General features: G+C 38.4%; 3 protein-coding genes and 3 non-coding genes across 7 annotated transcripts; 2 read left to right on the forward strand and 4 right to left on the reverse strand.

Annotated features, from left to right (window-relative positions):
- Positions 1-2,608: 2,608 nt before the first annotated feature.
- On the reverse strand, positions 2,609-7,238 carry VAMP2 (vesicle associated membrane protein 2). The gene is made up of 5 exons (XM_074311892.1): positions 7,107-7,238; positions 5,961-6,081; positions 5,080-5,238; positions 4,540-4,591; positions 2,609-4,278 (listed from the first exon to the last, which is right to left on the reverse strand). Coding segments are annotated over exons 1-5 (351 nt in total). The 5' UTR covers positions 7,109-7,238; the 3' UTR covers positions 2,609-4,261.
- A 13,327-nt stretch (positions 7,239-20,565) lies between these two features.
- Positions 20,566-23,997, reverse strand: TMEM107 (transmembrane protein 107). Of its 2 annotated transcripts, XM_074311893.1 has the most exons (5): positions 23,780-23,997; positions 23,117-23,184; positions 22,852-22,952; positions 22,417-22,513; positions 20,647-22,285 (listed from the first exon to the last, which is right to left on the reverse strand). In XM_074311893.1, the coding sequence occupies exons 1-5, from the start codon at positions 23,864-23,866 to the stop codon at positions 22,216-22,218; spliced, it is 423 nt and encodes a 140-aa protein (XP_074167994.1). In that variant the 5' UTR covers positions 23,867-23,997; the 3' UTR covers positions 20,647-22,215. The 2 variants fall into 2 exon arrangements, with proteins under 2 accessions (XP_074167995.1, XP_074167994.1); XM_074311894.1 differs by lacking the exons at positions 22,417-22,513; positions 22,852-22,952 and having other exon boundaries at positions 20,566-22,285; positions 23,780-23,994.
- Positions 23,998-34,004: 10,007 nt separating this feature from the next.
- TRNAW-CCA (transfer RNA tryptophan (anticodon CCA)) lies at positions 34,005-34,076 on the forward strand. Its single transcript has one exon. It is a non-coding gene; the product is annotated as a tRNA-Trp (tRNA).
- Positions 34,077-35,044: 968 nt separating this feature from the next.
- TRNAT-AGU (transfer RNA threonine (anticodon AGU)) lies at positions 35,045-35,118 on the forward strand. The gene has a single exon. It is a non-coding gene; the product is annotated as a tRNA-Thr (tRNA).
- Positions 35,119-36,130: 1,012 nt separating this feature from the next.
- BORCS6 (BLOC-1 related complex subunit 6) lies at positions 36,131-38,075 on the reverse strand. The gene has a single exon (XM_074311897.1). It carries the CDS (start codon positions 38,006-38,008, stop codon positions 36,986-36,988), a length of 1,023 nt encoding a protein of 340 aa, XP_074167998.1. The 5' UTR covers positions 38,009-38,075; the 3' UTR covers positions 36,131-36,985.
- A 20,675-nt stretch (positions 38,076-58,750) lies between these two features.
- Positions 58,751-58,822, reverse strand: TRNAW-CCA (transfer RNA tryptophan (anticodon CCA)). Its single transcript has one exon. It is a non-coding gene; the product is annotated as a tRNA-Trp (tRNA).
- Positions 58,823-72,089: the final 13,267 nt, after the last annotated feature.

The following is a 72,089-nucleotide window of genomic DNA, read 5'->3' on the forward strand; positions in this document are numbered from 1 at the left end:
CTGCTGGAAGTGGATATCTTTGGCCATGAGAAGATCCAATTCAGTTTCCAATTGATCAGTGTGGAACAGAACCAGCTACACCCCGAAAGAATACTGGGAAATGAATGTGGACTGCTTGCATTTTTGGTTTTCTTCCCAGTTTATTTTTACCTTTCTAACTCTTATTTTTCTTGTGCAACAAAAGAATTCGTACACATATATTGTATTTAAGACATACTTTAACATGTTTAACATGTATGAGACTGCCTGCCATCTAGTGTAGGGGGTGGAGGAAAAAAAAAAAAGGGAAAAGCTAGAACAGAAGTGATTGCAAGAAACAATGTTTAAAAATTATCCATGCATATGTTCTGTCAATAAAAAGCTATAATTAAAAAAAAAAGAAAATGGGATTCCAAATTATGTTTCTTCTCACTCCAAAATCAGTACTATTTCCATATTACCCTATGTTGCCTATACATTAATCTTCCTTGTGCACAGTTCTAATCAGTTCATTCCATTGATTAAAGCATTACTCTCATTATTGCCTACAGATTAAAACCTAAATTCCTTAAACTAACATTCATGGCCCATCACTATTTAGTTCCAATCTATTTTTCCAACCTGACCTCCTTTTGCCATAACTTTTGCTCTAGTGAAAAAGGAATACACACAGCCTGAACAGTCTAGCATTTTTCTATCTTTGAAGAAAAAATTCTACTAACAAATTTTCTTACTAGTATAATGAATGGTCTTTCCATTACCCTTTCCTTCCCTCTTAAATCTCTGCTTATAAAAATCCTATCAATCTTACTTCCTCTGATGCCACCCTTTCCATGAACTCTTCCCTAAACCAAGTAGCAGAAAGTACTCTTTCCTTTGAACCGCTAGGACACTATGCCTTATTGCGGTTACTGTGTTGTGTTTTGTATTGAAGTCAGTTGGGGCTCTCTTATCTCCTGATGAAACAAGTAGGCCCTTGAACACAGGGGCAATATTCTACATATTTTCATCCCTAACCACCTAGTAGAATGCACTATCTAAGTATCTATCTAAGTATCTACAAAAAGTAAACTGAATGGAATTGAGGTACCATCAATATATATCTGTATCTATATATTGTGGCTCAATAACTTAGAAACTAGGCAGCTAGATGGAGCAATGGTCCTGGGCTTGAAGTCAGAAAGATTCATCTTCCTGAGTTGAAATTTGTCCTCAAATACTTACTAACGTAACCCTGGACAAGTCACTTCAAACCAATTTGTTCTCATCTGTAAAATGACCTAGAAAACTGTATGGCAAACCACTCCAGTATCTTTACTAGGAAAATCTCAAATGGGGTCATGACATAACTGAACATTTAAACTTGGATACTACAGGAGATTATATAGGCAAGAAGGATCTGAGAACTAGGAACTGAAGAGAAGACAAACTTTTAGGTCCCAGAGCAAAGCAGTTGCTCAGTGTCTTTAAGCCTAGGTTCTCTTACCCAGGTCCTGTCCCTATAAGACCAGACTATAGACTCTGCTTCCTCTGCTTTTGTGTACAAAGCAGCCTGTATACTGGGGGGGGGGGGGATGAGGGGTGGAATGGGGTTAATGGTTCTCTCTCCATCACACAGAAAGGCATTGTAATATAATAAGGAGAACACTGAACAGGACATTAAGAAGCCTAGTTTGGAGCTAGAAACAATGGGTAGAAGCAATGGGATATAGATTTCAGTTCTACATAAGAAAAACATCGACAAATTTAGAGTTATGCAAAAGTGAAAGACTGACTTAAAAGGTAGTGAGTTTGCCTCAGTAGAATAAGGGCTCTTGATCTGGAGTTCATGACACTTGTGTTAAATTATTTTGATAACTACTTCAATATAATTTTTTAAAAAATTTTAGATATTGAAAAACATTTTTCTGTGAGGGGATTTGATGGCTTCACTAGACTATCAAAGAAATCTATAACATAAAAAAGGTAAAGAATCCCACTTCTGGAGGATTCTTGTTCTGGTATGGGTTGGACAAAATATTCTTTTCAGTTTTCTGTTAACTTAGAATTTGTTTTAAAAAAATACTGTGAGGGGCAGCTAGGTAGCACAGTTGGATAGAGCACCAGCCCTGAAGTCAGTAGTTTTTTCATCTCTATAGTAGACTAAATTATCTCAAGTTCTCTTCAAGTTTTACAACCTGTCATTCCAAATCCTGTGATTTCGGGCCAACTCTATCATCTTTCCTATTTCCTCCTCTAGAAAGGATAATGTTCTACAAACCTCAAAAGTTGTTTAAGAGAAAAGAGAGTAAATCATAAAAGTCAATGGCTATGAAAATTTTTTATAAATATAAAGAATTCTTTCTATTATGCAATCCTAATTTCTCCTTGTGGCTAGCTTTGGAATTACATTTCCCCCTTAGCTCAGGTCAGAGCTTCAAGTGTCTTGCTTGCGCAGTCCCCTTTTTTGCTCATTTTCTCTAGCTTTCTCTCCCAGCAACCCTCTCTCCTAGCCTTAAGCTAACCATTCTTCTTCTCTCTCTGAAAGAGTCTAATCCTTCTCACTTTCTCCATATGCATAGCCAACCTATGTCCTCCTCACATTAGAAAAGCCAGTTTCCCCAGTCTGAACAAAGATGGACAAACACTATTTGGTTTCTCATCACACATTTATTTATTGTACATTTTCACAATCTGGATTTGCCACAGAATTGGGGGTATTGAATGGGGCAGGGTAGGGATAGGGAATGGGGAGGGGGTCTAGAACAATACCCCACCCCCACATCTCCACCACCCCCAACCCAGTAGGCAGCTCTCTTTCTTCTCAACCTCCCAGAAAGTAGAATGGAGGAACATGGAGATCTAGTGGCAAGTAAAAGGATTATATCCTTCCCTCCATGTTCTCCCCAAATTGTGCCATTTAAAGAGACTTTTTGACCCTTCTCCTTCAACCACTAACTCCCCTTATCTTAGAGGACCTCATAGGAACCATTTCCTTCTTCCCTTGGAGAGAGGAAGGGATAAAATGTCTCTTCCACCCCCAACAACACATTCTGGCAGTGACTATTTCCCCCTTCCTTGAATTCAGGGGGGCATCCAAGGGAGGTGGGCAATGACAGGACTTTGCAAACCCTCCCCAGAATACCAGGGTGGGCTCTCAGCTCTGTTTCCCACAAGGAGGTGGTTCAGAGGGGAGGAGGTCCATGGAGGACTTGTGAGGTGTTCCTCAGCCCCCTTACCAGACTCCCCACGGCAGTGACAGCCCCTATTGGCTGGTGGCCTCCCCTCCTAGATAAGAATCGGAATGTAACAGGGTTCCCCAATTCATCCCAGCTGGGGTGGGAAGGGCAGGTGAGGGGGACCCTTTTGAGAATGTCAGTGAGTCCCCCTACCAAATATGGGGAGTAGGAATGTGGAGACCCCCAAGTGGCAGAATTATTGGTCCATCAAAACATTTAACTTTAAGACACTTACATACCAGCTGTGGGATTGAGAGTGGGGAGGCATTTTTGGGAAGAAGGAATTGGGAAAAGATGATGATAGATAAGAGTTAGAAGGAAATGGATGATGAAAAAAAATGGAATGGGGGAGGCCCCCATGTGTTAAAAATCAAAGAACCCCTCATTTATGTAAATGTCGTGCAAATAAGGGTAAAATTGAAGGACTCATAGGTGTGTTTTGTGGGTAAAAGAGGGAGACCCAATATAGGTCAGGAGTCAAGAATGACTGAAAAGCAAACCCAAAAGGGTATGGTTGGTTATGTAAATGACATGCTAATTTAAATGCTCAAAGCTCCCAGGAGACACTGTGGAGGAAAAGGTGGCTAAGGGAATCTTTGTCACAGTCCATAATGATTGGATAGTCCATAAATAAGGGGGAGTCCTAGGCCCTGGGAGGAAAGAGATGGGTGGAAGAGATGAACAGCTAAATCCAGGCAAAAAGGAAGATGGAAGAATAGAGAATGTTGCATAGCAAATGCACATGAGGGGACTGTGGGTCAAAATAAAAGTAGAGGAAGGATGAGTTAGGAGGGGAAAAAAAAGGGGTAATGAGCAAGGGAGAGAAGTTAAGAGAAGTTAAGAACAACCAGAAAAAATCTTCTAGTAATAAAACTACAAACAGACCAAATATATATAATATTATATATGTATAAATAACAGCTGGCTATTTACAAGGGGAGACACACACACGCAGACACACCGGAGATGGGACAGGAAAAGGGGCTGGAAGATATGGCTGAGAGAGGGAGAGCCGTGGAGGGGAGGGAGCCCTCTCCCGGGCAGGGGCAGCTCCTGCTGTGGGCTTAGGTGCTGAAATAAACTGTGGAGAGACCCAAAGAGTGTTAGGGTCAGGTTTGGTCCATATCTCCCCAGCTGGGGGAATCTCTCACTTATACTCAGTCCTCCTTAGTTTTCCCCAGCCCCACCCCCCACCCTCAGAGTTTCATCAGTCTTTGTCAGGAGGATAAACTTTGGGGATGCTGGTGGGACTCATGATCTTACAAGGGGCTGATAGAAAAGACTGTTTCTTTTTCTTCCTAGGCCATAGTATGTGAACCTCCTCCCTCAACTTCCCACTCACCAATGATAAGGATGAGGATGATGGCGCATATCACTCCAAGGATGATCATCATCTGGGGGAAAGGAAGAAAGAAGGGGGAAAAAAGTGAAATAAGGAAGTAGAGAAAAGATGAGGGGGGGAAGAAAAAAGAGAAAAGAGAAGAAAGGGAAAGGAAAGGGAGAGGAAGGAGAAAAGAAAAAGAGAAGAGGGATTGGGAAAGAGAGGGGGTCATAATCAAGTTAGTAGGGGAAAAGATCAGAGCACCAAGCTCTACCTACTTCCCACCCTCCAAATCATTTCCTGAAAAAAAACAAAAAAACAAAAAAACAACCCTACAATATATCAAGGAGGGGCAGAGAAGAATCTTAGTGATCACTTAATATGGCCCCTTCATTTTAGAGAGAAAAAAACTGAAACTCAGAAAGAAGTGACTCACCCAAGGTCACAGTTTTAATTAAGTGTTGATCAGGCCTAAGAACACTTTACTTCATTCCCTCGGATGCCTCTCCTGGCTAATCCACCCTGTGGAGCCACCCTCATCCCCTCCTCCAGCCTCCTTACTTTGAGGTTTTTCCACCAGTATTTACGCTTGAGTTTAGCAGCGCTTGTCTCAAACTGGGAAGCCCCAGCCTGGAGGGCATCTGCACGGTCATCTAGTTCTGATAACTTCTGGTCCCGTTCTAGAACCTTGTCCACATTCACCCGCATGATATCCACCACCTAGACAATGGAGGGGGAGAGGGTTGACATGTTTAAACTCGTGCCATGGATTCGCACAAGCAACATACCAACAATATGTCACAAACTATACCAGGAAAAAACTTAAAGCATCACATAAATAGGGCAACACCCCAAGGACATACATCTGGTATATGCTAAGACACAAATCTTGGGCTCACTATAATCTGATGTACAGAAACTATCAGAAACACAGAGTAAATAATTCCAGGGACACATGTTTAAGGCATAATGCATATACAGTACTCCACCAGGGACACAGAGCAAGGGCATGCCAGCAGCTGATCCAGATACATGCCTTGGACATACTATCAGAATTCATTGACACACTGGGTGTAGGTCAGAAACCTCCTCTTTGTAAAGAGGCAGAAAGGCATAAAACAATGAGACTTACCCACTATCTACAAACCTCCTACATGCCTAGTGTACAACAGCCCAACACATCGGGCCCAGATCTCAAAGGGTAAAGCAAGGAGCAATGCTAACTAACTTACCAGGCATGACAACAGTGACAGAGGTCGATGTCCAACACTGCTGACAAAACGTTTGTGCCTCTTATCCTAACCTCCCTCCCACCCCAGTGCTATATACTTCAAGGCACACAGCAGTGAGCTGTCCATGGTACTGATCACAAGGCAACCGGTTCTTAACCACCTCAACCTCCCCCACTTCCCTTTCTTTCACATCTCCTCCTCAGGGCTCACCTCATCCACCTGGGCCTGGGTTTGCTGCAGCCTCCTGTTGCTAGTGAGGTTTGGGGGAGCAGCAGGAGGGCCCCCTTCTCCTGCTGGGGCAGCAGGAGGCATGGCAGTAGCAGGAGCAGACCTGAGGGTGTAAGTGGCAAAGGTGTCTTGACACAAGGACATCCAGCCCTTCACAGCAGACTCTGCAGAGCCTCTCCTATCCCGGGGCCCCAGCTTTCATCTCAAAGAAAAGACCTCCCAGACTTATTCTGAGTCTGTCTCCTCTCTTAGCCTCGGTTTTCCCCTAAAGAATGAGGGATTGGGTTAGAGCACTGTGGTAGTGATTCCTCACCTCCTCTTCTCAAGGCCCCTGACAGTCTGATGACTGGGGACAGGCCCCTAAGCCTCGGCCTGGGGGTTGGAGAGGTGGGGGATAGTTGGTGTAGGCTGCCAGGAGCAGTGAGACTTTGAAGGGAGGCTGGGGCAGCCAGAGACCCGTGCCGGACTGGGGAAAGGAAATCTCCAGGGGTGGGTCGAGTTTATTGGCCTGGGGGGCTCCCAGTCTAGGTCTTCGATCCGCATCCCGAGGTACTCCTGGGCCCGGGTATTTTTAGCTTCTAGTCCCTCATTCTCCGGAGGGTTAGACGGCTCCGACCCAGCCCCTACTCTAAAAGCAAAAGCGACGCCCCCACGGCCGGCCGAGCTAGAAGGGACAGTACGGGCAATACAGGGACAGGTAGGGACTGGACGGGGCGGAGGCGCGAAAGGCTGCAGCCCAGGATTCTCACCGCCCTGAGGCACGGCCCGGCCCTACTCCCAGAGGGTACCCGGGCAACGAAGGTGGGGACCGCCAGGAGGGCGGCGGCGGCGGCTGTTGCTGCAGGGAGGAGGAATGAGAAGACGAGGAAAAAGAGGAAAAAAAGGAGAAAGAAGAGGAAGAGGAGGAAGAAGAGGAAAAAGAGGAGGAGGAGGAGGAGAAGGAGGAAGATGAGGAGGAAGAAGAGGAAGATGAGGAGGAGGAGGAGGAAGAGGACAACGACGAGGAGGAGGAAGGAGTGACAGCCCGAGGGTGGCTCCGGGCAGTGCACAGGGGCCCAAGGTAGCCCGGGGGACGGAGCCCAAGGTAGCCCGGGGGACGGCGCCAGGCGCCGGGCGGTGCAGACTCACATGGCGGGGGCGGGCGCGCGGGCGGGCGGGGACAGCGGCGGCGGCGGCTCCGGCTCGCGCTAGCTCCGAATGGTGCTGCTGAGCCTGGGGACGGGAAGATGGCGGCCGCGCGTCACCCACATCCGGGCACCCGTGGGCCAGACCGGGCGGGGGAGTGGGGAGGAAAGGAGGGGGGGAGCTGGGAAAAGGGGTTGAGGTGCCGCCATGTTGGATGCCCTGCTCCTTCCCTCCCCACTCCCTTCCTGAGACCCTGACCTGAGAGGAGCTCAGGACCCTCTAAAATGCCCCTCCCCAAATATTCAGTTTGTTCCCTGGACACCTGTCTCCAACCCCCAAACTTCCCACAGATCTCCAATCCCAAATTCCCAAACGTCCCCCAGCCCCCAAATTCTTCAGCTCCATCCTCCTATTACCAGATTCTCAAATCTACAAAATTATCACACAATACACCCAACACCTCAACCATTAAACTACAACATTTCAAAATTCAGCCTTTACAATTTTCTCAAGCCCCATCATCTCTAACTTAAAACATCCAAGTAATTAACCCTCAAGTTTAACTCCAAAGCTTAGACCCCCAGTTTTTAATAGTCCTTGGAACTTCTTTGATACTCCAGTGCTTCAAATCCCCAAACCAAAACTTTAATATTCCTGATCCCCCAAATTTCCAAAAACAACATTCAAAATGGCAAACTTCAAGCACTTAAACCTGCAATATCTCAACCCAACTTCAATATACCCCAAATATACCCCAAACTTCCAATACTTCAGGACCCTAATTTCTAAGACTTCAAACAGCTGGTACCCAAGTCTCAAAGTTCCAACAATTCAATCTTTCATCACCTTAAGCACAAATTTCAACTGACACTTTAATTTCACTCTAGTGCCTACTTGATAAACCTTAAGCCCTAAACACTAGAATCCTAATATTCCAACTCCCCTAGAATAAGATTCCAACTTCAGACTGTACAATTCCCCAGTTCCTATTTCACACTATACACCCTAACTTCGACATCCTAATCCCAGCATAAGAATATTCCAACCCAACAATGCAGTTCCCCAAATTAAACCACTCCAATCTTTGACTCCAAGCACACATTCTTCAAAGCCCTAGTTTTGAGTTATGTTGTCCTAGATGACTTAACTCAACTCCCCACCTCCCAGATCTAACATCCAAAACAAAAATACTACTATCCTCACCCTTACAGAAAGAGGATGGTTTTCTTCAAGGGGATTCAGAAGGAAAAAGAAAGTCCAATTTGTCCCTAAATCATCCCTGTATTTTGATCCCCATTCCTTGTAACTGTAACTACACTGGCATCAAGAGGGTTTGGAACTGAAAGGGATTTCAAAGAACATCTTAGGGTGACAACAAAAATCCATGTTGCAAATGAAGAAACAATTCCAGAGTAGTGACTTGTCTGAGATTACCACTCTAGTAACTGACACTTTCAGAATTCAGATCTAGTACTTCTGATTCATCCCTAATCCTTTTGGCATACAGAAGCCCTAGGAAACTCACTCAGATAAGAAAAGGGAAGGCAGAGAATGGGAAAGAGGGGAATCTAAGAAATGTATGGGTGTGAGCTTTTTAGTGGACCAACTATCTAACCAGGATTACTCACAATCAAAGCTCAATGTCTCTACTTGCTGAAGGGTAAAGGAGGCATCTATTACCTTCAAACCCCATCCTTAAATCTTCACTAGAGTCTATCATCTTCTTAAGCTATCATCGTTTAGATTCTCTCCTTTATTCAGCAAATTCTTGAAAAATATGAGTACACTAATAGTTTTTACTTCTCTGTTTATTAACTTCTAGACCTTCACATCCTGTCTTCCAACTTCATCAGTAGACTGGGACCATAAACCAAATTAACAATGATATCTTAATTTTAATAACAATATCTTAGTTAAATGAGAGGGATTTTTTTTTTTTCAGTCCTCAAATCTTCTCAGCTAATCTGCTCAATTTGATATTGTGGGCCACTCTCTCCGACTGGATACTTCCTTCTCTCTTATGTTTTGTGACACTATTCTCTCCTTATTCTCTTCCTTTTTAACCAATATTTTACCTTTTTTGTCATCAACCCTTTTGACAGCTTGATGAAGCCTGTGTACTCCCCAGATTAATGTTTGTAGGCATACAAAATAAAATAGGTTACAAGGAAACTAATCACATTGAAATAGTTATCAAAATATTGTCTTAAAGGTTCAAAGATAGCTTGATATCTGATCCACTGACCACTTGGGGAGGGTCAGTGGACCCCAGGTAAGGAGCCCTTAATCTAATCAATCCTGCTCAGTCTCCTTTACTGATTCATTATGGCTATGCATAATTATCACTATGTGCTAAAACATTTTGCAATTATTTCATGTTACTCTCAACACCCCTGAAAATTAGGTGCTATCCCTATTTTACAGTTGAGGAAACTAAGGCAAACAGGTTAAATGACTTGACCAAGATCACATAGCTAGTAAGTATTCGAAGTCAGAAATGAAATCAAATCTTCTTAACTCCAGGACTGGTGATCTATCCACAATGTCATGGATGTCTCTTAACAAAAGGTTGTTCCCAATTCTCTATGTCAATGAGTCACAGATTTATATATCTATTCCCAGTTTCTCCCAGGAGCACCAATCCAACATCACCCCTTACATATTGAATTTCAAAGCTGATTTCATTATCTTTGCCCCAAAATCCACTTGTCTTCTAAACTTACCCATTTCTGTAAAAAGCACTATACTGTTCTTCCAGTTTTTCAGTAATTTAACATTTGTCCCTCCTCATACTTCTCTACCCCATGTATCCAATCAATGGTCAAGTCTTGCTATTTTTATGTTTATGGTACCTCTTTCCTATGGACCCCCTCTCTGCTCAGATCTCAAAACTTCTAAGATTTAAGCAGATTTTAATTTCTTTCTTTTTTCCCCCCCCCCTGAGGCTGGGGTTAAGTGACTTGTCCAGGGTCACACAGCTAGGAAGTATTAAGTGTCTGAGACTAGATTTGCACTCGCGTCCTCCTGGGTGCTCTATCCACTGCGCCACCTTGCTGCCCCAGATTTTAATTTCTAACTCTTGTTCTTACATCTCCTACATTAATGCTATCCTTTCTCTTGCTCTCTCCCACACCCTAAAGAACCATTCCTTATAACAAAGAATAATTAAAAAAAAAAAAAGAGGAAGAAAAAAATCTATAAAACCAATCTACATAAAACAAAAACCCTGGCATTATAGGCAATGCTCCCTACCTGTGGACGAGGAGTATCTGAAAGTGTTTCCTCATAGTAATTCTTTGGGACCAAATTTGTTTTTAATTTCACATTTATTTTCCAATGTTAAAGTTATTATGCATTTTTGTAGTCGTTTCAACAAGCATTTACTAAATATTTAACTATATTTTGAACATTGAGTTACATGCTAAGGGATGCAAAGAAAGGGGGAAATAATCTCTGTCCTCTAGAAGCTTGAATTTTATTAAGAAGTGAAATGCTGGATAGTGCTGAACTTGGAGTTATGAAGACCTGATTTCAAAATTCTACCTCATATACTTACAAGCTATGTGACTCTGGGAAAATTATTAAACTTCTCTTGGCCCTACTTCCTCATCCACTGTGTCACAACTGCCAAATAGCTAGCATGCATATAATATATTAAGGTTTGCAACACATTTACATATATTAGCTAATTTGATTCTCACAATAAACCTGACAGGTAAGTGCTATTATTAACTTCATTTTACTGATGAGGAAACTGAGGATGAAAGTTCAAAAGACTTGTGCAGGGTCACATAGGTAGTGTGTGCCTCCCAATCTAATACTCTATCTGCTATTGTTTCCTAGCTGCCTGCATGTGAAGACCAAGTTAGCACCCTGGATACTTTAGAATCAGCCAAAGTCACGATAATCAAGTCCTTGGTCTTTATTCTTGGTCTTTAGGGGTAGAAGTGAAGGAAATGGACACAGGATCTCTGTGACTTTCCTTTTCCAAAATGACTCTGGCTTACTCCACCCCCTAATCCTTCCCACAATTCTCTGTATACACCAAAAGATTGAATCAGCACAGAATAGTGGGAAGGGTCACTTTCCAAGCATATGCTAACAGAGTATTGTCCAATCCGTAATTAGCCTTAACTGCTCAGTTGTCTGACCTCAGTGCATTAACTCAAGAGTTTCAGCCTTTTATACCTGCATAAGACAAAAATTGCTGCCCAGGTTTAAAATTAAATTTTCTAGGGGCAGCTACGTGGTGCAGTGGATAGAACACCAGCCCTGAATTTGGGAGGACCTGAATTCAAATCTGGTCTCAGACACTTAACACTTTCTGGCTGTGTCACCCTGGGCAAGTCACTTAACCCCAGCCTCAGAAGAAAAAAAAAATTAAATTTTCTGATTACCATAATAGCTCTTTTCATAATGGTATAGAAGGTAGGTGTCTTAGACTTCAGTTTCTTCTGTGTTGTGTTATCCTCAAGAAATACTAGTTACTCCCAATTATGCATGGCACTACACAGAGAACATAAGTGTTAGTTTGCTGCTATTCCCAGTGCACAAGATCCTCAAAACACGTGAGTTAATATCAATAGTTAATAATTTATTAATACTGTAATCTTATCGCTGATCTATGTTAAGTATATTGATAAAAATTAATCCTTACCCCAATATCTTTTAGTTTTGGGAAATATATATTCAAATTTAGATTTTAGAAGTGGAAGGACTCAAAGATTCCCTTTTTACTGATTACATGAACTATACAGCATTCCTGGCAAATGGTCATCTAGCCTCCACTGAACATCCCAATTGATGGGATGCTTTCTGGGATGGCACATTTTTAGCTCTCACGGATAGGAAGTGCTTTCTTCTAATGAGTTGAAATCACCAGTGTGTATATGAATACATGATTCTTAAATCCCTTCCCTCTTTCCTGATTTCTAGTTTGATATTCCCAACTATCTGTGGCCACATAGGATAATATCAGTCTTGAATCTTCTCATAAAAATTAGTCTCCATGATTTTCCTATCACTGTCAATATCACCAACTTACCTATTACCTAGGCCAGAAATATTATTGTCCTCTTCCAGTTAAATTCAACAATGTCTATAATATGCAAAGATGCTATGTTAGTTCCTGGAGGATAAACAGATAAGGGGGATGGAACACCAATTTAAGATCATGGGATATTAAGAGTTGGAATCACTTTAGAAATCTTTTAATCCAACTGTTCATTTTTTTGCAGATAAATATCCAGAAAGGTTGTCATTTGTGTGGAGGGCCACTGAAGAGGTATACTTGAATCAAAGACAGAATGGTGCTTGTGGTTGAGCACCTACCCAGTATGAGATAATGGTTCTCTATGGTGATGTAATGGTTGTACTCAGTGTGCTGTAGTGATGTAATTATACTGAGGTATTTATGGGAGTCTCAACCACAGACACAGAGAAGACTTCAGGCCATATGGTAGCTCATCTGCTTCCTTCACTTCTTCACCTAATAAACAAAAACTCAGGCTGATCCTAAGTTCTTCCAGAGAGCTAGCTCTGACATTATATTTTGGAGGCCAAATGTGGGGCTCTAGAAACCCAGGACCTTGCAAAGCAGAGTACAAAGCAGTTATGCTGATGCGATTGTAAGCTCAGTGGAGAAGTCCATGTGACCCAGAAATAAGGTGAGTATAAAAATAGATAAACAGGAAATTTTGGTAAGGGCTAAACTATTCACTTTCAGTTTTTTAGCTGAAATGGGGCAAATACTAAGAAAAGGGCCTCCTCCACCCCAAAGGAAGTATGTAGAATGCATAGTTAGGTTAATAAAGAAGCAAGGTTTGTTGGTAATTCAGAAGCAGATCACTGGACTCTTAAATATATTAGAGTGCATGTCTCCTTGGCTATCTAAGGAAGAAAAATTAGAGTCAGATGTGTGGGAACTAGTGGGAGAGCAACTAATTGAATATTATGAAGCTATAAGTCCTGATTCAATTCCTGAAGAAACATTCCTTATGTACAATGTAATACAATTGACTTTAAAGATTCCCAAGTCTTAGTTATACCGGAGCAGGCACTCTTAGGGCATTGCCCATCTCCTGATCATCCTCCCTCAATTTCACCTTTGTGGGTGAAGGGAGGAGGAACAGTGGGAGGGACAATGACACCATCAGCACCACTCATGCAGCAACTTTGTCTACCCACTATGACATGATTACAAAGGGCAGTAATTAAAGCTAAAGAGGAAGGACAGGATACATTGATTTGAGAATAGAAATATATCCTGTGATTAAAGAGTGACTTTTCAGGTCAAGAAAAAAGAAGATACACTCTTTTTAATCTAGAAATTACCAAAGATCTGAAAAATGATTGCACTCTTTATGAATCTACATTGTCTTATGTTAAGATGTTATAATTTGGTTTTTGAAGTTTTAATCCCTAATGATTGGAAATCTATAGCAAGGACATGTTTAGAACCTGACCAAACTTATGGCTTTCTGAGTAGAGTGAACTTTGTAGAATATAAGCCCAATGAAATAGGCAACCTGGGGTTGATATACCAGTCACTTTTGACCTACTAACAGTGTAGGTCCTTATGCACACACTTTAGCACAGATTAATTACCCTTTGACAGCATATGAACAAATTGCTTCTGCTGCTATCAAAGCATGGGTCACCCTCCCAGGAAGACAAGATAGAAATGAAGCCTTCATGAAAATAGCACAAGGTCCAAATGAACTTTTTGCTGATTTTATGGGACATCTGCAGACAGCTGTCATACGAACTATAGGTGAAAATGTAGCAACAGAACTTAATGATAAGACAACTTGCTAAAGAAAATATTAATGAAGTTTGTAGAAGAATTACTAGGACTACATAAGGCTGCTCTTTTAGATGAGATAATAATATGCTGTAGCACAGTATGCACAAATATCTTTTATACCCAGATTATGATTGCAGACTTCCCAAAATCTGAACATGGGAAGACAGGGTCCCTTTTGGCAAGGGACTTCCAGAGAGACTTGTCAATGCTTTCAGTGTAGTAAAGTAGAGCATTTGAAAGCTCAATTTGGCATAAAGATAGAGTGAGAAAACAGGGTGAGAGAATAAGACCCAAAACTCCATGTCTAAAATGTAACAGAGGCTTCCATTGGGCATTAGAATGTAGATTGATTCAGGGAAATGGGATGTGGTACCCAGCCCTAGGGCCCCAGGAAAAAAACACTTGGGGCATGATGGTAGCTGATGCAACACCCAGAGAGTCTTTAGAAGTTCAGTACTCAGACATGACCAATCAGCTGAGAAGCAACCTGATGGGAGAAAAGGATTACAATTGGGGAGAATAGAGTTGTATGCATTTGGACTACTGAGATATCCCCTGAGAGGTGAAATCTGTTCCTCTCTGGCCTATAGATCCCTTGCCTCCAGGCACAGTAGACTTGACCATTTCACCTACTTACAAAACAGTATCCATCCATCACTAATATGGGAAACTGGGGAATGTGTAGATAATATCCCAGTCACTAATACAGGTAAACAAAGTTGATTTAACAACCGGGAGAAATAGTAGCATCAGATTTACTGATACAGACTCCTAACAGGCAATCTAGTGAAATTTGCCCAGATTTTGACTCCCAACAACAGAATTCAGGAATATTTTGGAGTGCAGCTGTTACAGATGACCATCCTATGCTCATGTAAATGTATGTAAATGGCATACTATTAAAAGGGTTGCTAGACACAGGTTCAGGTTGTACAGTCATTAGAGATGTCAGCTGGCCCAGTCATTGGCCAAAGATTAAGGTAGACATCTATAAGTCTGGTGTAGAAGCAGAATATAGCAGAAATAGCAGCTGAAGTTAGTGATACCCCTTTGAGATGGACATTTGAAGGTGAAACAGGAGTTTTTACTCCTTTTGTAGTTGTTTTGTAGTATTCCCATCAATCTGTGGGGAAGAAACATCTTACAATAATTAGGATTACAAATAAGTACTTCTGCTTTTTAGGCAGGGCTGCTGTTGAAGGCCTGCCAACACTCTCACCTGTTCCTATTCAATGGAAAACTGATACACCAGTGTGAATAGAACAATGGCCCTTACCTAGCAATAAAATTCAGGCCTTATTAGATATAGACATATATAGATATAGTACAGGAACAACTTGACTAAGGACACTTACAACCTTCTCTAAATCCTTGGAATTCCCCTGGATTTGTTGTAAGAAAGAAATATGGAAAATGGAGGATGTTGACTGATTTAAGAAAAGTAAATGAACAGGTGGGAAACTATGGAAACTCTTCAGCCTGGACTTCCATCTCCTCAATTGCCTACAGAATGGTCTCTTTGGCTTATAGACATTAAGGATTGTTTCTATTCTATCCCTCTAGATAAGGAGGATATGAAAAGATTTGCTTTATAATTTAGTTATTTTTTTTTAATTTTATAATTATAACTTTTTTTGACAGTACATATGCATAGGCAATTTTTTACAACATTATCCATTGTACTCCCTTCTGTTTCAAATTTTTCCCCTCCTTCCCTCCACCCCTTTCCCTAGATGGCAGGCATTCCTATACATATTAAATATCTTATAGTATATCCTAGGTACAATATATATGTGCAGAACTGAATTTTGTTGTTGTTGTTGTTATAAAGGAAGAATTGGATTCAGAAGGTAAAAATAATCTGGGGAGAAAAACAAAAAATGCTAACAGTTTACACTCATTTCCCAGTGTTCCTTTTGTGGGTGTAGCTAATTCTGTCCATCATTGATCAATTGGAATTGGATTAGCTCTTCTTTATGTTGAAGATATCCACTTCCATCAGAATACATGCTCATACAGTATCGTTGTTGAAGTGTATAATGATCTCCTAGTTCTGCTCGTTTCACTCAGCATCAGTTGATGTAAGTCTCTCCAAGCCTCTCTGTATTCATCCTGTTGTTCATTTCTTACAGAACAATAATATTCCATAACATTCATATGCCATAATTTACCCAACCATTCTCCAATTGATGGGCATCTGTTCATTTTCCAGTTTCTAGCCACTACAAAAAGGGCTGCCACAAACATTTTGGCACATATAGGTCCCTTTCCCTTCTTTAGTATTTCCTTGGGATATAAGCCCAGTAGTAGCACGGCTGGATCAAAGGGTATGCACTATAACTAAGTTATAGTGTTAACTTAGCTGAGCCTTATAAAAGATATTAATGGATAGTTTTGCCACAGAAAATGACAAATAGCCCTACTACGTGTCAAATGTTGCTACTGCTCTTACTCCAGTAAGAAAAGCATTTCCAAAAGTTATGTTATTATATTACATGGATGACATCTTGGATTGTCCACCTGAGAAACAAATGTTAGAAGCATGTTTACAAAAGACCATAGAAACACTAGGGAACTGCAGAAAAAATTCAAAGACATGTTCCTTTTCAATATTTAGGATATGAAGTATACTCTAAGGTGTTTACAATACAAAAACTTTCGTTAAGGACAGAGAAATTAAACACCTTAAATGACTTTCAGAAATTGATAGGAGATATCCAATAGATGTGTCCAAGTTAGGCTTGACTACCTATCTATTGCAACCTTATATGACATTTTAAGGGGAGACAGTGCTTTAAACTCACCACGCCAACTTACAAAAGAAGCTCAAGAGGCTTTAAGAGAAGTTGAACTGGCTTTATCCAATGTGGTTGAAAGAGTCACTCAAAAACCCTTAGAAATATCAGTTTTTGCTACAAAAGAGGTACCCACAGCAGTCCTTCATCAAGGATACAGTGTGATAGAGTGGGTGAACCTCCCAGCACAACCAGAACAAATCCTTACTCCTTACTCAGTGCTTGTGGCTAGAATTTTATTAAAGGCCATTAAGTGAATAGTACAATTACCTGGGATAAGACCTGACAAGATATCCTGACAAGATATGCACCTTTTATACTAATGTACAAATTAATGTATGCTGTGAAACCATCCCAAAGTGGCAAATTTTATTGGCCACGGTTCCAAATTTCACACATGGGTCTCCATTAAAGATAATTCGACTATTACATAATTGGCAATGAATTTTTGAAGAGAAGGTTTCTAAGATTCCTCTTGAAGGACCAACTATCTTTACAGATGCATTCAAACATAAAATTTGTGTTGTATACTCTCCTGACTTAATTATAAAGTGAGTAGTCAGAACTCCTTTTCAGTCCATTCAGCAGAATGAATTGTATGCAATCATGCTAGCTCTTACTTATTATCCAGGAGATGTAAATATCTGATTCAGCCTATTCAATAGGTGTGGTACAAAAAATTGTCACAGCCCAGATAAAATTTGTAGCTTCTAATATATATCAGCTCTTTAAGGAACTTCAAGAGCAAGTGAAAAAACATCCAGGTAAGATTTATATGTTGCATGTCCACTCTCACAGTGGACTTCCAGGTCCTATTTTTTATGGAAATTCAAAGGCAGATAGCCTTCTAACCATATTACCCAATACTCCTTTATTTCAGGCAGTCCAAGAATCTCATTCTAAACATCATCAGGCTGCTGGAGCTTTACATTTGCAATTTGGGATAACAAAAGAGGAATCTAGGAGCATAGTAGAAGCCTGTATAGCTTGCCTTCCTTTCCACACTCCTAAGTTCCCTCCAGGGAAAAACCCTCATGGTTTGAGAACCAATGAAATTTGGCAAATGGATGTGACCTTATAAATCTTTTGATCGTCTTTTATCCATGTTGTAGGAGACACTTTTTTAGGATTTCCTTTTGCACCACCAGCAACAAAAGAGACAGTTCGAATGCTCACTGAATTCCTTATACAAGCTTTTGCAGTTATGGGTGTGCACAAGCAATAAAAACATAGAAAGGACCTGCATATACTTCTAAACATTTTGTGTACAATATCAGATTTTACACGCTACTGGCATACCTTTTCATGCCTTTCATCACAAGCAATAATAGAGAGGAGAAACAGACACATCAAGATGCTCCTCCAAAAAACAAAAGGGGGAACCACAGGTAACCATAAAGAACTTTTAAATTTAGCTCTTTACATTATTAACTTTTTGATTTTTGATAAAAATGCACTGGCTCCAGCAGATAGGTTTTATAACCCACCAGAAGGGCACTGTCAAGTGCAAATAGCTCCAGTGATCCAGAAAGTGGTGAATGGAAGGGACCAGATTGGTTAACTGCTTGGGGGAGAGGGTTTGCTTGTATCGCTATAGATAGAGGAGGATTCAGATGGGTGCCAACGAGTCGTATTTGCCTTGTCCATCAGAGAGAGATGGAGTAGACCCTTGAAATGAAGGAGAAGATTCAAGAAACATCAGGTAGTTCCATTGCTGACTGTGCCCACCACTAAAAAAGCATGGCAATTATGGTAATTAACTCATGAACATCAAAAATTTTAAAGACTGCTGCAGAACTTTAAAACCAGCAGGAATAATTGGATTTCTTGAGACATGATGAGACTGTTGTAGGACTTCAAAATCTGCAGGAATCATTGGATTCCCTGACATGTGAAGTAATAGACAATAGATTGGTTTTGGACTGACTATCTCTTGGCTACTGAAAGTGGTGTGTGATTTTTATTTATATACCTCCCTTCTAGGACTTATAGACATGTATATTCATTCATATTGTTTGTTATATCACTATGCTGATTCAAGTTATTACAACACAATTAGCCTGAGTTATATTATGGGCTTGTGTAATACCTCCCATGCTGGTGGATTTATGTATACCTGTTTCAGTTTCAGCCCAGAGGAAAATTGCTAACAATATCTGGTTTCTGGTTTGACTGCCCATTTCCCTTTGGTGTTTTCACCTCCTTCCTGAGAAGTCAGGGAAGGTTGATCACCTCCTTTTTGGGGTTCTCACTTCTTTTCCTGAGAAGTCAGGGAAGGCATGATCATTTGTGTTCTAAACAAAGATGTAGAAGGCTGGAACTCTGAAGAGCTATACTTGAATCAAGGACAGCATGGTGCTTGTAGTTAAGCAATTTCAATGTGAAATAATGGTTCTCTATGGTGATGTAATGATTATACATCCTTAGTGTGCTATAATGATGTAATCATATTGAGATATTTAAGGGAGTCTCACAGAAGATACTCTCAGCCACAGCTTTCAGACACAGACACAGAGACTACTTTAGGCTCCAGACTTCAGATTCTGGACTCCATCTTTGACTAGCCACATGGTAGCTCTCCTGCTTTCTTCACTTCTCTACCTAAAGAACAAGGACTTGGGCTGATCCTGAGGTCCTCCAGAGAGCTAGCCTGCACATTACAGTTTGCTTAAGAACACATAGCGAATGGCACAGCCAGGATTTTCCTACAGATCTTTTGCTTAAATCCAATGAAAATCAAATGAGGGCAAGAATAAGACACATGTTCAAATATATAGGTATATAAAGGTAACTTTTTATGTAATGTACCTAATTGTTTATATGCTATCCCCCATTAGACTGTGAACTCAAGTGTTCTTGCCCTTCTTTGTGTCCTCAGGACCTTAAAGTACTTAATGCTTGTTGACAACTCAAGAATAAATGTTAGAATTTCTTATCTGACTCCTGACTTTCAAGTTTAGTGTTCTATCACAGAGCTTATATATGTTGAGTGTAAATCAGATGACTGATAATTAAAAAAACAATATTGAGGGGTGAAGTAGCTTTTGGGTGTGGCAAATAGTTTAGGAGTTAAAAGCAGATGGATTTAGGTTTGAGTCTTGACTCAAGACCTTTACTAGCTGAATGACTAGACCAAGTTCTCATTTCTAAAACAAGAGCTAATATTTCAGAGTTGTCTCCATGTGAAAATGAATTATGTGTACATGTAAAGGACAGAATACTTAACCCTGGGCAGTCACTTCATTTGGAAATGCCCTGGCATTACTCTGCAGTTTTTACATTGCTAGTGTCTCCTAATTCCCAGGGCTTCAGAGAATCTTCTGGCCACTTATCTTTTGCAGTGTCAATCAATAACTTGGCTTAACTCTTCTGAGGTCTTCAGAGATCTCTGGCTACAATTTCATAAACCATAGTTTAATAACTGATAGCTCGCTCAAGAACAGTCATGGTCAAACAAAGTCTTTTATTATACTTGCTCACATATTGCCCTGACCTATTAACTCCCAAGTGAACACCAGGTCTTCAAGAGACCCACATGCTCACTATCAAGCTCCTTACCTCTTATCTATCCATTCACTTGGCTCCCTCAGGACTGTCCTCTTCCTAAGATGGGCTTATTAAGAAGGGTCTGTGAGGTCACATGCACAGCCAATCAGAGAAGGAGACACTCCCATTAATGAGGCTATTTCTATATGAGTAGAGTTCTGCCCACTAGGCAGTCTCTTGGTCTCAGAAATTACCTCTGGGAACCTCAAAGAACTTCCAGGCTTCTTACTTCCTGTTTGCATTGAGCTTGACCATTGTAAAAAGACCCTAACATGTACAGAGAAGTATTATATAGATACAAGATAATATAGAAACATTTTAGGAAGAATTGCTTTATATCATTCTTAGCATTTGTATATGGTTCCAAGTCTGGTACAGAATAGACATCTAATGCTTATTGATTATTGACTAATAGCAAGTTTTTATTGTTGCTGTTTTTACATTATATTTCCCAATGTAACCCTCCCATCCCTTTTAGACAGGAATATAAAGAATGACTATTCCTTTTAAAAAAAAGATTGAAAAAAGAGGGGGGGAAATTCAGCAAAAAGTTCTCAACCCATAGTTCCCAATTTCTTTTTGCTTTATTTTAACATTCAGGGACAAAATAGTGCCATGCTTTAACTTTACGTTTATTTTCATTTCAAAGCTAAGATTCAGAAATTTAAAAATGGAAGTAATCTTAGAGCTCATCTAGGACAATGTCTTCCTTCTACAAATGAAACCAAAATTATAGTGATGATTTATCCCAAATCCAGAACAGAATTGGAATACAAATTCAGACTTTGACTCTGGTGTTTCTTCTATTCCTATCTCATTGCCCCAGGGTGCTCCATTCTCTTCCCATCTTTTCTTCAAGCACTATTAATCCTTCCTACGGGAGTGTCACTCTTGCCTTCTAAAGTGGCATGTCTCATTCCAATTCTGTTGGAAAAAGTGAAGATTTGGGTTATACTATAAAAATGAACTTTTAACTTCACTCTGATGGAGACAGGATACCACGTGCCCATTTCCTCATAATAACTCCATTTTACACACAGATGAGGAAACAGGCTCAAAAAAGGTTAAGAGACTTTTCCAAGGTCACAAAGTTAACCACAGTCCTGGAATTGTCCATTATGATACATAATTTGGGTGATTCTAAGTATTGCTCATTTTACAGATGGGAAGAAGTCACATCCACTCAAGGTAAGCCTTACTAATAATAAAGAATATTTTTTGGGAGCCATGGAACATTCTAACCCGATCTACTCAATGGAGTGATCTCTTGCATTGCCTTTCCTCAAGTCCTCACACAATGAGGGGCTGTTCCATCTTCACCACAATCTAAAGAAGCCAATCTTAACTTCTTCAAGAGTTCCCATAAGGAAAAAAGCCTCATGACTTTCATTTGCTTAAAGCCTCTATGACCCATGTTGTCACTGGCTGCATGTCCCAGTTCCTGGGATTTAGACCACAATCCTTTTTTTTTTTTTCCCTGAGGCAATTGGAGTTAAGTGACTTGCCCAAGGCCACACAGCTAGGAAGTGTTAAGTGTCTGAGATCATTTGAACTCAGGTCCTCCTGACTTCAGGGCTGGTGCTCTATCTGCTGTGTCATCTAGCTGGCCTAGACCACAATCCTCAAAAAAGTGGCACCAGTAACTTTAAGGTCCTGCAGTGGATGGGAAAGCACCAAGTTCCTCTTCCAGCACGCCCTGCTCATCTACCTCTTCTTTTCTATGTATTGTATAGCCAGCACCGAATGGCCTCTGCTCCTCTTTCACCAGCTTTAGTTATAATACAAAAGTTGAGTTTTATTACAAAGCATAATATACAATATCATTGTGTCCAAATTTGGAGGAGATAAAAACATTGCAAAAGAGTTCCCCAAACTCCATCACCAGTAGTTTTCCCATGTTTTCTCCAAGGACTGAGAGCTGGTTGCAAAGCCTTTTTTGGTCTTCCGCTCCACTTTTGTAGAAGAATCAGAAGGATTTTTTCTTTAACACGAAGACAGTGATGAACATTATTACTTCAGTGAAAGCTGGAAGAATACTGAGAGAGGGAGGTGTGATCAAAAACTTCCTCTTAAGAAAGATTCCCAGCCCCCAAATCCACACCCTATTCCAGAGCATCCCTTAAATAGGGAAAGTGCTGCCAAGGATAGGTGCCCTCAAGTGTCACACCTGCAGAATGTGAAGATGTACCAATAGGTGGAGCACTCCCAAGCCTCGAAGACGAAGAAGGCCAAAGACACAGCCGCGCAACAATGCATCCCGATAGCTTATGCGGAGTCAGGGAAAAGAAACACTAGAACTACATTTCCCAGCATACTTGGGAGAAGTTGGGCAATATTCCAGCAGGACTAGGTCCTCTGGCAGGGAAGGGGGAGAAACTTCGCTTCCCTTCCCGGCCAACAAATTAAACCAGGTTTGTAGGAGCAGAGATGTTTAATTCTCTTTCCTTCCTCCTCGACCACTGTCTTTGTAACCGCCATTTTAGAAAAGGCTCCATCTTGTGCCAAGTCAAATCAGAGATCCATACCCTGCCCAGCCTAGCACCCCTTGATCTAGGAAACCATGTCATTGGCCACCAAGGTAAAGAGTAAGTTGAAAGGATACAAAAGAGGCTCTGGGTGTTGTTGAACATGGACACACCTGACAAGAAACCTGCCAGTTCTATCAGGAAGAGGCCCAATGTAATGGAGAGAGCAGTGACCAGCCTAAATAGGGACAGAAGAGTCCTGGAGTCCACCGTTCCCAAACAGGAGCCCCTCCCCCCTTTCCAGGCATTTTCTCCAGAATAGCTCAATTCCTCCACCCCAAATCAAAGCGGGGGAAGGGAAGCCTCCCACACTCTCCCATCCATGCACCCTAGTTGGCTCACTCAGAATCCTCCTTCTTATACTGGTCAGAAGTGAAACTGGGGGGCAAACTGGCTCGGATATTGTCGTCCTAAGGGAGGAAAGAAAAAAAGAATAAACAGGATTTGTAAGCCAGAATAAAAAAAGAAATGATAGTTGCAGGGAAGCCAGGGTCTGCCCCTTCCTCCCATTCAGCCATGGAACGAAGAAGCTAGAGAGAGGTCCTTAAAAAACCAAAATTCATTCAACTCGACCTCTTTCTTTTATTGGGGAACAAATTAAGGTCCACAGACCGAGAGTCCTTAAAGTCACACAACGGAAATACTAAGTCCTAAAGCAGATTGATTTCCTGATTCCCAGGTAGGAGCGGTTCAGGATGCACCAACAGCCTCTAACAGGTAGCCCTTCCAGACTGCACTTAGGGAGGGAAGAAAGAATAACTCGTTAATGGAGATGGGAAAATATTTCTGCAAAGAAATGGTTAAAGTTTGCAACCGCAGGCGCAGAAGCCACAGGTTGGAAAGTAAATAAAGGCGCAGGCGCAAACCCGGGGAGAAGAACCGTAGTTCTAGCTTATTTCAGACACGCGCGACTCCCGTTACTCAGTCAAACCTTAGGCCAGAGAAAGGGGGGGGAGGTGACCCGGAGAAAGTGAAGGAAAAAGGCTGTGATAGAAATTATTTTACCCGCGTCCAGAAGATGGTTATCACTATCACCAAATGAGCTAGCAGCGTCAGAAAACGAGAGGGCACTAGTCCAGAGACCTGCCCCATGCTTTCCGAGGGCTTGCGTCGGACTCTTAGGGATCTACACTTCTTTCCTGCACCTTGTTGCTGCCTCCCGGTTGCCTACGGCAACAGCAGGATTTTTTTTTTTTTTTCTTTCCTGTTATGGTGGGATAAACTACCCTAAAAATCTCGCGAGAAATAGCAATTACACTGCGAGACACTGAATTTAGACTACGGGAAGCACCATTCGCGCGGGATCCTTACCTATGAAGAGATTCTCGCATGTGACCCTGTATGCGTGGCCGCCTCCTCCCCCCACACTGACCTTTGTCATTTTGAATTTGCCCTGGTCTCTATAAAACCAGTCCCGCAGATTTATAGAGTTCTTTCTCCCGGTCCTTATCTCATCCTTGTTAACTCTGATTCATTTACATGCCATTTTTACTAACGAAGTTCCCAGAGCACTTGTAATGATTTGTCTATACACATCCTCAACTCCTAGCACCGGACCTTTTCCTTGGGTTCTGTTTAATAACTGTGAATGAATGAATATTAACCTTTTACCAAATGCTTGGCACTGTTAAGCGCTGAGAATAAATACTAAAACAAAAAACTAGACTTCCCCGCTTTTAAGGAGTTTGTATGTTAGGAATGAATGAATGAGAGAAAAACTAAGTGCTAAACTTTCTAAAGGTGCTAAACGCTGACTGTGCAAATAATTTAAAAAAAAAATCGTCCCAAATCTCGAAAAACTTATACTCTTTTTAAAGATTGATTTTTTATTTTTCAAAACAGACCTCTTTTGTTGTTTCATTAATCTGCCCCTTCTACTCTTCCACCTTGGACAACTTTGAAAAAATTTCAATTGGGCCAAAAAATACATTGTTCAACATATATTTACATAGTCTGGCAAAATAAATTTAAATATATGTTATTTTATGCCACTTTTAAGTTCTCTGTCAGGAAGTGAGTGGCTTGTCTTCATTCTTTTGGACGCATAGTTTGTTATTGTGTTGATCGAACTTCTAAAGTTTAGAGAGGTTCTCCCAGTTTAGTCTGAAATTATCCATTTCATTATTTCTTAAGGCTCAATAATATTCCATAATTCACATACCATAGTTTGTCTAGTCATCGTTCAATAGAAGGATCTTGCCCCCAGATTTCAATTTTTTGTCTTCCATAGTAGAAGTGCTATAAATATGTTTGTACATATAGGTCCTTTTCTTTTTGATTTCTTTGAGGTAGTCTAGTAGTATATAGTTGGTTAAAAAGTTATGTAGAGCTTAATAGCTTTCTGGGCAGCATTCCCAATTACTTTCCAGAAACCTGGATAAATTCACAACTCCACCAGTCCTACATTAGTGTGCCTGTTTTTCCCAAAGCCTTTTCAATGTTTATTATTTTCCTTTTTTTTTTTTCTGATTAGATGTGAGATTGAACCTCAAAACTGCTTTTTAATTTTTCTAAAATGTGAAATTTAAAAGTATTCGCATATGATAGCTGATAACTTGGATTTCTTCCTTTGAAATAGTTCTCTTCATATTCTTTGATCATTTATCTTTAGGTATAACTCTTAGTCATAAATTTGAATTGGTTCCATATATCTGGTAAATGAGATCTTTATCAGATAAATTAGTTGCAAAGATTTTTCCTCATTATCTGTTTTCCATCTAATATTTACTGTTAAATTTGTGTAAAAATGTTATTTTATATAAAAGACTGTCCATTTCATCTCACTTAATGTTCTTTATCATTTGTTTAGTCATTAACTCTTCTCCATAGATCTGAAAGAGAATTTCTTTTTTGCTCCTTTTCTTTATTTATGACATGACTTTTAATATCTATGTCATATCTGCTTTTAGAGCTTATCTTGATTTATGGTGGGAAATGTTATTTAAATTGAATTTCTGCCAAACTCTTGTCAAGTCTGTGGGAGCTAAGTGTGGACCACAACATCGCATTCTCACTCTTTCTGTTGTTTGCATTTTGTTTTCTTTCCCAGCTTTTTTTATTGATGCAATTTTTCTTATGCAGCAAGATAACTATATAAATATGTTTACATATATTGGATTTAACATATATTTTAACACATTTAACACATATTGGACTATCTGCTATTTAGGGGAGGGGGTTGGGGAAGGAGCAGAAGGTTTTGCAAGGATCATTGTTGAAAAATTACCCATGCATATATTTTGTAAATAAAAAGCTTTAATACAAAAAAAAAAAAAATCAAATATTTTTCTGAAAACAAACTGTTGTCAAGTTTTCCCAGCAGTTGGGAAAACTGGAAATTAGTATGGCAGAAACTAGACATGGACCAACATTTAACACCACATACTAAGATAAGATCAAAATGGGTCCAAGATTTAGGCATAAAGAACGAGATCATAAATAAATTAAAGGAACATAGGATAGTTTACCTCTCAGACTTGTGGAGGAGGAAGGAATTTGTGTCCAAAGGAGAACTAGAGATCATTATTGATCACAAAATAGAAAATTTTGATTACATCAAATTAAAAAGTTTCTGCACAAACAAAACTAATGCAAACAAGATTAGAAGGGAAGTAACAAATTGGGAAAACATTTTTACAGTTAAAGGTTTTGATAAAGGCCTCATCTCCAAAATATACAGAGAATTGACTTTATAAGAAATCAAGCCATTCTCCAATTGAAAAATGGTCAAAGGATATGAACAGACAATTTTCAGATCATGAAATTGAAACTATTTCCACTCATGTGAAAGAGTGTTCCAAATCACTATTGATCAGAGAAATGCATATTAAGACAACTCTGAGATGCCACTACACACCTGCTAGATTGGCTAAGATGACAGGAAAAAATAATGATGAATGTTGGAGGGGCTGTGGGAAACCTGGGATACTGATGCATTGTTGGTGGAGTTGTGAAAGAATCCAACCATTCTGGAGAGCAATCAGGAATTATGCCCAAAAAGTTATCAAAATGTGCATACCTTTTGACCCAGCAGTGCAACTACTGGGCTTATACCCCAAGGAAATACTAAAGAAGGGAAAGGGACCTATATGTGCCAAAATGTTTGTGGCAGCCCTTTTTGTAGTGGCTAGAAACTGGAAAATGAACGGATGCCCATCAATTGGAGAATGGTTGGGTAAATTATGGTATATGAAGGTTATGGAATATTATTGTTCTGTAAGAAATGACCAACAGGATGAATACAGAGAGGCTTGGAGAGACTTACATCAACTGATGCTGAGTGAAACAAGCAGAACTAGGAGATCATTATACACTTCAACAATGATACTGAATGAGGATGTATTCTGATGGAAGTGGATATCTTCAACATAGAGAAGAGCTAAGCCAATTCCAATTGATCAATGATGGACAGAATTAGCTACACCCAGAAAAGGAACACTGGGAAATGAGTGTAAACTGTGAGCATTTTTGTGTTTTGTTTTGTTTTGTTTTTCTTCCCAGATTATTTACCTTCCGAATACAATTCTTCCTTTGCAACAACAACAACAACAAAATTCGGTTCTGCACATATATATTGTACCAAGCATATACTATAAGATATTTAATATGTATGGGAATGCCTGCCATCTAGGGGAGAGGGTGGAGGGAAGGAGGGGAAAAAATTCGGAACAGAAGGGAGTACAAGGGATAATGTTGTAAAAAAAAAAAAAATTAAATTACCTATGCATATGTGCTGTCAAAAAAATGTTATAATTATAAAATTAATTTAAAAAAGAAAAGAAAAAAAAGTTTTCCCAGCAGTTTTTTCCCCAGCAGTTAAATAATGAGTCCTTCACCAGTAATTGGGGTTTTTGAGTTTATCAAACACTATACTTCTGTTTGTTTGCTTCAGAATGTTATATACCTAATGTAAGCAACTTGAGGGCAGAGATTCTTTATTTTTTGCATCCCCTGGCATTGAAAACAGAGTCTGGCACATGGTAAACATCTAATAAAATGTTTATTGAATATTGATTAAAATGTGGGGAAAAATAATAAAAGTGAGTGAAAGCATCTTAACCCCACTTTGGGAAGAATAAGAAAAAAAAAAAGGCTAGGCAAATCAAACAACATCTACCATCTTTATTACTTTTACTACCTTTACTACCAAAGCTTTTCAGGTATTACCATAATATTGTTTGTACCCATTATCCTAGGAAGCTAGGATGTCAAAATACAACCTGGCAATTGGCTCTTGCAGCCACAACTATTGAAGTAATGAGGAGGAGCTTACATTCTAATGGGAGAGACATATATAAGCGGGCGCTAGTCAGGTAGGGGTCCTTTGGTTCAGAATGTTATTAACATAATGAATGGACTGATAAACCAAAGTTGATTTGTTCATAGTTCATAGTTTCAAAACAGGAGAGAGAAGGATATGTTTTGAGGGAAGAGAAGAGTGATGAATTTTCCCAAAGTAGTAGTTTGGGAGAGACAATCAAAAATTAGGAAAACAGACCCCAGCAAAAGTTCCACCAGGGCATGGTCTTTATTGTGGGCAATGAAACACTTGGGAGAGAAGGTCGTGGAGAAAGTGATAGGAGAGGATGACTGCTTGGTGACTAGAATGAAATGTTTTAATCATGGAAGTCATAGTGTTGGTTACTGGTTGAAACAGCCAATATGGTTTGTTAAAAATCTTCCTGTAGACTATTACTCTTGACTTTACTCTTGCCTTCCTTTTAACATTGCCTATTTGAAATGTCTGCTCCATTGGTGATGTAGAAATGTTTAATTACCTCTCTCTACTCCCCCCTCCCCACTCTTCTGCGTGGTTGCCACTATTTACCAATTCCTTCTTTTAAATTTACTTTTCTTCTGTAATCATTACTTTAATTTCCATCCCTCAAGGAAGTGTCCTTGAATGTGTTACTGGAAATTTGACAGTAGGAAGATATACCTGAGAAACACTTAGTTTGGAGAGAAAGGTTTCAGCTCCCTATTTACCAAGCCAATTGCCCACCCCACCATAGGGTTCTAGGGTTCTCTCTCTATTTCTCTCAATATATATATATATATATATATATATATATATATATATATATATATATATATATATATATATATATATATATATATATAGCTTCTCTAGCTACGTAATCTAGATGCAAAGTATGTATGCTTTGTACACTTACACCATAATTTGTTCAGTTGTTTCTCAGTTGATAGGTACCCCCTTGGCTTTCAATTCTTTACTAGTGCAAAAAATATGCTGTAAATATTTTGTATATATGACTTCTTTTTATTTTAATTAGATTTCTTTAGAACATAAGCCTAAAGGCATTGCTAGGTCAAAAGGTATTCATTGTCCGTTACTTTAGGGGCATAGTTCCAAATCAATTTTTAGAATGACTAGATCCCAATAATCTCTTAATTGCCAAATTTAATGTACTTTAAAATTTTTTCAATCTTCTTGCATCATTTGACATTACTGATGCCACACATCCCCACATCTTTTTCTTCTTGATACTTAAAGCCTCTCTATTGAAGACTCTGTGTGTTCTCCTATCTCTATGCTTTCAAAACTTAGAATAAGAATTTTTCTAATCTATTTAAAAATCTTCCAAATAGAAAGTTTCAGGGAATTTGGAACCTATTTGTTAATATAGAAATTCAACATCATCTGATTATTATAAGATTGACATCAAGACTTAGCACAGTGTCTGGCATATAGTAAACAGGCTTAATTCTCTTAGGACCTACTTGTCTTTGTGCAGCTTTTTTTTTAGTTATAATAGCCATTAATGCTTAAAGTATTGAAAGATCAAGATAAATCAAGACCTTTGAATTGCTGTATCACAAAGTGTTAAATTAATTTTTTAAATGAAATATATCTAATCATATCTAACTACAAATAACTATCAATATTTTAGTAGAAACAAAGTTTTTTGCTAACTAATAAAATATTATCTTTACAATATTTCATCTTTTTATCATTCTTTTGAAAATGTCAGGGTTTTTTGTCTAAGTTTATCAACATCCATGTTATCAAGCTTCTTAAATACCTAATTATATTACTATATAGTATATAGTATAGGAATTACATTAACATGTAATTAAGTGAATAAAGACACTTATATTGGATGGTATGTGCCAAAAAAAAAAATAAAAAAATTAAGCGATAGACATTTGAGATCAGAAGCTTGTTGATCATAGGATTGCCCTTCTTAATCACTAAAAATAAGGTAGTTTGCTTTTTTTTTTTCCCCACTCCTTGAAATTCTTGATTTTTTTTATCCTTTCCTGTCATCTTCAGCAGATATGTCTGTCATGCCTTATTTCTAATCTTCAGGCATTCCTTCTCTGATTGTTAACACACTGTTCACAAAGGATATTTGTCCCATCCTTGAGTAACTAGTATGTTAATAACAACAGCAATGATAATAACTATCATTTATATAGCATGTGCCAATTATATAGCAACGTACCAAGCACTTTACAATTTTCATCGAATTTGATAGTTCATAAAAGCTATTATCTCCATTTTACATACAGGTCAAGAAACTAAAGCAAACAAAGGGAGATTAATTGATTTACCGAGGGTCACAGAGCCGGTCAAATCTGAACTTGGGTTTTTCTGTTTCTAGGCCTAAGATCAGATTCACTGAACCATCTTGCTGCCTTCCTGATAGCAAAGTGCGATTGATGGTACCTCCCTAAATGGGGGTAGTGGGAAACCTGTTTCCAGCAGAGTTGTGGTGACATGGAATAAAAGAGTCTCCGATAGACTATAGGACATTTGTAATTATTCTACAACTGGTTTGTGATCTGTTAACCAAATGATTGAGAAAAGATTTTTAGTGTAGCTAGTTATGGGATAGAGGTGGGGAGGACATTTTCAAAAGGGCTTGAATCAACTTTGCCTTACTCTAGAGAAGGATTGAGGCTGACTTTCCAGTGAGGGCACATGCTTTGGCCTCTGAATTTATTCTTTTCAAGTCTTAGCCAAGTAACAATAAGTTATTGATTTAACCCATTGGTCCTCAAACTTTTTAAATAGGGGGCCAGTTCATTGTCCCTCAGACTGTTGGAGGGCCGAACTATAGTAAAAACAAAACCTCACACTCTGTCTCCCGGCCTCAGCCCATTTGCCATAACCATATTGCCATATTGTCATAAGCCATATTGCCATAACCCGGTGGGCCACATAAACTCTTCAGCAGGCCACATCTGGCCTGAGTTTGAGAACTTCTAATTTAACCTAATGTTAATTTCATTCTCTAAAAGATGGAGGCACAAATAAAAGAAATTTATACTCAACCTGAGTTCTCACCTAGTAATCCTAACACTCTAGATTTGATTTTCCCTAACAATGAGGAAATGAGGTGGAAATGATGGGAATCTTGTAGGGAACTATCTTTTAGATTGGAATTCCAGGTTTTACTTACTTAAACATATTCTAAAGGGTTAGGAGAGAGTTAAGTAGGATCAGAGAACTAAAATTCTATATGGGAAAAATTAACCTGAATTGAAGATTCACCAAACCATGCATATTTTTAACTATACCCCTAAAATGGAAGCAAGAGCCAATGAGATAAATACAAAGTTGTTTTATGACCACAAAGTGTTAGGCTGAGCTAATGTTTTGAATAAGCTCAGGTTGGTAAACAAAGCCAAGGACCAAAAAAAGGACAATTAGGCTGTGAAGGAAATAAAAAATGCAGGCAGACAAAATAGGGATTGGGGAACTCTATGTAGTGGTTCATAGCCATCTCATAGAGTTCTTTTGCTGGGTGCAACTGGTTCAGTTTATTACTGCTCTATTGGAACTGATTTGGTTCATCTCATTGTTGAAGAGGGCCACTTCCATCAGAATTGATCATCTTATAGTATTGTTGTTGAAGTATATAACGATCTCTTGGTCCTGCTCATTTCACTCAGCATCAGTTCATGTAAGTCTCTCCAGGCCATTCTGAAATCATCCTGCTGGTCATTTCTTACAGAACAATAATATTCCATATTATTCACATACCACAATTTATTCAGCCATTCTCCAATTGATGGGCATCCACTCAGTTTCCAGTTTTTGACCACTACAAAAAGGGCTGCCACAAACATTCTTGCATATACAGGTCCCTTTCCCTTCTTTAAGGTCTCTTTGGAATATAAGCCCAGTAGTAACACTGTTGGATCAAAGGGTATGCACAGTTTGATAACTTTTTGAGCATAGCTCCAAATAATTCTCCAGAATAGCTGGATGTATTCACAATTCCACCAACAATGTATCAGTATCCCTGTTTTCCCACATCCCCTCCAACATTCTGCATTATCTTTCCCTGTCATTCTCGCCAATCTGACAGGTGTGTAGTGGTATCTCAGTCTTCATTTGCATTTCTGTGATTAATAATGACTTGGATCATCTTTTCATATGGCTAGAAATAGTTTTGTCTGAGAATTGTCTGTTCATGTCTGACCATTTATCAATTGGAGAATGGCTTGATTTCTTATAAATTAGAGTAAATTCTCTATATATTTTGGAAATGAGGCCTTTATCAGAACCTTTGACTTGAAAATTCCTTCCCAGTTTATTGCTTCCCTTCTGCATTAGTTTTGTTTGTATAAAAACTTTTCAATTTGATATAATCAAAATTTTCTATTTGTGATCAATAATGACCTCTAGTTCTTCTTTGGTCATAAATTCCTTCCTGTTCCACAGGTCTGAGAGGTAAACTATCCTATGTTCCTCTAATTTATTTATGATCTCATTCTTTATACCTAGATCTTGAACCCATTTTGACCTTATCTTGGTGTACGGTATTAAATGTGGGTCAATGCCTAGTTTCTGCCATACTTATTTCCAATTTTCCAGCAATTTTTGTCAAACATTGAGTTCTTATCCCAAAAGCTGGGGTCTTTGGGTTTGTCAAACATTAGATTATTAAAGTTACTGACTATTTTGTTCTTTGAACCTAATGTATTCCACTGTTGATCTGATTTTTCTTGTGCAGCAAGATAACTGTATAAATAGGAATACATATATTGTATTTAATATGTATTTCAACATATTTAACATATATTGTACTATCTGCTAGGGGAGGGGGTGAGGCGAAGGAGGAGAAAATTTGGAACAAAAAGTTTTACAAGGATTGATATTGGAAAAATTACCCATGCATACACTTTAAAAATAAATAACAAAAAAAAAAAAAGAGTATATAGTAAAACAATAAGTGATGTTCATTTAGAGAAAAAGGAGATCAAGGTGGACCTGAGCTGCTCTTTCCCCGCTGTCTGCACAAAGATTAATTTAGAATCGTGCTGCATTTTTTTCCCACCGTTCTGGGGTCTCAACCACGGTACGTTGTGTGGAGTGAGATTCCTATTCTACAGTGCCAGTGCATTCTTTTCTTTTTCTTTCTTTCTTTTAAATTATTTCTTTCTCTGTCCCTATTACTTAACATCACATCAACGTCACCTTTCTCCTTCCTTTGGCTGCAGTCTCTAAAGGAGTGGTGGTCTTACTTGCAAGTGCTAATTTCGTGACTCCCGCCCTGCTAGCTTGTTTCCCTTCCGGATCTTTCTCTCTACTTTTCAATCTCTCTTATTCACTGATTCCTTCAGACGGGGGAGGGCAGAGGCTGCGAGCTAGCCTCAGTAGCTGGAGTAACCATCTTGCGAGCCAGGGAACTGGAGCCAACTCCGAGCAGATGCCGTTCCTCTAAGATTTCCTCTCCAGGATTTAGAAGTCCGTCTTTTAAACCTACGATCCCAGAGTCTTTTGTCATTACCAGGACTCTCTGGCGGGAAGAGAGAGACACGTTCTGAGAATTCTCACTATCTTTCATCAGGTCAAAAGAGAAGGGAGAAATTCTGTTTTGGTTTTGTTTTTGTTTTTTGTGGGAAGCCCTGCGTCTCCCTCTCTATAGGGAGATTCTGGTTGAGAAGAGTGTGAGATAGAACCCTTTGCTTTTTGATTTGGAGGCAGAACGAACGAGACATGAGGGACGAGGGGGAAAGGAGTTCTTTGAACTGAGATGGTTAAACACAGAAGAGGACTAGGAGCGCTCTCTGTCTCGGTGTCTACGTTTCTCTCTATCTCGTATTCATCCATCTACTCAGCCGAATCCACCTCACCCAACAATCTCCGCCTTCCTCATCTTGCTCTATTCACATCTCCGGCACAGCCATTCCAGCCGCCTAGTAGCTGCTATGGCCTAGTAGCCATAAGGTCGCACGTCCAGCATCACGTTCGGACGACCTCGTGGCGCAACGGTAGCGCGTCTGACTCCAGATCAGAAGGTTGCGTGTTCAAATCACGTCGGGGTCACTGTGTAAGTTGCTGTTTTCTTTTTCTCCCCTCCCCATTTATCAGAACCTTTTCTCGGCTTGGGGAAATAGGACTAGTAATTTTTTCCCCACTCTTCCTCGGACAAGGGAAGAATCCAATTGCTGAGGGTCTAGAAAGGGCCGAGGAAAAGGGTGCCCGAATTCTTGGGACGGTCCGAAGACTGACCGATTTACCTGCATTCTCGATGAGACATAGTCAGAGTTTAGGGTCAAATGCAACTTTATGATCTTGGACAGATCATTTAACCTTTCTCGGCCTCAGTTTCCTCATCTGTAAAATGGGTTGGAGTAGATGGCCTGTGAAGTCCCTTCCAGTTCTAGTTTCTGGTATGACCACTTAGCATAGGAGGGGGAAATGGGGAAATGTTCTTATTTTTCGGCACTTCATCTTCCGGAAAGTAGAGACTAGAAAAAGTTAATGGATGAAACGAATTGCTTCCTTTGTGGGTAATTTCCCTCCCATAACCCTGCCCCTCCCATCTTAACTGGACGCTATTCTAAGAAATACCATTTTTCCCTGCCGGAACAGAATTGGGTACCGCTACTTTAGAGAAGAATGGGAATAAAAAAGAGAAAACATTCCCATGCCTTTTCTTCAGAAAGGATTTCCTAGATTCGTAGAGACTGGTATTTTCACGGGAATGAGGTGGCCGAGTGGTTAAGACGACAGGCTGTTAGTTCTTTCCGCTATATAAGTAGTGGTTCAAATCCCTTTCTCGCCCACAGTTCGGGATAGGCGGAATACAATTTTAAATTTAAATTTCATTACTTTAAAGTAGACGTTTTCACACACCTCAAGAAGCTCAACTCTCCCCTCTCCTATTCCTCTTTGTCTTGGTCCCTATTAACCACTGAACATTGTTTCTTCACTAGAGTATCTTCTCATATATACAACACCAACGATGTTCTAGATTCAAAGAGGGTCACAAAACTTTTGCTGAATCAAGTGGCGCCGTGGCTTAGCTGGTTAAAGCGCCTGTCTAGTAAACAGGAGATCCTGGGTTCGACTCCCAGCGGTGCCTACAGGGTTTCTTTTTGTTTCACTCACAAACTTTTCTCGATTTGGAGGTGTTTATTCCTCCTCCTTATTTTCATCACTCCCACCCTCTTTGCCTTGAAATAGCATCGGGTGGCGGTGCAGTCGCGCCATTTTCCCGAGACTTGACTGAAGGGTGAGTAGAAAAGCTCGGGTTCGGGAGCCTAGGCGACTAGAGATAGCGGAAAACCAGAGAAAGGAGTACCTTCTATCAACACACTCGCAGGTGTAGGGGTTTCGATTCTCATTCTATTTAATCATTCCCTAATTTCCAGTAATTTCGTCCCCCAACCCTGGTTCGTTCACCTCGGCTTTCGCTTTCTCCTGGAACCCAGATTTTGGATAACCAGATTTTACTCTTTATTCTTAGTCCCACACACTTTAGGGGGCTCAAAAACCCAATTTTCCTACTTGACAAAATCCAGGATTTCGGCACTCGTGAAATTTCTGTACAAAAATCGTGTATTTGGTTAATGTATAATTTTGTGAGTTATTACATCTGGTTCCCAGAATAGGGAAATTTGGGGCTTTTAATTTTGTCCCCTTATTTAAATATCTCACACTTTTTCTGTGATCCATACTTTATTTTCATTCAATGATATGTTGAAATCAGGATCTAAGTCCCTTTGGATCAATTTAGCTCCTAATACTAGTGTTTCCCAGCTTCCTCATAGGAGGAGGTGGAGAATCCAGAGTTCCTCTATGACTGAAAGTAAGATATCATCGAACATTGCTAACGATGCTCTTAGAAAATGATTAGAAAACCGAGACTAGGTATAGTGTCTGTTTACTACCCTTCTGTGCTGAGGTGTTCATTCCTCCCAACACTTGGTTCTCTTGGGTTCAAGTGTTCAATCCCCTATCCCAGACTTGAGTGACTCCTTCCCTATTTCCTGGGACAGGTATGTTCAACTCTAATTTTCTCTTGTTCTTTTGTCCTGTTTCCCCCCCTCATAAAAAACATTTTTTTCCTCCCGAAACACCCTTCTGAGATACCGTTTCATAGTTAGCAGTAGCAGCATTTTAATTCCACACAACTCAGAAAGTCAAAAATGTTGGCTCATAGGCCAAGATCAGATTCACAACAGTTTCAAAATTATCAACAATTCTTTTATGAATCCTAGAAGGAATGAAGCTAGCACTTAACTCCCTTCAGGAACTCAAATTCTCAGAACTTAGTATACTAAGCTCCTTCTCTTCACCCTTACTAGAAGCACTCCTTATATGGGTGAAGACAAAATTTTGGAGGACAGTGGAAAGACTGGGGCATTACTTGCCATTAGTAAAGTTCATCATTTGAAGACATTAGTTTCCACCAGCTATCAGCCCTCCAGTAGCAGATGCCACAATATGGTGGTCACAGATGGAACTGGTCTTTTTTTGTTGTTGTTGCTCCCCCCCCCATGTCCACATCTTTTAACATTCAAACCTGGTCCGAAAACACTCCTTGTGTCTCAGGTAGGGATTCGGTAGGAGCAGCTCTTAGGGACAGTGACAGGGAAAGAGTGAGTCTACTCTCTTAAAAGGACCTAGATCTCTTATGAAGACACCACCCCCTGTCCCAACAAGAAAGCTTCCCTGGACAACATATCTATAAGAGGCTCTTATCAGCATAGCCAAGAAATCTCATAGAATGGGAAGAGATTCACTCGACACAAGTAAGATGGTGGGGGAAAGGTTTCTTTCCTTTCCCTTTCTTTCCTTTCCCCCTGGCAATTCACATGTTCTCCCTCAAGGTTTCAGGCTGGGGGTACAAGCCTAGAGATAAGACACCGGTAGTCTCATCCCACCAGCATACACACCAAATCACCCCTTCCCTGAGAGTGAGAGTGCTCCCAACCCTCTCCAGTCAGTTATTTGCAGAGAGCTTCCAGCACTTCCAGGGTGCGCCGGATATCCCGGACTTGTCGGGCCAGTCCTTGAACTGGTTGCAGAGCCCTCTCCAGCTCCTCGCATCTGGCCAGCAGCGTGTACATGCCCTTGATGCTCATATCCACTGCTTCTCCCAGAGAGTCCACAGCGTCTCTATAGGTCTGGATGCAACCCACGCTCAGTGCCGTCAGCTCCTGCACTGCGCCGCCGAGCCCGCGAAGCAGCCGTTCCACGCGGACACCCAGGTCCCTGCTTAGCCGCTCCAGGTCTCGCAGCACCTCCGGATCTATAGGCGGAATGGATGATACGGGGACCGGGGCTGGCCGGGCCGAGAGTGGCGGCTGCGGCTGCGGATTCCCGCTCAGGCGGATCTTGAGCTGCAGGTTGTTAGCCACGAAGTGGGTGAGGTCTCCGTGCCGACTGACCGTGCCCTCCAGCTCGAGGGCGCTGGAGATGGTGGCCCGGCGGCCCCCACCAGCTCCCTGCTCCGGGCCCCCGAGCGGAGCCGCCCCGCCTCCGCAAGCTCCACTCAGTCCATCCAGGCTACGGCTGTCCAGAAGGCGTCCGGCGAACAAACGGCCCCCTTTCTCAGGCTCGCACTCCTCTTCCTCTTCCTCCCCTTCTGGGTTCATCCGGCTTTTTCTCGGGGTACCCCAGGGGGCACTGCCTCCAACAGACAGCTTCGTCCCTTGGGGAACAGAGAAGGGTCGGCCTAAGGGCCGAAGGCTCGCTTCTCCACGGGAGCCCCAGCTGACCCCGACTCTAGGTGGAGTTACACAGGGCCCAGGTGTTTCATAGGCTGGCTGGCTCGGTGTCTTCCGGGTCCCTCCCAGCTGAGCGCGCCCGCCCACTCCGGGCTCCTCATCAGGGTTCTCACCCGCTCCGAGGTCCAGGGGCGGAAGAGAGAATTGCTTTCCGGGTTTAGGTCTGAACTGAGAGTTCCGGGAGCACCCGGAAAGTGGGGTTCCGGACTCCAACCCGGGTTGCCCCGGAGCAGGCTCCATGATGAGCCCGAGGGGAGGAGCCAGGTCTACCAGAGCCTATGAAATTGTTTTTCCGGTGGACTACGAGCCCTGCTAGGCTGTGCCTTTTAGAGGCGGGCGCATGGGAGCGCCTATTGGTAAAGGATGACAATAATAAGGGCACACTGATTGGATACAAGGAACTTTTTCCTTGTTCCAAGAACAGGCCAAGTTGATTGGGCAATGCAGTGCACGTGAACACAGGGGAGGGGAAGAGGAAGGGGGAGCGAGGAGTGAGCCGGTCGCTTCCGGGACAGACGGACCTCCTGCCTTTTGGCTGGTTTAGAGAAAGCCAGTAATTTTAAAAATAATTACATATCTTTGAAGGGCTGGCTTTCCTTGCTTCTGTCCGGTATCCTGGCTTCCATATCCCCCGCTCTTCTTCCTTGCTACTGCTAGGCGTTTAGTAGGCGACTTGTAATATTGCGTAATGTGATGGGAAGAGCAGTTGGAACATGTACTTTTTGGAGAAAGGTCAGGGGAATTTAGAAACGCTGAAAAAAGCCACAAATGCACTGCTAGAAGGTATTTTACTATGCACGACCTCTTTTTAGTCTAGCTTCCTCAGGAATGCCTCCCAGCATCAGGGTTGATGGGAAAGGAGCTTTGGTGTAACTTCTAGGGTGCCTCGGTTGTCTGTGTTCGTTTCCTTCTTACTCCTTGATAAGACTTCTCTGTCCCGTTTCACGTTGCCTCGCACAGACACCATTCTCTTCTCTCTCCCCATGTTCGTGTAGCACTACCCTATCTGTCTACGGTTATCTCACAAGTGATTTTCTAAGGCCTCTTCCGACTCCACATCTTACAATATTAGCCTTGTTTCCAATGGAACTTCTACAGAGATTGCAGAAACTTACTCTAAGACCTAACGATGTGGAGAAAAGAAAGCGGTTATGAGTTATTATTAAACAGTTAATATTTGACAAACTAGAGTGAAGGTTTGGGCTATTACCTAATAAGGAGAAGATAATAGTTAACATTGTACTTATAATGTATCTATTAAAAATTATTCTCGTTTGATCACAATGACGCTGGGAGGTAGGTACTATATTATCTCCATTTTACTAATGAGAAAACTGAGAAAGAGATTTGTCCAGGACTATACTACTAGAAAGTGTTAGAAGTTAAGATTAACCTTGAACCCAGGCCTTCTGACTCCAGTCCTAGCAGCTTTACCCAGGATGTCACTTAGCTGCCCCTAAGATTTTGCAAGTGATGAATAAGAAATAAATTATCTTGATGTACTCCTAAGCCAACCATTTTCAAAGTTTTGCTCTCTCAATTTGTTTGTTCTACTTCTAGTCTTAGTTACATTAGTTTTATTTGTACAAAACTTTTTTAACATAATCAAAATTATCTGTTTTATATCTCAGTGCTCTCTATCTTTTGTGTATTCATAATTTCTCCAATCAATAAGTCTGATGAGGTTTATTTAGGTTTTAGGGTTCCCTTTAGTATGATAAGGTTTAGATTTATGGAATCAAAATGAGATTAGGGTTCCTGGTGGTCAGGGAGTTAAATGATAAGGTCTAGTGGCAGGTTCCGGGTTCAGGGAACCAAATGGAGAGATTTGGCACCCCTGCACCCCCTCCGGATTGGGCACAAGGGTAGGGAGTTTTGGGGAATTCTTTTCTGGTGGTGCAAAGATTCTCTGTAAAGGAATTTACAGACCCGAAAACTTAGATTGATAAAAGAGGTTTATTATTGGGATTGGGAAGTAAGATTAGAAATCCTGACAGAGAGGCATAAAGTCTTGTTAGGGAAATAGGTGAGGGTAACACTGGAAAACAATATTATTCCAGCGGGCAGAGGTTTCCATGGCATAGCCTAGCTTGGTATAGCATGGATTTTAGATTAGCTCTTTTATAACAGGAGCTTTGGCCACAACCTGAAGGGAGCTAGTGGGTTCTACAAGCTGGGTTTCAGCTTGGGCTGGAATTTGAGTTTCAATCAATCAAAGCTGGAATCCGTGAGTTAAAGGACTGAACCGACCCCACCTAGATAATAGAATGAAATTGTCTTGTTTCCCTTGGGCGTGGTTCCTCACCGAGGCAGAGTTGAAGATTTTCTCCTTTAAGGATTTTGAGAGTTTCGGGGTCCTTCTTCAAGTCTATTTAAGTAATATATCCCATCTTCTTCTAATTTACTTATGATATCTCCCTTTTTATCTAGATCATGTCTCCATTTTGAACTTAGTAAAGTTCTTGTATCTAGTATTTCCCAGAATGCTTTCTAAGTTTCCCAATAATTTTTACAAAATAATGAATTCTTTATCCCAAAAGCTTGTATTCACATTTGTCAAACATAAGGTTGCTATGATAATTTACTGTGGCATGTTTTATGTTAGTAAAATTGGTTTCAAAAACCTTTCCTACAGGCACTATAGCAACTATTATTGTATCTTGAATAATAGAGAAACTAATAATCACAGCACTATCATTAGATTTGGTTCTTTTCCTTAGAAGCTTAGCATGTTTCTATCTTTGATCTGTAAGGATCTATGAGATTAAACTTTGATCTCAAAGGTGAGATGAAGGAGGCTGGAGATTCATAGTCTTTTGACAGATGCAAATGTTCGTTACCCTTTATTCCTTGTTCTAGAGGGCAGAGAAGAATATATTGTATAAGTAGACCATCCACTATTTTGTTCCCTTCGAATATAGGTCCCATCCATATGAGATTGCATTGAGATGTGCATTATATAAAAAAGATGGACTCTCATTAAAAATCACCTTTTATACCTCCTGAAACAATGAGAAGACAGATCCTGTTTGAGCCTTCATATATGCTGTCTCTATTCTCTGCATCACCCCAACTGCATAGTGACTATCTGAAATACTATCGATGGGTTTGTCTATTTTCAATGCTTGTATAATGGCATACAACTCATTTTTCTGTGTAGAGATGTAAATCCATTAGAGATGCACAATTTTGGGGAATATATGGCCATTTTATTTTTCTTGGTGGCCAGTGAACATATTAGGGTCCCCTTAAATGGATGTGTTTTTGTTTTTGTGGGAAATATCCATCGCCATTATTCATAGAATGACAATTTGGTCAGGATTTTTCCTGCTCTTCTCCTAACCTAACAAAATGATCCAGATTTCCTGAGTAGCTTTTAAGCAAACTAACTCATCCTGATCTATGTTAATCCATATAATTCCTGTTTCTCCTGTTAATTGGATAAGTCTGAGCAATGTTTTCCTTGCTATTTCAGCTGTCATGTCTTAAGTATGGTTCTAATGATCTTTTTTTTTTTTTGAGATATATAGCCATTCATAAATTTCATTATTTTGATGTATAATTCCTATGGGTTGTACAGGAGCTAAAATAAGAGAGCCATGTAACCTTTTTTGTGGAAGTACTCTCTGAGTACTTGCTTTCGCTGTTATTTGTATTATCTGCTTTATGTTGCCAAAGGCTTCAAGAGTCCATGTCCTTTTGGAATCTGAGGCTCACCCTCTAGCATTTTATACAAGGAAACTGAGTGTTGAGTGTACAAGCTCGGGGCCTAAGCCATTAAATGTCCTCAATCAATTTTGGGGGACTTGTTCAGTCCGGAATTCAGGTAGTTTTTGATATATACCCACCAGCTGAACAGTGAAGCCCAAATAACTAAAAGGTGGGAGGGTATCTTTGAATTTTTTTCTGATGATATTATCAAATCTAAGTGTTTTAATTCTCTTTTTGTCATTAGCAACATCTCCAAATCCTCAGGCTATGGATGACCAGCCAAAATATCATCCATGTAATGGAGGATGATAGCATTGGGGTAATGTTTCCTTATCTTGCAAAGAGCTTTATCAATGTACCATTGTCATATGGTAGGGCTGTTTTTCATAATTTGTAGCAATACCTTCCACTGAAATCTCCTCACAGTTCCTTGAAAATTATATGTTGGTACTGAGAAAGAAAATTTATCCCTGTCCTTGGAGTGAAGAGGGATAGAGTAAAATCAATCCTTAATATCTATTATCCATAAGGGCCATTCCCTGGGGATCGTGTTTGTTGATGGCAAACCTACCTGTAAAGAAACCATGTCTTTCAGGACTGAATTTACTTGTCTCAAAGCTGTTAACATTCTTCATTTTCCAGATTTTTTTCTTTATAACAAATTCAAGGGAATTCCATGAGCTATTTGTTTCCTCAATGTGTCCTAATTCTAATTGTTCTTGTACTAATTGATGTAGAGCAGCTGTCTTTTCTTTGATCAGGGGCCATTGCTCCACCAATACTGGTGTGTCCGTAGTCCAAGTCATTTTTGGAGCAGTGGAAGCCGCAGCAGCAATGACCACTCCTAAAAATCTATGGTGATTTTCATCCTAATTGATGGAATATATCTCTATCCCTTAAGTTAATGTGTAAGCCATCTATTATTAAAGGAAAAATGATTCCTCTCTTTCCATCTTTCTTGCCAATTTACTGATTCAGGGGACATCAAAGCCTCCTTACTGCCTCCTACCCCCTGCCACTCTATTGTTAGCTGAAGTCATAGGCCACCAAAGGGGCCATTGAGAAGCAGCCACCACAGTCCTGTCAACTCCAGTGTCTATTAGTAAACTATTGGTTTAAAGTAAGGGTCAATATTGGCAGATTGAGTGTGATAGCCTTTGTAAAATGTTTGTATAACAGTTTCTGAATTTGGACCCATCTGTGGGGCTAATTCACAATTATTATCTTCTGTTTTAACTGTAAGTTCAGATGGAATGACTATTCCTTGAGCTATACCATTGTCCCTTGTTAAGATATGTTTCAATATTGTCAGTGTTAATCATAGTTACAAACACAGGCATTTCCTCATATATTCTATGACTGGGATAGCAAATGAATACTGGAGAGGTGAAGGATTTATAACAAGACTTTTTAGTTATTTTCCTCTTTTATACTGTTGAATGGGCACTTCACAAACAGCATGAGGGTGTAAGAGGTAATAATCATTGCTCCTGAGTTTTATTACTGTGAGTGTCCCTTGGCATCTAAAGCTGCATACCAGTACTCCCTCTCCGTAGAGTCCCATAGCCTTACAAGATAGAAAATAGAAAATGAGATGAAATTTTTTTCTTGATAATTATGTAGCAAAGTTTAAAGAGTTGACCTCAGTTAGTTGTGCTTTGGTCTACTACTTGATTTGTTTCCATATCTAATCTCTATCAACTAGTATTCTATGGTAATCTAGGAATATTTCTGTATATTTTCATATTTAATTACAAAATTACAACTCCAATCAGATCCCAAAAAACAATTTAATAAACTCAAGAAGTTTCCATTCCTAAAAGCAATTTTTTATTTATATAAATAAGATTTCTTAATTTTAATGCTATGTGACAAAATACACAAATTCAAATTCAGCTTCAGACACTTGCTAGCTATATGACTCTGGGTAAGTTACTTGACTTTTATCTTGTTCAATTTCTTCCTCCTATTATTTATTACTCCCAGTAAAATGTGAGTAATAATAGCAGTTATCTTCCAGGGTTGTGAGGATGAGTAAATATTTGTAAATCATGTTGCATATATAAAGCAAATTAATATGCAACTGGTAGTTATTTTTAGCTAGACAACAATTAATTAGTAAATGAGATCTAGAATATATACATAATTATGTATAATATTTTAGCTATAAGGAAAATCACAGCCAGCATCACCTTACACTTTTACTATAATAATTGATAACTTCCTTTCCCTTGTGCTCAGGAAACACATTTATTATTATTCATATAACTCCATATACTGATTAAAAGTATCTCAAAATTTTTTTCATGTTTCTTAAGATAGGAATGCTAATCCCTTGCAGATTTCATGAATTTCTTTTTACAAAGTTTCTGGGAGAAAAAACAGTTAATAGTTCCCAAGAGAAGGAAATCTTACTTCTATAATTTATCTCAGAAGTCCTCATAGATTTAAATTAATCACTATTACTGAATTCATAATGTGAAGCACCTCACAAAATGATGTATTGAATCTTAAAACCCAAACTACCTCATCTATGACTTCCATTTGGTTCTTAAAAATATAACTATTGAGATAAAATGTTCACTAAACTAGTAGAAAACTTCAACTTTCCCCTGCCAGAACTAGATAAATCTTACCAAAAGATGAACAAGAAAAAAGTTAAAGAGGTGAATAAATTTGATGATCAAAGAAATGTAAATTAAAATAATTCTAAGGTACCACCTCATATCTATTAGATTAATTCATATGACATATATATATATATATATATATATATATATATATATATATATATATATATATATTGGTCATATGAATTAATATATATATATATATTGGTTGTGGGAAAACGGGAACACTAATCCACTATTGGTGGAGATGTGAATTTATCCAACCATTCTAGAGAGCAATTTGGAACTATGCACACAGGGCTATTAAACTGTGCCTTTCCTTTGAGCCATCAATACTACTACTAGTTCTATATCCCAAAGAGATTTTTTTTTAAAGGGAAAAGGGCCTACTTGTACAAAAATATTTATAGCAGCTCTTTTTATGATGGCTAAAAATTGGGAATCAAAGGGAATCTCATTAATTGCAAAATGGCTAAACAAGCTGTGATATGTTATTGGAATGGAATATTATTGTGTAATAAGAAATGATAAGCAGGATGATTTCAGAACAACCTGGAAAGTCTTAAGTGAATAGATACAAAGTGATGAGAACCAAGAGAAAATTTATACACAGTTATAGCAATATTGTTTGATGAAGAATTGTAAATGACTTGGCTATTCTCATCAATACAATGAAGACAATCACAAAAGACTAATGTTGAAACATACTATCTGTCTTCAGAGAAAGAACTGATATTGACTGAATAAACACTGAAATATGCTATTTTTCACTTTCATTTTTAAAAATTTTATTCAAGTCTTGTATAAAATGACCAATATGAAAATGTTATACATAATTGCACATATATAATGTATATCTGCTTACAATTTATGGAAGAAATGAAGGGAGGAAGGGGTGGAAGGATGGAATTTGGAACTCAAAACTTTAAATAAAATATTTTTTAAAATCTAAATCACTTTGAAATGTCAAAAAATGTGTTTAATGATTCATTGGGTTTTTTTTTTATTAGGGTTTTTTTTTCCATTGATTGTACAATCAATGATGCAAAGATGGAAAAAAAAAAACCCTAAGTATATTAGAGTGCAGGAATCCATGAACAAAAGTGAGCCTAAAATATCAGTTTCAATGACTTGTTTTAGTTTCATAAGCAAAATGGGTATAATGGAATTTTATGGAAATCAGAAGGGGAAAATAAACATTTATACATCAAAAAACAGAAAGGAGAAAGGAAAGATCTAGATTAGACGAGAAACCAACCAGATTAACATCAGAATTATAAATACTATCTCAAACTTGAATTTGCAGAGAGGTAGAATAAGAAAGTAGTTAACACCAGGTCCATAGTTATCTCAGCTTGATTTTGCAGACTCTATTAATTTATATGATATGCTTGATTCTTAAGAAATTATGGTAAGAAATTTAAATCAGAAGTTATCCCAAGACAGTTAAAAATAAATTCACATTAATATTAAAACAACATACATAATGACATTGGACAATGCTTTAAGTAATGAGAGAATGTATTATGATTTGAGTAATGGGAAAATACAATAGTATCAATAGTAATAATAAAAATTAAATGGAATAAAAATGGGCATAGTAATGATAAGTAGAATATTAAAACATCTAACATTTCATTAGAGAATCAAAAAATACTTGATAACAAAAGAATTAGTTAACAAGAATGACATCTGGCTACATGATAGACTTAGTTCTTCTATGGCCTATTGACCTGTATACCTCACTCCCTGAGCTTCTTGATGATATAGGCCATCATAATTCTTCTTAGACCTATACCTCTGTCTTCTTAAGCCAGAATTTATAGATATCCCAAGCTAACTAGCAGTGTTATTACTGTTATTTTGTGGAATGTGATTATGCTTTAAAAATACAGCTGAAATATGAGCTGGGTAAGATTTAATCCTTCCACTACCTAGAATTTTTTTTTTTTTTTAAACTAAGGTCATCTTCAGCCCTCAGCAAAATTACTGAGTTTCTATACATAGTGCTTAAAGCCTTTCTTAGCAATTCTCTTTGCTGAAACATGCTAAATTTCCTTGGGCAACAATTTCCTCTGAACCAGATAAAAACTCTTCTCATGAGTACAGCTGATATATTTATACCCAGTTACTCCATACAAAATTCCTACTTCCCTGATAACATCTTGATGGTTTTATTTTTATATCAGATTGTTGTCATCCGATTGGCAAATTCATTGTTACTCTTTTCTGGGTCTAGGGAAATCTCCTTCAATGACTCCATATTTGTTCTAAATGTTGATTCTTTACACCTCAGTGCCCATAGTTTCATTTTCTTTGTGAGAGCATTCAATCTGCATGTGATAATCTAGTTTCCAATTTTTCCAATTGTGGCAGAAGGTAGTTTTGGTTTTCTGATGATCTAATATGTTTTTTTGGTTGTTGTTTTGGGTTTTTTGTTTTGTATCCTGTATGATATGGCCTCCACTTCCATTGCCATTCCTGGTAGAATTTTTTTTCTACTACTCTACCTTTAACAGATTGTAATTTCATCTGAATCCTGCTATCAGTGTGATTCTGACCTATTAGTGTATAGGGTTTCCCAAAAAGAATCCTTAGCAATTTGTGATTACTTTTCATTACATGAAATGTTTCTAACAATTATTCAAAATCTAGTATATTCTGTAGAAGTCCTTGATTGCTTAACTGTGCCCGTATAGAACTGGCAAGAACTTAAACTCTCCCCCCCCCCAAAAGAAAGACATACTTTGAAGAGTCTCAAAGGATTAGTCTTTGGATTTATAGGATGCCTAATATCTATCAAGCCTGATATCACATTTCATGATCCTGAGTTCATTTCATCCAGGAGTACATTTGGATTTTTAAAAATTCAGTGGGAGAATGCTATGTGTAAAGAGGAGGTAGGAGTAGAGGGTGGGTAGAAAGGAAAGGTGGATGGGAGTATCCAAACTAGGTCAAACAGCCTGTGTATCATTGGGGCAGATCCACATGGGAGAGAAGTTGGAAGTATGGCTGGTGATAAGGCTATTTTGAGCAAGGACTCACTAAATCATCACTAGGGTAGAGTCATCTGTAGCAGAGAAGGCAGCTGATATGTAGGTGGCTCAGACTGGAGAATAAGCTGCAAAGGAAGAATTAACTAGATGAATCAGTAACAGAGAGAGGTAGATACAGATGTGACTTTTCCAGTATAGGACATAGCACAAAGCTATGTAGGGATCCTCTGGAATTTTTTTGTTTTTTTATTTTTTCCTTTATGGATATTATTTCTTTCAGATGAATTAGCTATATTTCATAGGACTATATAATCAAAGTTCCTATCATTGCTATGTTTGATAAGATAGTGTTTATGAGCATAAGTGGATAATGTGGATTAACATACTAAGTATTAGTATATACAACACAGGACCTTCAAATGACTATATGTCACTTTCCTATGTCATTTATTTGTATACTTGTCTTACTTTTTTTTCCCTATAAACTTGTACATCAATACAACTCTTGCTTCATTTTTATTATTTTATAATGCTGTATTTTTATAATGTACTATTTATAATGCTGTAAACTAATGCTTAGTTTAACATTGCTGGTTTGTGGAATACAATATTAATTTTATGATTACTTGAAAGAAACAGAGATTGGCTTATTTGATAAAATTATGACAAAGACCTAGAATTGAGTGGAACCAGAGTGAAAAATAATGATGTTATAAGATCATTGAAAATAGCTGAAAAGAATTTGAGGGATATGTATAGTGATGTATAGGAAAGTCAGAGTATGAAAAATCACTTATTTTAGGTTTTGTGAATGACCAGATTCAACTAGTTATTCAAAAATTCCTGATACAATAACAGAGATAACACCTAGAAATATATCTCCTCATCTTCCTCCCTCAAGGAGGATTAAGGATTAATTAGAAAACTGGAAGCCTTAATGGACTGGGAAGGCTTGCCAACAGAGAAATGAAGAAGCATACCCAAGTCAGAAAAAAGATGTCTCACCTCCTGGTTAGTGCAGAGTATAGATTTTGTACATCCCAAAACAGTCTGTTTCTCAGGGATTCTCTCAGGATGAAGACTCCTCTTGGGGAAGAATCAGAAGTGTGGGCTAAGTGTGACAGAATTGCTAGCTCAGATCAATGTGTAATTTGGTAGAAAGTATTGAAAACCTACTTTTAAATTTGTGTTCTCTCTAAGAATAGAAAAAAATTTAAATCATATATTTGATAAGAGGAGAATTGGAAAATTGATATGGCCTAAATTCTGACATAACACGAGTTCTTAATAATCTCTCTTTTCATGTAATTTTTTTTTCCAAATAAATGTTTGTTGATATCTTTTGTTTTTTATATCACCTATATTTTTCAGTCCCTTCCAGAGAGTAATCCATTATATCAAAAATAAATAAAATAATTAAATTTAACAAAATTCCTCAACATATCAAAAAAGTCTAACATATTGTGTTGCACATCAAGAGTCCCCTAATTCAATGTGGGAAAACTGGGACACTGATGCATTGTTGGTGGAGTTGTGAAAGAATCCAACCATTCTGGAGAGCAATTTGGAACTTATGCCCAAAAAGTTATCAAACTGTGCATACCCTTTGATCCAGCAGTGCTACTACTGGGCTTATATCCCAAAGAAATACTGAGGAGGGGAAAGGGACCTGTATGTGCCAAAATGTTTGTGGCTGCTCTTTTCATAGTGGCCAGAAACTGGAAGATGAATGGATGTCCATCAATTGGAGAATGGTTGGGTAAATTATGGTATATGAAGGTTATGGAATATTATTGCTGTGTAAGAAATGACCAGCAGGAGGAATACAGAGAGGCTTGGAGAGACTTACATCAACTGATGCTGTGTGAAATTAATAGAACCAGAAGATCGCTGTACACTTCAATGTTGTATGAAGATGTATTCTGATGGAAGTGGATATCTTCAACATAAAGAAGATCCAACTCACTTCCAGTTGATCAATGATGGACAGAAACAACTATGCCCAGAGAAGGAACACTGGGAAGTGAATGTAAACTGTTAGAACTACTGTATATCTACCCAGGTTACTTATACCTTTGGAATCTAATACTTAATGTGCAACAAGAAAATGTTATCTACACACATATATTGTAACTAGGTTATATTGTAACACATGTAAAATATATGGGATTGCCTATCATCAAGGGGAGGGAGTAAAAGGAGTGAGGGGATAATTTGGAAAAATGAATACAAGCAATAATGTTATAAAAAAAATTACTCATGCATATATAATGTCAAAAAAAAAAGAGTCCCCTAATTTTACAAAAAATGGGAGGCAGTGTCTCCTTGTATATATTCTTTAGGGACAAGCCTGATCATTATAATTACATAACATTTAATTTTAATTGTGTGGTAACTATAGGTATATCTTTTATTTTCCAGGTTTTGGTTTTTTTTTTTTTTTTTTTTTTTTTTGCTAAGGCAATTGGGGTTAAGTGATTTGCCTAGAGTTACACAGTTAGGGAGTATTAAGTGTCTGAGGTCAAATTTGAACTCAGGTCTTCCTAACTTCAGGGCTGGTGCTCTATTCACTGGGCCATTTAGCTGCTTCCTCTATTGTATCTTTTAGAAAGAATAAAATCTTAAGGTAGTATTATTTAATTTTCTGGGGGAAGATTTCTGTTTAAGTGTGATTCTGGCGAGAATGAAGAGAGATTGAGCAGAACAAAAAATAATAAATTCCCTTCTGAAAGATTAAATTATTTGTTTTCTTGTGAAGAAATATTATAGATTTCTGCTATACTGATAAAGCTGAATTGTTCAACCATTGTCTGTAGAGAAATAATCATGATGTTAGTATTGATAGTTAAAGAGGAAATCCTGGGCTATGTCCAAAAGGCTATAAAACTGACTCTTTGACTCAGCAGTGCCATTATTGTGTCTGTCTCCCAAGGAAATCATAAAGGAGAGAAAAGGACTCATATGTGCAAAAATGTTCACAGCAGTTCTTTTTGTGGTAGCAAAGAATTGGAAAAGGAGTAGATGCCCATCAATTGGGGAATGGCTGAACAAGTTGTGGTATATGAAGGTAATAGAATATTATTGTTCTATAAAAATTGATGAAAAGTTGATTATAGAAAGGCCTGGAAAGATTTACATGAACTAATGCTGAGTGAAACAAACAAAACCAGAAATATATTTTACACAATAACAGCAAGAATGTGTGATGATCAACTATGAAAGTAGTTCAGTGATCCAAAGCAATCCCAAAAGGCTTTGAGCAGAAATGCCAGCTGCAACCAGAGAAATAACTAAGGAGGCTGAATGTAAGTCAACATATGCTATATTCACTTTTTTCTGGGTTTGTTTGTTTTTTTTATCTTTTGTTCTGATTTTTCTCTCCCAACATAATTCATTAAACAATGTGTATTAAAAATATTTTTTTTTAAAAAGGAAATCCTGGCTATGATCCTTCTCCTGCAATACCTTGTTGAAATATTTAATTTTCTTATTAGTTGTAGCACTGTTAAAGAATTACATATAGCTCATACAATTTATGTGTTAGGCTATGAGAGAGAAAGAGAGACAGAAATGAAAGCTCATTGGAAAAGATACCTCTATTTTATTTAACGAACTAATCATGGTGACACATACCTATAATTCCTATTACTAAAGAAATAACCTGGTAGATCACTTGAAGTTATAAATTCTAACCTGCGGTAGATTAAGCTTATCAGGTATCCATAATAACATCTATTACCAAAATTTTGAGCTCCCACAAACAGGTGTGATAAAATAGGCTGTTCAAAAAAGGAGTTGGAAACAGTCAAAGCTTCTACTACAATCAGTAATGAGATCAGACCAGAAGTACCTACTGTACTCAAACAAATTGAAACTCAAACAAAATAGGGAGATCTCAAAAAAGAAAAAAAAAAAAACAGCAAAACAGCTAATTTATTAATTAACTGGAAATATTTTGTTTCTTTAATAGTATGCTATTTTGCTATTTTCATTCAATCTGAGTCAATCAGAACCCAAACTCTGACCAAATGAGTCTGGTCCTTAAGAAAGAAAGAAATCCAGCTAATAAATCCCAAGATATCCTTGGAGGGTTCAGTGGAGCAAAAGAGAAAAATACCTATAGAATCTTCTCAAGGCCTTTTACATTGAGGGGCTCATGTGTGGGTTTCAAGTAAAATAAGACATTTTCATTGTTCGTGGATATGCAGGTGTACAGAAATCCTGTTTAAAAAATGGAACTATGTTTAAAACTTGGAAAGACAGGAGCAAGGGAACACAGGTCACAATAGACCTAAATTACCAAGTACTTTCCTTCACTGCTTTGGCCAGAAATTCTGAAGGTCTTCTCCTTCCAGATTTATTAGCATAGTAAATTAATTTGACTAAGTAAAATAAGAGATTCTTTGCCTCAGTTCTATCCTTAATCACTGAATGTGTTCAGTTTTGATCAAACTTCGACCTCTAATACTTCCTAGCTGTGTGACCCTAGGCAAGTCACTTAACCCTAATTGCCTCAGCAAAAAAAAAAAAAAAAAAAAAAAGAATTTTTTGTTCTCATTCTTCTGATCTCAAAAGAATTTTTTTCTTTCTTTTATTGTTTAGTTTTGTACAACTTTGAATTGTTATCTTTTGTCTCTCAGAATTTCATTATCTTCTGGACAGTAGCTAATAATTCAACCACATATTGTCATATAGGTTCTGCTTTGTTTCTCTCCTATGTAAACCAGCATCCTTGTACAAAGAATCATTATAAGGTAGTTGCTGTTTGCCACATTCCCTAAATTGCCCTGACTCGGTTTCCCTAATTGTTCTGCCTCAATCCTCTTAGTTGCAAATCCCTCCCCCCTCCCCTTCATTAAATAGAATTTAGGGGTACTTACTCTAAGGTTATAAATTGTCGATGTGTAAACTCAAGATAAAGGGGAATCCAGACTTCCTGGCTCTGAGCCCCCTTAGCTACTAGTTTGTAAGAATTTATGGTCCTACCCTCCAAGCTTCAGAACCAGATTGATAGTCCCTGCCTGGAGATTCCTGCTCACCACCATTTGGATTCCACCCACTGTCTTTGTGTACCTAAGCTTGGAGCGTGTGTATATATTTTACTGAGAACTCACATTGCCTGCTGGATGTTTTGGACATAAGCCTTGGGGGCATCCATGCCCAGTAAATCTCTCCCTCTCAGAAATCCAAGTAAAATATTAAAAACTCTCTATCTTGCCTCAGTTTCTCCTGCATTACATTACATCCTTACGGTGTAGTGGAGAAAGGGATACTCTATGAATTATATCCTTCCTGATTCTCTAAACTGACTAGTTTACACCTTGATACATTGTCTCACTTTAAAAAATTAGTTTCAGCCATATGAAAAGATGCTCCAAATCACTATTAATCAGAGAAATACAAATTAAGACAACTCTGAGGTACTACTACACACCTCTCAGACTGGCTAGGATGGATGACAGGAAAAAATAATGCTGAATGTTGGAGGGGATGTGGGAAAACTGGAACATTGTTGGTGGAATTGTGAATGCATCTAATCATTCTGGAGAGCAATTTGGAACTATGCTCAAAAAGTTATCAAACTGTGCATACTCTTTGATTCAGCAGTGTTTCTTCTGGGCTTATATCCAAAGAGATCTTAAAGGAGGGAAAGGACCCACATGTGCAAAAATGTTTGTAGCAGCTCTTTTTGTGATGGCTAGAAACTAGAAACTGAATAGATGCCCATCAATTGGAGAATGGCTGAATAAATTATGGTATATGAATATTATGGAATATTATTGTTCTGTAAGAAATGACCAACAGGATGATTTCAGAAAGGCCTGGAGAGACTTGATGCTGAGTGAAATGAGCAGGACCAGGAGATCGTTGTATACTTCAACAATAATACTATATGATGATCAATTTTGATGGATGTGGCCCTCTTCATCAATAAGAGGATTCAAACCAGTTCCACTTGTTCAGTGATGAAGAGAGCCGTGTACACCCACAGAGAGAACAATATACAACCAGAGAAAAGCCTATGGGAACTAAATGTGGACTACAACATAGCATTTTCACACTTTCTGTTGATATTTGCTTGCATTTTGTTTTCCTCAGGTTTTTTTTTTTAAGATCCAATTTTTCTTGTGTAGCATGATAACTGTATAAATATATATACATATATTGGATTTAACATATTTAACATATACTGGACTACTTGCCATCTAGGGGAGGAGGTGGGGGAAAGAGGGAAAAATTTGGAACAAAAAGTTTTGCAAGGGTTAATGTTGAAAAATTACCCATGCATTGGCAACAAACCAGCAATTGTTTAGAAGTGTCATAAAAAGCTTCATTTTTTGAGTATCAGAAAAATATTTCCCCATTCCCGAAAGTCGCCATCTCCACCCTGAATGACACCCCAGTTTTAACCTGCTCCCGAGATCTATTTTCTCTAGGCTTCAAACTTTGGATTTTCAACTGCCCTTCAGCCTGGAGGACAGGGGACGACTGACTGGGGACGACTAACTGGGGACAATTGACCAGGACAAACACCCTTAGATGCCCTACTGCCATCCCCAAACCCCACACCTCACAATTTACCTCCTGGCATGAACCCCCAAATCTCTACCACCCTTGCCAGCTCGAAGCAGTTAAGAGGAGATTGTTGCCCCTTTTCCCACATGCATTTGGAGGTAACTGCTTGAGGGAGGAATGAAGAGGGGACCCCAGAACTCTGAAGATCCTTGGAGGAAATCTTCTATTCTCCCTCGATAAGAGACTCTGCCCCAAGTCTTTTTTTCTTAAATGAATTTAAGTTTTAACTGCTTGAGGGAAGCAAATGATGTAGGTTGTAAATCCCTTTAAGAAACTAATCCTTTCAGATGGATTTATTCCTTTCTGATTCCCAGCCCTTCCTAGCTGATGCATTAACAATTCAAGAAGCTAGACCTTTGATTCACAAATGCTGGTCAATTCCAATAGAAGATCCCAGCTCTCCCAGCCCCATGGGATCTGAGCCAATTTGGGACTCTATCCACAGGCCCCTTTAGCTAAATCTCTCATTATATAAAAGAGCCAAGCTGGAGTCCTCTCTTTGCAGAGGTTCCAAACCTTACACCTGGTATGCCCAGGGTCTCTGCCCACTGGAACACTATTTCTGGTGCCCTCTTATCTCTACCTTCACCCTTTACTAACTAGACTTTAACCTTGCTTCCAAACCCCAAAATAAACCTCTTTTATCAATCTGGGGTTTTGGGTCAGTAAATTCCTTTACAGGAGACTCTTGCGCCACTACTAAACCTTATTTAACTCCCTCTCCTTACTCCAAATCCAAAGGAGTTGCAGGGGAGCTCTATTTAACTCCCTGTGCCCCAAACCTGCCACTAGACCTCAAACCCTAATTTCATTTAGGTACCCCAATTCTAGACCTCATCAATATGGTTAGCACAATTAAGTATAGCTATCTAAATCATGGCAATGTAGACAATCACAATGCAACTCTGTCATAAATGACACATAGAATACATAATAGAAACATGCAGAAACACAGCCCACACATTTATCACAATATACTTCTAAGATTACATACTAGAATATATATCATAGAAGCATAAGTCAGCAATGCAGCCAGCGCTTCACATGCCAACAAACATATCACCCCTGCAATCTCATTAATGAATAGAGTTTCCGTGACATTGATTATGGAATAACTGTCTTTCCCATTTTTCTTGGATCATGTTAGTTGAATCATTGGTTGAATAATTGTAGAATTGCTACCAGGACCATCTGAGCTAATGGATGTTAGTCCTCTCTACAGATATGCTGGCCTTTTATCTGGGAAATTGGTGACTCAGACTGCTCATTATAGCACAGTCTCTTATGGGTATCTGCTTTTCCATAAAGGATTCCACAACTAGAATATTAGATTAGACAGAAGCTACCTCTAGCCTAGAGTCCCAATTATGGGTTGAATTGCCTGACTCCTGGTAGGTACCAATATCTAATTATACCATTATCAAAATAATCTTCTGTGACAATCTCAACACAGTGGGACAGGGTGCTTTTCTGCTCACAATCTGTTTAGCTGATGATCTATCACTTTTACCTCAGAAAGTCTGAACAATTCCCCAGTTGGTGGTTTCAATGAATTGTCTTTGCAGATCCTTCAGCATTCTCTGAGGTATCTTGAAAACAGAAAGGTTGCCCAGTCTCGCCATAATTTGGTATAGTCTAAACTCCAATAATCTTCTGTCTTGTGCATTGCCTGAACAATAAGATTTCTTGGCAGAATTCTATCACCTGAATGGAAATCTTGTAACAAACTTACTGCAACCTATTTTATCAGAATTTTTCTGAGCTGAGGCGACAGATAATTGATAAGGCTTCAATCTGCATACTGAATTTAATTCTCTACAATTCAAAAAACTGAGTTTTCTAAAACTACAGAGAAAAAAATCAATACGCAAACCTAGTGACAGAAGAAAGTATAGAAACATACATTGTATTTTTCTTTTTAACTTTTTTCTTCTAAAAATTTAATTTTATGTATATATATATATATATATGATATACATATATAATATATTTAAATTAATTTTAAGTCAATGAGGCCCCAAAAAGGGAGATGTGTACTCATGTAAAGGGTCTGCCAACATCATTGGCATCATTGAAGATTTTTTTTTTTTACTTTTACTTTTCTTAACTATTTATATTTTTACAAGTTTTTTCCTACATTTTAAAAAATGTGCAAAAGAGAACAAATGAAAAGTCATAAGGAAGCATAGACATACAGGAGTTTTGAAAGAAATATGTGAATTTATAACAAATTATCTTTTGGTGTTCTGCTATATATGTGTGAAACTAATTTTTTTTTAGTGTGTTTAAGTTCATAATTTTGCAACATATGTTTCTGTCAGAGATTTGGCTACAAAGAATTCACTGTCCAGAAACCTCAGCTTAATTCTAGTGTTTTGAACTGTATTCTCTGGTTGATGGGGCTAGAGACTTCTCTTTTTCTTAGAGCTAGCAAATATATGAAGTTTCTATGTGATAACCTCATTTGAATTTCTTATAGCTAAAATGTTCCTAGAAAGCCAGTTTGAGGTTTCCCAATTTCTCAATAACAATTTTTTTTTTCTTTCCTCCCATGTAAATAAGTGTGAAGAGAAAAGGTAGTGAAATAAAAATAAGGGGCAAGGTCTTTCCTTTAATCTTCCCTTTGATTAACCTCATTCCTGCCCTTATTGTATATAAGCAAGCAGAAGTACTTAAGACTTTTTTAGCCTAGTCTTCAAGTTTATCCTTCTAAAAATCAATCAAGCAATTAATCAATCACATATTTAGAACTGGAAAGGATCTTTGAAGTCATTTAATCCATCTCCTTTATTTTGCAAGTGAGGAAACTGAAGCCCATAGAGAATAAGTGACCTCTCTCTCTCTCTCTCTCTCTCTCTCTTGCTTTGAATTTTCTTCCACAAAACAACTAATATGAAAATTGTTTTAATATGATTGCACATCTTATATCTGGTTGCTTATCATTTGGGATGGGTGGAACAGAAGAGGCTATAGAGAATTTGAAACTCAAGAATTTTTCAAATGAATTGTTAAAATTGTTTTTATATGTAATAAGGGAATAAAATATTTCTAAGAAATAAAGTGTGTATCTTTGTTATCTCATTTTATCCTTCCCTACTCTATGAGTAGGTGTTATTATGCCTACTTTTTATATATGAGGAAACTGTTCAGTAGTTTGCCTATAATCACACAACTCAATCTGAATTAGAGTTTGAACTTAAATCTTACATTCTCCACATCTAGCACTCCATCCCTAAAATACTTTTCAGGCATGGACAGACAAACTATGGGAAGGCACAGAGACAGGAGATAGAAATGTCTTAAATGAGGAAAAAGTTTGTTGAACAGAGTTGACATGGTAAACCTATGATTTCAAAATATTACTCATGGCAGTTATATGTAACTGGGAGAATAGGTTGGAGAGGGAGAGATTGAACAATACATCTATTGCAAAAGTTTAGATAATAAGGTCTTTTTAATTGGGGAGGAAATTGGGGTTAAGTGTTTGAGGCCAAATTTGAGCTCAGGTCCTCCTGACTTCAGGACCTGTGCTCTATTCACTGTATTACCTATCTGCCTCTAACAGCAAGTCTTAAATTAGGGACATAGCTATGTAAGTAAAAAGAATAGAATGGATGCCAAAAACTTTGGGGAAATAAAATTGATTGGACTCGGAAACTGAATAAAACAACATGTATTTAGCATCTATGTACCAGGTACAATACTATATGATTTATAATTATTATATCACTCCAATCCTCACAACAATCCTTTAGGCAGGTGCTATTTTTATCCCCATTTTGCAGATGAGAAAACTGAAAGTTTAAGCCATTTGTCTTGGGTCACACAGCTAGCTAAGAAACATCGGAGTTAAGTCTTTCTGACTAGAACTAATGCTCTTCTATACTTTATATCCTCTCATTGCCTCTGACTAGATATTATATATGGGATGAGAGTGAAGAGTTGAAAGCAAGAGGAAAGATGATGGCCTCCTGAACAAAAATAGGGAAGTTTAGGGGAAGGGAAAATAATGAATTTGTTGAATTTGAGACCTCTATGATCAGTTTGAAATGTCTAACAGGCAGTCTAAAACTAAGGAAAGACTAGATTAAGGGCTGGATAAAGAGATCTGGCAATCATCTGCATAGTGATGCAAATTGAACGCTAGGGAACTCTCAGAAATCACCAAGGGAAAGATATAAAGGGAAATTAAAAGGGAGCTGCAGACAAAGCCTTTGTGCTCCTGGCATGGTCAGGGTGATGTTGCTGTTTGTCCTTTGTTCTCAAAGAGGACCAATGATACTACCAGGGTAATTAATGTCTTGACTTGCTGGCTAATTGGCTACGTGAAGTAGAGCTACCTAATGTGAGGTCCAGGATGCAGTGGGTGACCTTGGCTTTTCTAAATCAGGTCTTTCCTAGGTCTCCGTTTGTCTGAGGCAACACCATTCAGTGACTAAGGGCTGGTTGTTAAAATTTGAGATGAAAATGGCCCAATTTTTACCACCACAAAATTAATAATCTGGGTAGAATATGGATGAAAATCCAGCATAGGAGATGGAAAAGGAGTAGTCAGAAAGATAGTAGGTAACCAAAGGAGAGCGGTCTGGGAAAGAGAGAACATCCAGGAAAATAGGCTGGTCAACAATAACCAAAAGAAGTGGCCTTTGTTTTGGTTGTTTTTTGCTGAACTGTTTTGCTTTTTTACAAGGGAAGATTGGGTTGGAGTATAAATATGTAATTTAGTGTCCAGAAATTCCTGTAATACTCTGAAAAGTCATCAATATACCGTATTTTTGAAAATGATATTCAAGGGAGGGAACCTGTGCATAGCATAAAGTCTGGTAAACGGTAGGGCTTTAATAAATGCTGGTCAATCAAGTGAAAGTCCAAAAATTCGAAGGGGAAGAACTGGGCACAGAAGAAGAAAATGTTGGAATCTGTAAAGTCCCTGTATATCTCACAGGCAGCAAGATAACTTCAGGCTGAAGGTCAATGTTAAAATGCTCAGGAGTCAAGTAAAGTTAACAAGGTCTTTTCTCAGTAGTTTAAGCAAGTTTTGGGGACAGTTTGGATCTGGCCAAAATTTTTGACCCCGACGTGATTTGAACACGCAACCTTCTGATCTGGAGTCAGACGCGCTACCGTTGCGCCACGAGGCCACTGCAGCGTCTTCTTTTCATTCAAGGATATAGAAGAATTGGAGCGCATAGTGATAGGTCGAATTTTTCAAGTCCGGCCCTCTTCCTGCAGGCCAAATCCCGATGGAGCCGGGATAAAAGTGAGCTCACGCATACGGAAACGTCCTTAAAGCAAAAACTCGACTCCACCCGAAACACTTTCCTTCAGCAGATCCCACAACCTGCCCACCTTGAATCTAGCACTCGGAACAGACACTCCTTTCCGGGTTGCCGCTGTCTGCCCGGCTACTCTAGGAACCGATCTCCAGCCCAAACGATTCGGCGGTTTGTTTTCCCTTCTCGGAATCTATCCCTATCCCTCCGCCTAACCGTGTAGGCGGAGAAAAACAATTTCCGTCGCCTCCTTTGGCTCCCACTTCGGGCTTCGGGAAGGGGCTGAGTGCAGGTGTGGAGAGGGAAATTAGGTGAGAAAGGGGAGAAGCGGACGTTAGAAGTTGGAATGATGAGATTTAGGGTTGGGGAGCCAAAATGGGATTAGGGTTCCTGGCGGTCAGCGAGTGATGAGGTCTGGTGGCAGGTTCGGGGCTCCGGGAACTAATCGGACAGGTTCGGCTCCCCTGCACCCCCTTGGGATTCCGAGCAAGGGTAGGGAGTTGGGGAGCCCCCTTCTGGAGGAGCAGATATTCTCTGTGAAAGAATTTACAGATCCGAAAACCTAGTTTGATAAAAGAGGGTTATTATTGGCATTGGGAAGTCAAAGTAGAGAAGCCCTGACAGGCATAAAGTCTCGTTAGGGAAACAGGTGAGGGAGAAGAAGAGAGGGCAGCGCGGGAGGAGAGCATCATCCCAGCGGGCAGAGGAGCCCGCCCGGCAGGGCCTCTGCAAAGGAGTGAGTTTAGATTGGCTCTTTTGTAATAGGAGCTTTGGCTGCAAGCTGGGTTTCAGTTTGAGCTGAATTTGAATAGAATTGAATGGGTATCTTTAATTGAATAGGGTTGGAACTCTTTAGCTCGGGACTGAACCTACCCCACCCAGACATCGGAACGAAGCTGTTTGTCTTGTTTCCCAGGCGGGTCCCACAGTGGCAGGGCCCAAGGAGAATCTCTCCCTCAAGGAGTTTTAGAGAGTTGCAGGGTCCCTTCTTCAAGAAAACTGGGGGGGATGGTCAGTCAGTACCAAGTAGTATTTTAGTAGCGCTTACATACTCCATGCACCAAACTAAGTGTCTGGGATACAGCTGAAGGACAAAACCCCAAACAGATAAAACCTTTTTTTGCTCTCCAGGAGCTCACAGTTCAGCAAAGGAGACTACACACAAACAATTTCATTGTAAAACAATTAAGCTCTAAACACAGTAAATTGAAGGTCATTTCGGAAGGTAGACACTAGCTAGAGGGCACTAGAACGAAAAGGTTTCTTGTAGAAAATGCGGGTTTATGGAGAATTATTGTGCAAAGTAAAAGCATTGTTGCAATAAAAGACTTGGCTACTCTGATCAAAACGATGATTTAAGATCAGTGGTCCTCAAACTTTTTAGATAGGGGGCCAGTTCACTGTCCCTCAGACTGTGGGAGGGCCGGACTATAGTAAAACCAAAACCTCACACTGTCTCCGCCCCTCAGCCCATCTGCCATAACCCTGCGGGCCTAATACACGTCCTCTGTGGGCTGCCACTGACCTCGGCTGTAGTTTGAGAACCCCTGATTTAAGACAATTCCAAAGGAAAATGCTAGCCATCTTTAGAGAGAGACCTGATGAACTATGAGTTCAAATTGAAGTATAATATTCTTTATTTTTCTTGCTTTTTAAAAAAATATGGTAACATGGAAATACGTTTTGCAGGATGTTACATGTAACTGATATCATTGCTTACCTTCTCTGTGGATGAGGAAAAAATGAAAAATATGGAACTCAAATTTTAAAAAGAAAAGAATGTTTAGAATAAATTAGAATGCTAATTTTTCTTTCTTTCTCACACAGCTAGGAAGTGTTAAGTGTCTGAGACAAGTTTTGAACTTGGGTCCTCCTGAATTCAAAGTTGGTACTCTATCCATTGCGCCACCTAGCTTTCCCTGGATTTGCTTGTTTTTTAAGATGTCAGTTTATCTGGGACTTAAAGCAAGGGGAAGCCAAGAGGCAAAAGAAAGGAGGGTTGCAGTGTGGTGAGAGTGGAAAAATTAAGAGCAACAGAACCAAAAAGTCCAGGCTAAAATCCCACCTCTGTAGCTCTGAAGGCCTAGCTTCAGGCGGTCACTTCCAGATGAGATTGACATAGGCAGGAGAACCTAACTCCAACCCAGATCAGAGGGATGTCAGGAAAGTCATGCCTCTGAGCCTCAACTCCCCCCCAACCTTCATTTAGATAATCTCTCCATTTCAACCCACTTTCCTTTTAGTACTAATTCTACTCTGCTCGTTTCTATGGCACTGGGTTCCTTCCAACTTTAACTATTTTAGTGCATGTTTCAATCAAATCCCTCATTTAACAGAAAAGAATATCTTGTGTATCTGTGTTTATCTTTCCTGGTGGTTTCTAACTTGGAAGTTGAATGTTGAAAGCTGTAGATTCTAAATCTGAAAAAGAATCTCTGACATTTCTCCTGGGATATTGCTGTCACAGCATCCTGTGGAAGAAAGAGTATGGCTGGAGCCAACAACTAAAAAAAACCTAATAATGGAATTCTCTCTTTGAAAGCTGATAATGGGCAGTGACAAGCAGTATTTCTCACCCTTTTCTCTTTACTGTCATAGAGGGCAGAGGTTAAATCCAAAACTTCTTTTCTTTAAAGTTTATGTTTTCTTTTAATTAGCACCTAGGTTGCTCAGTGGAAGACCAGAGTTCAAAAGCTGCCTCCAATGGGAATAATAATAGCACCTATCTCTCAGGATTGTTGTAAGGCTCTAATGAGACACATGATGCTTAGTCCCACTGATTAAAGGATTTACTCCATTGTTTGTGAAGGGAAGGACACAAAGAAATGTTGGTACAAATTGGCAGATTATGACCAAAGATATAAGTAGGCACATCTTTTAAATTGGTTGGGGCTCCAGAATTGAAGACAGAATCTTGTTAATATTTACTATTTTTATAAGTTTCCCAAACAAGAAAATACCCCAAGTGAATCCCAATTTTATATTTCCTCCTGGCCACTCAAGTTTATAACTGTGACAATTGGATCCTGATAATCAAAGGAGACATTAATAAAATTGAGAAAAAGAAAAACCTGAACAAATAGATAAAACCAGAAACCAGTTTTTTTTTTATTAAAGCTTTTTATTTTCAAAACATATGCATAGATAGTTCTTAACATTCACCCTTGCAAACTTTTCGTTCCAAATTTTTTCTCCCCCCTACCCCCCTCTATTCTAGATGGCAAGTAATCCAATATATGTTAAACATGTGCAATTCTTCTTTACATATTTCCACAATTATCATTAGAAACCAATTTTATTTTTAAAAACTACAATCTAAACCTTACAAAAGAATGATTTTGACCAAATAAGTTATTTTAACTATTATAAAATATCAATCTGTATGCAGAGAAATAAGTGGCATGTATTTTTCGTGACAATAATTTTACATACCTGTGTAAAATTACACACATTTATATATGCTTAGGAGTTTTGTGTGTGTATGTGTGTGTGTGTGTGTTTAATGGGAGCTCTCTCTAGGGGGAAAAGGAAAAAAGAAATTTACATGATAACTTTATTATATATATATATATATATATATATATTTAAAATAATAGCTTTTTATTTTAAAAATGTTTGTAAAGATAGTTTTCAATATTCACCCTTGCAAAACCTTGTGTTCCAAATTTTTATCTCCTTTCCCCCACTCCCTCCCTTAAACAGCAAGTAATCCAATATATATTAAACATGTGTAATTCTTCTATATGTAATTCCACAATTATAATGCTGCACCAAAAAAAAAAAAAAATTGATCAAAAAGAAAAAAAAATGAGAGGAAAAAAAAAGTGAGCAGATAACAACAAAAAAGATGAAAACACTGTTGTGATTGACATTCAGGCCCCACAGTTTTCTGTCTGGATGCAGATGGTTCTCTCCATCACAAGTCTATTGGAAACGGCCTGAATCATCTTATTGTTGAAAAGAGCCAAGTTCATCACAGTTGATCACATAATTTTGTTGTTGCTGTGTACAATGTTCTCTTGGTTCTACTCTCAATTAGCATCAGTTCATGTTAAGTCTTTCTAGGCCTTTCTAAAGTCATCTTGCTGATCATTTCTTATAGAACAATAATATTCCATAGTATTCATAAATCATAATTTATTCAGTCATTCCCCCAACTGATGGACATCCATTCAATTTCTACTTCCTTGCCACTACAAAAAAGGGCTGCCACAAACATTTTTGAATATGTGAGTCCCTTCCCTCCTTTATAATTTCTTTGGGATACAGACTCAGTAGAAACACTGCTGGATCAAAATGTAATGTTCTGTTGTCTCCAGAAAATGTCGATCACTACTCCTCCGGGCCCAACTCTGTCCTAGAGTAGACTCACTCCTTGCTTAATGTTGTCTTCTTTTATCCTCCCAGAGAATGGGCTTGTGAGAACTCAAGGGCTTGTGGGAAAATTACTTCAACCAATGAACTTGCTTCTTTTAAAGGTCGTGTAAACTCCTTTTCATATGTAAACTCTTCCTCAGAAGTTCAAAGGGGTAAACTCCCCTTAAAGGCAGGAACCAAAGGTGTGAACTAGAGAATTGTTAAGTACTGACTTGGAACTTAGTAAGAACCTAACAGGTATGCACAATTTGATAGCCCCTTGGACCATAATTCTAAATTGCTCTCCAGAATGGTTGAATCATTTTACAACTTCACCAACAATGTATTAGTGTCCCAATTTTCCCACATTGCCTCCAACATTTATCATTATCTTTTCCTGTCATCTTAGCCAATCTGAGAGGTGTGAGGTGGTACCTCAAAATTGTTTTAATTTGCATTTCTTTGATTTAGAGAATTTAGAGTGATTTAGAGAATTTTTCCATATAACTAGAAATGGTTTCAAATTTCATCTGAAAATTGCTTGTTCATCTCCTTTGACCATTTATAATTGGCTTAACTTTATTATATATTTAAAAGTAATAACAAATTGTATAACAGTTTTGCAGTTTCATGTGCAATCATCTCTGTTCTGGAAATATTTGTAATAAATTAAAAATGAAAATTTAAAAATAGAAAAAATAATGAAATCATTTTTTTATTTTGATTTTTAAAAGAAAAGAAGAAAACCAAATTACTAGTATCAAAAATGAAAGGATTGAATTCACTACCAATGAAGAGGAAATTAAGACAATTTGTTAGGAGCTATTTTACCAAATTATATGCCAAAAAATTTGACAATCTTAAAGAAATGGATGAATACTTAAAAAAAAAAAAACATAAATTACCCAGATCAACAGAAAAAAAAATAAAATAATCAAATAATCCAATTTTAGAAAAAGTTATTGAATTCTCTAAGAAAAACTCCCCAGGACCTGATGGATTCACAGGCAAATTCTGGCAAATATTTAAAAAACAATTAATCCCAATACTGCATAAACTATTTGGAAAAACAGGTGGAGTCCTACCCAATTTCTTGACACAAATATAGTAAAAAATAAAAAAGAGTAAAATAAGAAAGTTATAGACCAAATTCTATGATGAATATTGATACAAAAATTTTAAATAAAATACTAGCAAAGAGATTGCAGCAATATATCATAAGGATCATATACTATGACCAGGTGGTATTTAAACCAAGAATGCAGAGCTGGTTCAGTATTAGGAAAACTATGAGCATAATTGACCATATCAATAACAAAATCAACAGAAATTATATGATTATCTCAGTAGATGCAGAAAAAGCCTCTGATAAAATACAACAGCCATTCCTGTCAAAAACACTAGAAAGCATAGGAATCAATGGAGGTTACCTTAAAATGAAGAGTAATATTTATCTAAAACCATCAGTAAGCATCATATAATAAGGATATCAAAGGAATCAATGAAAAAAATAATGTGAATGAAAGTGGCCTAGCCTTAATAGAACTCAAACTATATTCAAAAAGTGCTAAGTATCAAAACAATTTAATACTGGATAAGAAATAGACTGGAAGATGAATGGAATAGATTAGGTACAAATTACATCATAGTAGATGACCATAGTAATCTAGTAATATGATAAACCCAAATATCCAAGCTTTTGGAACAAAAACTGAACATTTGACAAAAACTACTGCAAACAATATGGTAGATACTAGGTATAGAACAACATTTCACACTATATAGCAAGATAAGGTCAAAATGGATACATATATGATTTACATATAACATAAGCAAATTAAGAGAATAGTTTATCTGTCAAATTTATGAGTAAGGGAAAAATTTGGGACCAAAATATGTAGAGAGGATTGCAAAATGTAAAGTAAATAATTTTGAGTATATAAATTTTTTTTTTTTTAAAAACCAGTGCAACCAAAGTTATAAGGAAAATGGGAAACTGAGAGGGAGGAGATTGGCAACAAATATTTCTACTAAAGGCCTCATATCTCAAATAAATAGGGAACTAAGTCAAATTTTTATAAATTTATATAAATAAAAATTATTTTATAAATAAAATAAATTTCTAAAAAGTCATTCCCCAATTGACAAATGGTCAAAGGATATGAACAGGCAGTTTTCAGAGAAAGAAATCAAAACTATTTGCAATCATAAAAAAAATGCTCTAAATGACCATTGGTCAGAGAAATGAAAATTAAAACAACACTGAATCTCATATTTATCAGAATGGCTAATATGACAAAAAATGAAAATGTTGGATGTTGGAGGGAAGGTGGGAAAATTGCACCTCTAATGAACTGTTGGAATTGTGAACTGACCTAACTATTCTGGAAAACAATTTAGATCTATACCTAAAGGGCTATCATGCATATTCTTTGATCCAGTGGTGCCACTGTTGGGTCTGTATCTCAAAGAGATCATAAAAGAAGGAAAAGGACCCATGTGTGCAAAAATGTTGTAGTAGCTCTTTTTGTAAGGAGCAAGGAATTGGAAATTAGGTGGATGTCCATCAATTAGGGAATGAATAAATTATGGTATGTGAATGTAATGGAATATTATTTTTCTATAAGAAATTATAAGCAGGCTGATTTCAGAAAAGCCTGGAAAGACTTACATAAACTGATGCTGAATGAAGTAAGCAGAACCAGAAGAAAATGATACACAGTAAGTACATGATTATGATAGAATTTGTTTTTCTTAGCAATACTGAAATTCAAGACAATAGCAATAGACTTGAGATAGAAAATGCCATTTGCATCTAGAGATAACTATGTAGATTGAATGAGGTTTGAAATATATTATTTTCTCCTTTTTTGGTATGTTTGCTTTTTCTTTCTTATGATTTTTCCCTTTTGTTCTGAGTTTTCTTTCACAACTTGCAATCTTGGAGACATGGGAAGTAAAGGAAGGGAGGAGAAAAAAATTGGAATTCAAAATCTTACAAAATTGAATGTTAAAAAAATAAAAACAAATTTTAAAATGTGAATGTTGAAACCTGTTTTTACATGTAATTGGAAAAATAAAGTACTATTGAGTAAACAAAACAAAACTGTGTACTCTGATTCTGCAAAACCACTGCTAGGTCTATATCCCAAAGACATCCAAAAAAAAGGGGAAAGGACCTGTTTGTACAAAAATATATTTTCTTTGTGGTATCTAAGAATTGGAAATCAAAGGGATGTCCATTCATTGGGGAATGGCTAAACAAACTATGTTTTATGATTGTAATAAAAGACTATTGACCTCTAAGAAATGACAAGCAGGATGGTTTCATAAAAACCTGGAAAGACTTACATGAACTGATACGTAGTGAAGTGAAGTAGGAGAATTATTGTTTGATGACGAATTGTGAATGACTTAACTATTCTTAGCAATAATTAAAGACAATCCCAAAGGATTAATGATAAAGCATAATATCCATCTCCAAAAAAAAGGACTGATAGTGATTGAATACAGACTAAAGCATGTTATTTTCAACTTTTTCTTCCTTCCTTCCTTCCTTCCTTGTTTCATTTCTTTTCTTTCCTTGCTTCCTTCCTTCCTTTCTTTTATCTTCCTTCTTTTCTTTTTTCTTTTATCTGAATCTTCCAGTACAAAATGACTAATATGGAAATATTTTACATAATAGCATATGTATATCCTATATTTCACTGTTTACAATCAAGGGAATGGTGAGTATGGGGAGGGAGGAGGGATAAAATTTGGAACTCAAAAGTTTAAATAATTTTTTTTTTAATTGGAGGAAAGGGGCAGCTATGTGGTACAGTATATAGAGCACCAACCCTGAAGTCAGGATGACCTGAGTTCAAATATGATCTCAGACACTTAACACTTCCTAGCTATGTGACCCTGGACAAGTCGCTTAACCCCAACTGCCTCAGGAAAAAAAAAAAAAAAAAAAAAAAAAAAAAAAAAAAAAAGGGGAGGAAAAAAGCCTGTGATGATTGGACTCAAGACTTTGTGAGCAGAACACCCCAGACAAGTTTCTACACTGTTCTTGTGCACAGGATTGCTTCAGAGAACAAAGAAAATAATTAAGGCAAAATCAAAATCTGTGAAAGTAGAGATTGGAAAGGCATAGACTCCAGGAAGGTCATCCAAGACAAGCTTTAAGTATTTTCATCTTCACCCTTCTTGACTTCTTTTGACACTGTAGGGATCACCCTCTTCTTGATATTCTTGTGACCTCCTTTGGAATTTTCTTGGAGTGTTTTACCATTTGCTTCTCCAACTCACTTTATAGATAAGGAAATTAAGGCAAATAAAGTGAAGTAACTAGCCCAGAGTCACACTAGTAAGTCTCTGAAGCCTGTACTGAACTCAGGAAGATGAATGTTCCTGACCCCAGAATTTCTGGTTCCTTATCCTCTGTGCCACTTAGTAAGTTTAATATATATTCCATTTTCTCCACTTACATAGACATTAATCTAATTCAGGCCTTTATATTCTCTTGCCTGGAACTATTGAAATAGCTTTCTTATCGGTCTCTCTGAACCAAATCTCTCCTCATTCTAATCCATTTTCCACTCAGCTGCCAAAGTAATTATCCAAAGTCCATATTACCCTTCTACCAATGTCTCCCTCTCACCTCCTGGATCTAATATAAAATCCTGTAGCTTTTAAAGCTCTTTCCAACCTGGTTTCTTCTTAACTTTCCAGACCTCTTACACCTTACTTGTAAAGTGCAGGCTAACTCCCTAAAGGGCTCAGAATCAGCCAGAGTCAGGATAAGCAAAAGTCCCACTTTGCCCCACTTTGGGCGCCAAAATTCTGTTGTCTCTAGATTGTGATCGTTCTCTGGGAGGAGGATTCTTGGGGAGCTTCTGGGAGGTAGCCTTCCTTTCAGTTCAGTTCAATAATCCCAAAATGCAGCCTGGAGTTAAAGTCAAGATCCTATATTGTGTCCTTCAAAGTCTTGAATCTTTTTCCTGTCAGAATATCTCCATTCAGCTTCAGTCTCTAGTTCCCCCTGAATCCAAAGCCTCCAGCCAGCACGAAGGTAGATGTGGGAATGAAATCTTGACTCACTCCAAACTGTCTCACCCCACTCAATGTTGGCTCCTTATATCCTTCCAGAGAATGGGCTTGTGGGAACTCCTTAAGGAACCAATGAGTGAACTCCTTTAAAGGTGTAAACTCCTTTAAAGGTTTGAACTCCTTTAAAGGTGTGAACTCTGAATTAGAGATAAGTATCGACTTAGCACCTTATAAGGATCCTAACCTACTTTATGATCCAATGACTTTTGAGCTTCTTGTTCCTCCCACAGATCTTTTATCTGGAAGTCTCTACATTTTCCACTCTGCCACCTCCTGACTTTCTTCAAGTCTCAGCTCAAATTGTACTTTCAGCAAGAAGTCTTTCCCAGTCTTCTAGGCCTTTCCTCTTGAAGGGGGAGGGGAACTGTTCCCTTTAAGATTATCACTCTTAAAGATTATGTCCCCTTTTCTGATCTCAGAGATCAGGATCTCTTAGGCTCCAAGGAGTGGAGACTGAGTCCCATCTTCCCAGGATAAGAGAAGCAATACTATTCAGGGGCTAATCAACTGCCATAGAAATTCTAAATTCTCATTTAATTGAGGAATCCTGATCTGATCAACTCTGGCTGTCCCAGCCCCCATCAAGCAAGGTACCCTATATTGGGTTCCCTCAACTAAGGTCTTTGCAGGTGGCCCTAGGTAACTTGCTTAGCTGCCAGGACCCTTCTGCCCACTGAGAAAGCATTTTCTATGCCAAAACTCCATTTCCTTAATAGATCTCTGTCACTATAAAAATCAGTCCCTTGTAAACTGATTTCTAGCCAACAAAAAACTTGCATTTTGCAACTAATAATTTGAGAATGAGTGAGTTCTTTCACTCCTAAACCTGCAGCTGATCTAAAGGGGATATTTAACAACTCTCTTATTGCCACTAACCTCTTGACCACCAGGAATTGAGACCATTCAAACTGTATCACTCTGAGATTATTCCTGATTCACCCTACACAGATTTATATTTACATATATATCTATATCTTGATTTTACCTAGTTGTTTGCACATTGTCTCCCATATTAGATTGTGAGTTCATTGAGAACAGGAACTGCATTTCCCATAAAGGCTTGTTGACTTCTATAACTAGAGTTCTGCTAAACTAAGCACCTACCAGTTTCAATTAAAATATACAGAAAACAAAAAGGGATATCAGAAAGAGAAAGCACTTTTTTTTTAACTACCTTGCAACAATAGATATTAAAAAAAAAAACACACAATGGTAGTTTACATTTTCATATCCAATCCTCTTTTTTTTTTTTTTTTTCTTAGACAAGTATTTAATAGAAATTTGTTCTCACATCTAGGCGGGAATTTCTTCCCTAGAATAGAAAATACAGAGCACAAAGGTTGTTGACATGGAAAAGCACAAAAATGCATATCCCAGCTGAGATGTGTAGACTAAAGAGACTTCAAAATCTGCATTTTGGGAGGATTTTTACTTTCATTGGAGAATAATTTTGAGGCGTATTGCTGATTGGAGCTTTACAAGGGAAAGGCTGCAGTTCTCTTTAGTGCCACCTACAGCTTGTAAAAAGAAACCTCTTCAAGTCTCCAACACCCCTTCCTCCTCTGACTGCTCCTCCCAGCTCCTCAACCCCAGGACAACTACTACTCTGTTGCTTAAGAGGGAGAAACTCCTGGAATCCAGAGAGCTGCCTCGAATCATTTTTCACACCCAGGTTTAATGGAAACTGCTTTTCATTGAAAGTACATATTGTTAAGGGCTGCTAAATGGTGCAGTGGATAGAGCATCAGCCCAGAAGTCAGGAAGACCTGAGTTCTAATGCGGCCTCAAACACTTAACACTTCCTAGCTGTGTGACCCTGGGCAAGTCACTTAACTCTAATTGCTTCAACAAAAATAAAAATAAAAAAATAAAAAAGAAGAAGAAAGTTCCTTAAACCGCATTGTAAGATGCTCTGGGAACATGAATCTCCCTTGCTTTTGTGACTCACTGATATAGGTTTCTGTAAATTTGTGCCCATTCACCCAGGGATAGTATGATACCGGTTCCTAGAACTCTGGGAGATGACTCCCGGTTATTATAGTTTTACACTATGTTTGGCCATTATTTTATGATTAAATATGGTGTCATTAAATTAGAAATTAAATGAGAAAAATATCAGTGGAAATTTAGGAGCTATTTTGTTGTTGTTCTGCAGTTTCAGTCGGGGCCTACTCTTGGTGATTCCATGGAGGGTTTTCTTGACCAACTTACTGGAGAGGTTTTTGCCATTTCCTTTTCCTTTAGGAATTATGATAGACATTTTCTCCTCCTTCCACCTTTGCCCTCTAGGCATCATTCATTGTACATGAAATGAATAGCAAGTGTTCTCTATCTGTACAAGGCTGATCTATCATGTCTTCTCATTACATCAGTCCAGAGAATCTACCTAATGTGTTGTTGCAGGCTTTCCTATAATTTATATTATATTTCCTGGGATTACATATTATTGTATTTATGTTTATATATTTTTATATATTATGTAATTATATATATATATATTATATAATAAGACATGGCTGTCTAATCCCTCTTTCAGCCTATGTATTTTCTGTGTGCTTTATTTATTCATTTTTTTGCTAGGCAGTTCAGGTTTTCAAGGAACATACTAATACTCTGATTTCACTAGAGAGGTTTATTAAGTAAAATCACTCCTATCCAGAAGGTCTGAGTCTGAGATGATAAGGGGGCTACAATTGATCATAATTGGAAGGAATTCAGAAATTATATGGTCCTTGTCATCATTCTTTCTAAAAAGGTAAATTTTCTAATCAATAACTTTAATAATCTAGTGTTTGACAAACCCAAGGACCCCAGCTTTTGGGATAAGAACTCAATGTTTGACAAAAATTAGTATGGTAGAAACTACGCATTGACCCACACCTAACACTGTACACCAGGTCAACATGGGTTCATGACCTATGCATAGAGAATGAGATTATAAATAAATTAGAGGAACATAGGATAGTTTACCTCTCAGACCTGTGGAAGAGGAATGAATTTATATCCAAAGAAGAACTAGAGATCATTATTAATCACAAAGTAGAACATTTTGATTATATCAAATTGAAAAGTTTTTGTACAAACAAAACTAATGCAGATAAGATTAGAAGGGACTCAATAAACTGGGAAAACATTTTTACAGTCAAAGGTTCTGATAAAGGCCTCATTTCCAAAATATATAGAGAATTGACTCTAATTTATAAGAAATCAAGCCATTCTCCAATTGATAAATGATCAAAGAATATGAACAGACAATTTTCAGATGAAGCAATTGAAACTATTTCTAGCCATATGAAAAGATGCTCCAAGTCATTATTAATCAGAGAAATGCAAATTAAGACAACTCTGATATAATCTGACACACTTGTCAGATTGGCTAGAATGACAGGGAAAGATAATGCTCAATGTTGGAGGAAATGTGGGAAAACAGGGACACTGATAAATTGCTGGTGGAATTGTGAATACATCCAGCTATTCTGGAGAGCAATTTGGAACTATGCTCAAAAAGTTATCAAATTGTGCATATCCTTTGATCCAGCAGTGTCTCTACTAGACCTGTATCCCAATGAAATCATAAAAAAGGGAAAAGGACTCACATGTGCAAAAATGTTTGTGGCAGCCCTCTTTGTAGTGGCCAGAAACTGGAAACTAAGTGGATGCCCATCAATTGGAGAATGGCTGAATA

Source organism: Sminthopsis crassicaudata, chromosome 4 (genome assembly GCF_048593235.1).
Source record: "Sminthopsis crassicaudata isolate SCR6 chromosome 4, ASM4859323v1, whole genome shotgun sequence".
Taxonomy (NCBI): Eukaryota; Metazoa; Chordata; class Mammalia; order Dasyuromorphia; family Dasyuridae; genus Sminthopsis; species Sminthopsis crassicaudata.

What these genes read in the sequence shown, in the direction of transcription:
- VAMP2 (XM_074311892.1), bottom strand. An exon ending in CCCAGGCCCAGGTGGATGAG is followed by an intron (nt 5,239 to 5,960) that starts GTGAGCCCTGAG and finishes TCCATTGTCTAG; the next exon opens with GTGGTGGATATCATGCGGGT. An exon ending in ACTGGTGGAAAAACCTCAAA is followed by an intron (nt 4,592 to 5,079) that starts GTAAGGAGGCTG and finishes CCTTTCCCCCAG; the next exon opens with ATGATGATCATCCTTGGAGT.
- TMEM107 (XM_074311893.1), bottom strand. Translation starts at nt 23,866, where the DNA reads ATGGGGCAGGTCTCTGGACTAGTGCCCTCTCGTTTTCTGACGCTGCTA. An exon ending in CAACACCCAGAGCCTCTTTT is followed by an intron (nt 22,514 to 22,851) that starts GTATCCTTTCAA and finishes ACTCCGCATAAG; the next exon opens with CTATCGGGATGCATTGTTGC. An exon ending in TACATCTTCACATTCTGCAG is followed by an intron (nt 22,286 to 22,416) that starts GTGTGACACTTG and finishes TCCCTCTCTCAG; the next exon opens with TATTCTTCCAGCTTTCACTG.
- BORCS6 (XM_074311897.1), bottom strand. Translation starts at nt 38,008, where the DNA reads ATGGAGCCTGCTCCGGGGCAACCCGGGTTGGAGTCCGGAACCCCACTT.